Below are 62,572 nucleotides of genomic sequence, written 5' to 3'. Positions count from 1 at the left end.
TCAGTGCCAGGAGAGCTCTCACACTCATTCATTTTCATATTTACACGCCACATGTTTGCATGTCAAGAAGAAGAAGAGGAAGGGGGGTAAAAGTCTGGTAAATAGCCGTTTGCGCGCAGCGGCGTGCGTTTTGTTCCGTATAGATCCAGAGCCTGTTGTTCTAACAGCGGAGGGCAACCTGCCAGCTCCCCGCACACCTGAGCGGAATATGAAACCAGCCCGCTATAGTCTGCCATACATCACATGCTCTTAGACACATTAAATAGCTGTTTATTAACATGAGATGATTTGTTTAAAGCTGCATAAAAAAAAGTTTTCGAGAATAATGAAGTTTGAACAATGCTGATGAGAGTCATGGTGTCTTGCTGCTACCGAAAGCGTTTTTGTTTTCCTTTCACTTCTCCAATTTAAACAAGGCTTTTACTGGGAAATAATCATTATTATAACTTTTTTGCCAGTGAACATTTTTAATTCATCATAATTGAACCAAACTCGCTTTTATTATATTAATGCAAGCGGTTGCTTCTTTTCTGATGCAACTTTAACCCACACACGTAAAGCCTCTCCATCACATTTAAAAATCCAACCGCGGGCCTATCAAGAAAAAAATTAAGAAAGGCAAATGTGTAAGATAAATAATAATAAAAACATTTTAAATGAGAATTACGTGCATAACAGCATAATTTCATTTTTTCTTTATTTGTTGGACGTCTAAGAACACAGCCTGAAGCAGTATCAACCGAAGCAGAGGACACTGACAGATAACGGGAAAAAAGCTTTTATTTTCGTCCTCATGCAGTGTCGAAATGCATTCGTGGTAATTTCATTGATTTTCAGCTGTAACTATGTTTACTGCTGTCGTCAAAATTCCGAATATAAGTCTCCTATTTTTTTCTTGCCAAAGTCTGAAATTAGAATGGAAAAATTTCAAGTTCCAGAGAGTGGTAACTTAAATAGTCTTAATGAACAACATTTTACAGTAAATGAAGGGAGGATAAGAAACGTCTCTCCATGGTAATTCCTGTTAATACACTTCTTAATGTTGTTCATTAATGTTTCCTGCAATATATTTGAAATAATAAAAAATAAAAAAGGAAATAGCTCCATGCATGGATGAACATTCTCCTTCACTCATTATGTTAGATTTCAACATGTCAGTGTAAATATCATGTGTGTGTGAGCAGCTCATACACATGTGGTTATATGTGAGTGTGTGTGTGTGTGTGTGTGTGTGTGTGTGTGTGTGTGTGTGTGTGTGTGTGTGTGTGTGTGTGTGTGTGTGTGTGTGTGTGTGTGTGTGTGTGTGTGTGTGTGTGTGCACCATACTGTATTGTGGGTTGAATGCACATTTTTGTATTTGTGTCATGTGTGTGTTTTCGTGTTTTCTCCTTTCGTGTGCGCTCTGGCACACATTTATATTCATTTGCTGTGTGTTCTTTTGTTTGTGTGTGTGTGTGTGTGTGAACATGATTGACAGTTTACATCTGCACACAGGCTAACTGCTCTGCACTAGCAGGTGTGCAGGAGCCCACAGGTAATGCAGCTGTTTACTCACAATGTGAATGTGTTTTTCTTACCAGGTTTAGCATAAATAACACACTGATCCATTTACATTTACACTTAATTCACACATTCCATTGAAAATAGAATTAACGGGAAAAAAGAGCCTGAAGAAGCCGAAACAAGACAAACAGAAGGTGAGAGCCTTAAGACGAAGGTTTTAGTCTCAAACATCTTTAAATATTTCTGATTATCTGCTGTTCTTTTATCAGAGCACACACAGAAGGTCCTTATCGTAAGCTGATACATTTAAATACTTCTCAGAAAAGTTCTTTTGTTGTGGTTTTGTGACTTTTGAAACATCTGAGATCTGCATTTTTTTTTTAAAGAGTGAGAAAAAAAAATCACACACCCTCACACACACAATCTCTGCATATGATTCACACCAGCTCTCTCCTGGGAGAGTAAATGGGAATAGAAAAGTTCCAGTAAAGAGATTCAAATGTGCTTTCTGCATAATTATAAATTCATGCTAAGTTAGGGACGTTTTCATCATAACGGACAACAGCTGGTGATTTCAATGCAGCCTGTGTTTTATCCAACAATTCATGTTGCTGCTTTCGAAGCCCACATGTGTTGCAGTTGTCACATTTACCACAAGGGGGACCGGTGAGTCCCTTCTTATAGTGGGTAGAGGGAGATAAATGAAGAGGAGGGCAGCAAGGATGACCCCTTTCTATAAGACACATTTTATACTTTAGATTCCAGCTACCCGTGCCAATATTCGGGGTTGTCTAGATTGAAAAAGCAACAAACCCTGACCTCTGCATTCAAACACAGAGAACATTATTAGTGAAGACTCGTTAGTGGGAACTGTGGAAGCGTTCCAAAAGCATTAATGCAAATTAATAATGAGTATCTATGTTGCTGAAGCATAAAGAGGGCATGTGTAAAGCACAACAAAAGAGAACCAAATGTGTGTGAAGAGTAAACAAATCAAAGCAGACCTTGAACTGAAACGTTTCAATCTTCCACACTTTTTTCTTTCTCTGAAAACAATAAACAGCACTTTGAAAATTACAAGGGTTATACACCCCAGAATTAATCTTTCCAACCCATAACTAAATAGAGAGACACTGTTGCCTCTCCATCAAGTGGGTATGTTTTAATTACAGGATATTGACTACTGAAAGTAATTTGTCTCAGAAAGATGCCCAAGAGCTAAAAGACAGACGTCTCATCTAAATCTGGAATGCTCAGCCACTTTTTTGAGCCTTAGTTTTGTGGTTAGCCTCTGCAGCGTTCTTCTGTAGCTCTTTCATAATTGCTCACCTTTTAAAGATTAACAAGGATTCCTGAGGAGACCGACACTTGTCTGCTGGCTTTATTCGGGATAAGCACTGGATTTTGGGATTTCTTTCCTCCTCTGATCACCTCAGCAGAGACTAAAGTGTGGATTTCTCTGCCTTTTACTCCTCACTTTTCTACTCAGCACCTCTTTGATATTTAAAAAGCAGTACTCCACCTCTCAAATGAAACACTATTAATCCTCATTTGCGTGTTGCCAAGGAAGACAATCGAGATGAGAGACAATCAGAACAATAAGAGCTGACCCACAGCGGAGCCTCCAAAGCGCACACGCCTCCAGCTGTTAATGGGATGTCAGTCAGCTGGGCGAAAGAAAACAGGCCAGAAGTGTAATTACTGTCGGGTGTGAACTCTCCCATCAGCTGTGGCAGCTTAATGTCACTTTACACATTACTACATGTGGGGCGCATCCGCTTAACACGGATGGCAGCTGCCCAGATGTTGGAGGAATCTCTGAATGGAAAGTTTCATATTTCAGGTATACAGAGGTGTTTCTGATAAACAATCCCTTGAAATCACCTGTCAATCAAACTGTGAGGGCCGTATTGTTTTTTCCTAATGAGACCATCTGTTAAATCCACATCCTTATATCTTGACCACAAACACATCCTATAATCAGGTGTTTTAACAAGAAACATTTTTAAATAGCAAGTTTGGTGAAACCCGCTTATGAATTTGTATCACATGGTGTGAAATACGACTTTTAGAACCCCAGGACGGAAATTAAGAGAGACAATTTTAATTTGATGATATGTTTCAACTGGTCGCAAAAGCAGCCCTCAAATTAAAGATATAATTGATTTTTCTTGGTTGGTTCAATTTGAAAGGCAGAAAATCTTCCCTGGATTTAATAATTACTCTTAAAGATAGTAATTTCACTTTTAAAGAGCCCTCTAAAATAAAAAATAAATCGTCACTAGTTTGGTCGTTGCTGAAAAACCTCACATATCAGTGAGTACGCACTTCATTCACCGCACATTTATACAAAACGACATGCGTCACAATGGCCATGACCATCATGCTATGTTGATTTAAATGGCAATGTCTGTTCTACTCTCATTTTATTGATATGGGTTTTTAGTCACTAATTTCCAAATCATGCAATTGAAATAATCCACTGTCTATATTGTGAACTGATGAACTATCTTTAACAATTATTCAAAGCCTTACGTTTAACTGTTAGCTTCCTGCTGTTAATGGTATATAACATTCGCTTTTAGCAAACATATAGAGCACACTCAACTCTCACATTTTCAGGCTGATGGGAGTGAATGTTCAAGATGTGACAAATCAACCATGCACTACAACTACGACAGAGAAAAGGTCTTGTAAGACATTGACATCCATCCATTTTACAATTTGTAACCGCCAGTGTTGAACCTCCAGCTTGTTTGTGTCAGGCCTACACATATGGTTGGATTTCAGGCACGTCAACCACTAAATAGCCATTGGAAACTCTGTGTTTGTCATGCATCTCAATGCAGTGCCGCCGCCACAGTGAGACACCTTATCTCCTGGAGAGTCTATTAGCTGTGCTTAATTACACAAATGTGATTAGACTGATCCAAACTCACACAACTGAATCCCCAGTAAGGATTCAGTCATGAGAGGCGGATACGGAGAGAAAGTAGAGTCACGCATGCCTTGGCTTTATTAATAGCGCCTATTACACACCAACGTAGACTTTGTCAAGCTGTAGAGTTAACGTGTGAGTAATGTGAGCGGGCAGCAACGTTTCAGGTCCACTTCTGAAGTTTGTCAATCACAGTTTAAGGGTGACTGTCAAAAGAAATTGAAGCTCGGAGTATGAGGATAAAGGTGATACAAAATAACAGACCGGTTAATGGTAATTAAGTGCAGATATGTGGGTGGGATTTAGCTACGGCTGTCAGTTGTAACCAGGTGGAAAGCAACAGGGACATTTTCACTAACTTGTAAAAGATGAATCATTGACAGAGGAATGCGATAGAGAAACTAAAGTAACTGTATGTGCTACTATTTTAGGGGGATTTTAACTCTGAGTCATTTCAATTTATCATCAAGTGTAAACTCTTTCTGTCAAGAAATATAACTCGCTACTCAGAAGTACTTAGTTAAGGACTGAAAAAGCAGAACGTTACAGAATCTCAGAAACTCAGTTAAAGTTTGAACTTCCTCTGCCCTCTGCGTCTCCTGAATTTGATTGTGCACTCATTACTCAATCAGGGTCAACCTACAGTGGACATTGAGGGCAGTGCTATTTAAAACAATGGACTCTCTATGTCTGAGGGAACTGAGGGGTTCTGCTGAGCCACTGCACGTAATATGACTCTGATATGTCATATGGTCAACGCTAATTTAAAATAATGACGTCTTCAATATTTTCTTTGAGAAGTTAAGGCAACAGTTTTCTAATGCTGGTTCAGTTCAATTATCCATTATAACTTTTTGGAAGTCCTCTTATTGTCCACCATTTAAACAGGTTATTTATATACAGTCATTATAATATAGTCATAGTCATTATAAACTACAGAGAAGCTTTATTTTACTTCATTTTAGTTGTTTTTATTGGTATTATGATTAATTGTTGTGTTGCTTTTTTGTAGAAAATCCTTAATTGAAAGACCTTACAGTATGTTTCTCAAGTACCTCTTTCATGCAGAATTGATTCTCCCTAAAACAGTGATAGCTCTCTCATCATAGCTTACCAACCATATAGGCACAGCAAGCCTGTAAAGCTTTAGATGTATCCACAATAGCAGGGTTCGGTGCCTGTTCCTCTCATGTTCTTCCTGCTCTACATTTCAACAAAGTCTATCACCACTCTAACATACTCCACCAACTGCGTCATTGAGAATAAATAATGGATTCAAGACAACTTCCTCAAAGTCAACTGTGATACATCTGACATGATCATCATCGATTCCAAGTTCCTCACCAACATTTCACACAACCTTTGCCTCACCATTTATGGGTCAAGGCTTGTATTAGTCATACTAGCTACAGTGTAGTTATGATGATGACATTCTTAGGTCACAGGCTCCTCCAACAGTGCAAAACAATAACACAGAAAAACAGAAAGAATAGTGCAAGTAAATACAACAAATAAAATAGTGAAAAAGTGCAATAAGAGCAATAAGATTCTATGTGATTGGAATATGATATATTAGATACATCATTTGTAAGTTGCAGCCAGATGAATGTTATGGATGTTGTTTCAAAAGTTCAGGTGTTTAATAGTCTTATGGCCTGTGGGATGAAACTGTCCCTGAGTCTGGTGGTTTTAGTCCTGATGCTGTCGTACCCTCTGTAGTCTTACGATTGAGGGCGTTGCAACTGCCTTACAGGCCGTGATGCAGCCAGTCAGGATACTCCATTAATACCTCAACTCTGTCTCCCTCCAAACACATCTTCAATCCCTTTTATTTAGCAACAGAGTGAAATTAATGTATAGCAGAAACATGTAAACAAGTTAGCTTCAAGGTAGTTGGTAACCTCTGCAACAGAGTTGAACTGGGCTGCGTTTAGAACATTCAGGCAGCACTTAAACCTCAGTTTGGAAAGTGTGAATACATATGGCACTATTTTAGTTTAGAAATGAAGCTGTTCATACTTCAGTTTTCGGGACACCATATAAAGTCATCTCTGTTGTATTGGTGTGACAGCTGAAATCTCAGAAACAGATCTTTTGTGTAGGTATGGTGACCCGACCCATACACTCATACTAGATTCAGGGTGATACATGGTTCAACTCACAGCTAACACTACGATGCATTGACTTACATTGTTGTTTTTAATCTGGGAGGGGGTTACATTTTAACGTTTGTTTTATTTTATCCAATCACATTCAGGCAATGAATGCTAAGGTTGTTTTGTCCACAGCTTCGGTAACAGTTGCAACAGTGTGCATTAAATTGTACTCTACATTTATGCACAGGTGTCTTAGTCACTGAACAATGAACTAATCTCACCTAACCCATTTAGCCAAGCTTTGCTAAAAAATGTATGCAGAATACAAAATTACAGTGGTATCAAAAAAGTCCTGTTCGCTAAAAGGAAAACGTGCATATAAGGCTTAAAGGCATTCTAATTATTTCTGGTGCTGTGATGGACACACAAGCACAACATGGAAATGCAGGCCTGGTTAAGTACAGATATAGGCCGTTAACAGATAGCCACAATCATCCTCTGTGTGCCATGTTAATGAAAGTAACATGAGAAGATTTTTACATAATTTAGAGGCAGTTAGTGTTGGGGTATAAAGTTAGAACTTTCTATTAAAAACGGTGCAATGTGTACCCTATGGCCACAATTTTAGTTTGAACATTTTAAAGCATAAGATTATCATCAGAATGTGAAATGGTTACAGGGTTTGAGGTTAAAAGAGGTGTTGCAGGGCTAGCTACTGAAATGAGTACGCAAACTGACAAGCCTCGGCCCACCCTGGCTTGTAGTACCATTTGTACCTTGAGAGGGCGAAAGTGAGTCAGTGTAGCGCCAAACTGCCCTGAGTCAAGATAACGTAGTAGATGGCTTTTCATTAAATATATCTGTGTCCTATGTGTGTTTAATAATAATAAATAATAATAATAGATTTAATTTGTTAGCGCTTTTACAGGTGCTCAAAGACGCTTTACATATATAGTGAAGATAAAATAAAATAAAGGAACAACAAATAAATATATAGTTAAAGTTAAAGTCAAATAATCCAAAAACAATCACACATTAAAAGCCAGATTGAAGAGGTGAGTTTTTGTGAGTTTTTTGAAGGTGGTGAGGTCAGTGCAGTCTCTGATGGGTTGTGGGAGTGAGTTCCAGAGGGAGGGGGCAGCGACGGAGAAGGCTCTGTCCCCCCAGGTCCGGTGATTGATGCGGGTGGGGATGGATAGGAGGTTGGCTTCTGATGAGCGGAGGCAGCGGGAAGGGGTGTGGTGGTGCAGCAGGTCTGTGAGGTAGGGGGGGGGGGGGGCTGGTTGTTGAGGGCTTTGTGAGTAATGAGGAGGACTTTGAAGTCGATTCTTTGACGGACGGGGAGCCAGTGGAGGTTCTGGAGGACGGGAGTGATGTGGTCTCGGGAGCGGGTGTGGGTGAGGAGGCGGGCAGCAGAGTTCTGGATATGTTGGAGTTTATTGAGGAGGTTGGATGGTATGCCGTAGTAGAGGATGCTATTGCAGTAGTCGAGTCGTGAAGTGATGAATGCATGAATCAGGGTTTCAGCAGCAGAGGAGGAGAGTGATGGGCGGAGACGGGCAATGTTTTTGAGGTGGAAAAAGGCAGTCCTGGTGATGTGATTGATGTGGTAATAGATTATCTAATTATTGAATTCAATTCAAAGTAGCACAAAATAAGAAAAAACAACACTCACCCTCACCTGGTCAAAGCCATGCCGCCACATCCACTAATTTAATTTCTATAAAATACAAAAAAAGGGTCAAATGCTGCCACCTGCTTTTTGGAGCAGGTGGACTACACATTGCACCTTTAATCTACAGCTCCAAAGACATGGGATCCTACATTCCCTATAATGCAACTATGGAGTGTCTTTTATTGGACCCTTCCTGGCAGGTAACATTGAAACTCTTTGCCTCAAATCCAATCTGACTTCAGAAATCCTTTCATAAATCCTTATAAAAGTGTGTTCATACAGTGAGTACCACTAACCAAAATAAGTAAACTGATGTGTATCAGTCTGCGTAAGTTTGACTCTTTTTGTACCCATTAACACATCCAAGAGAGAATTTAGATGGCTCAAATAAAGCAACCCAAAAAAAAAGTCCTACTAGTTAGGATTGTTTTTACTGCACACACAAACACAGCCTCATTCTCGAGCCTTCATGGAAGTGTCACTGGATCATCCGTCAGTCCTGAGACATCTCCATACTGTCGTGATGCATCACTTCATTTCTAACAATCACTCATACAGTAAACCTCCAATCCAGCTTGCACTCTCAAGTTGCCTGACAGCAGCTTAGCCACTCTGCCATCCAGCGTAACACAGCGGGTGTGGAGAAGCCCTCAAGGGTGAGATATCCTCCGCCCCCCCACCTCTACCTCCTCCCCAATTGCCCCCGGTGACAGTGACAGAAGTCTGTAATTGCCACCTCGTCAGACGGCTTCATTAAGACGAGCATTGTCTCCGCAGCTGAACGGCGGTGGATAGGGAAGAGAGGAGTGCGAGTGGAGGAGAGAGCCCACAATGCAATTACTGCATGGCTGTGACAGGTGGGGCCTCCAATGCTCTGCGTCGGTGGGGCCCTGATGCATGTTGGTGAGCCGCTGCGGGCTCGCATCATTTTTCACCCTCCCTGTCATTAGTTGGTAATGATTGGATTATTTTGCAGATGAATCGCAATATATGTCTTGCTCACAAACATTTCCTGGCTGTATTAATCAAAACCATCAAGGCAGAGCAGTCAGTGCGAATTAAAAAAACAACACGTCTAGATTAAAAATTACCGTAATCTTTCATCAGTGTGTCTTTAACCCTTCGTTTAGGGGGGGTTGTACTGTGTGCCATCTTTTATTAATATATTTCAAATTTTGACAGTCGTAATGAATTTCTAAACCCAGGTTTTTGATCATCTTTAGGGTTCATAGAGCATTCCTACAAATTCTGTTTAAATTGGATGATTGTAGCATACCATTTACATTCAATGATAACGCTTAGTATTTCCAGTTGAAATCTTGAATGCACATTCAAAACCATTTTGAGGTGTAAACATCGGTGTTAGGTTAGTAACAGCTGATTTGAAAAAAGCAAAAACAATGCCTTCTAAAATATGTTTAGATATTTAATGGTGCTACTTAACACAATGTCAAAGGGGTTATTAGGAAATACTTTACACATTACATGTCATTTGTTAGACGCTTTTATCCAAAGTGACTTACAAACTCTATACTGTGGGCAATCCCCACAGGAGCAATTTGGGGTGAAGTGTCTTGCCCAGGGACACAACGACATGCTGACTGCAGTGGGGTTTGAACCTGTGCTACCCTGATCCGAACACCAACGCACTCGGCTACTGCACCACACGCCTCCCCTACACCAAGTAATAGGTGACCTGCATAACCTGGAAAGAGGACTCAGTTTCAGGTTTGATATTCTGCTTCTGAATTTTTGCGAAGGTAACATCCAACTAGATTTATACTTTGTTAGTCAATTTATTTTTGTATTATTGTAAGTTAGGTGATTGAAACCTTTGATGCCTTTTATCTTGGGTAATTATTTTAGAAACCCTAATGTTTAAGACCTAAAATCACTAGTATTTAGCCCTCTTATTTCTGCTATGAAACGGGTTATGAAAGCAGCTGCCTGCTCTTGTTCATTGCACCCCCAGCAAAACACATTCCTTTCATTCATCGAAATTCCACATGATTGAAAATGCCCTCGGTGGAAACATATCATAGCCATCCACGGCTCTTGGACGACTCCCATTGGGCGGTTCGGCCCATGCCAAGCGTCTAGGTTGGCCGAGAGCCTCCAGGGAGGCCAGGGCTTATGTCTCCATGGGCCAGTAAGCCTAGAGGCCCCGTGGCCCTGGGAAATGTAGCAAATCAGGGGAGCACCTTGGCAATGGAGCACCCCCTCCCCTTAGCCTTAGGACTGTCATAGCTAAAAGAAGGCTAATGGTGGCCAACTGTGCAGTGAGTGGGTCTGGGGTGTTGAGAAAGCGTGTCTGTAGGTTCATCTGGATTGGCGTCGATAAGGATGTGCGCTCTTCGTCCTCTGCCTATCACTGCCGTGCACAGGGTGGGAGCTGAGTGTGACGCGTTTATGTTTCTGTGTGTGTAGTGCGTTTGTGCAGCAGTGGCACAATGATGAGGGACTGGCAGACCATCTCCAGAATGCCAGCAGTGACTGATGCCACACCAGACATTCCTTTCAGAGGAAGCGGCTCGTGGTCAGCACCATGCCAGCTTCCACAGGCCCTCAGGACTAACCCCCCCCCATTGCTTTAAGCAAAGACCATGGCAGTGATGGCACGAGCTTCCAACGGATGTGTGGAATTGTGCAAACGGGAAAACAAACAAAGTGAAAGCGTGTGCTTGGTCTCAACTTTTTTCGTTTCATTTTAAATGTGCTGCAGTTTTGTTTTTCATTTTACTTTGATCAAACAAATTATCTTGCATGCATACTACATACTTCAAGGACTACTTAAGGTTTGGAGGACACGTACAATAGATATTAGTGAACTCCGTAAACAGTGTTGCCAATATGTTATGTTCAGTCCAGGAAACTTTTCTGAAGAAATCTTATTGACTTTAAAAATGAAGGAGTGGACACACATCTTACAGGTTTGATTTGGTGACAGAGCTTTCTCAGTAGTCGCACCATAATTAGGTTAATGTACATAGAGCGAGAGATGTGACATACAACAAAGGCTATTGACTGGAAGTCATGGCATGCATCTTACCGGGCAACGGGACACGCCTGCTTATTTATTGGCTTTGAACTTTTTCCAAGTTTCTGATTCATCGTATGCATGTTGCAGTGACTGTAACTTCGGACCTAATTCGAAACAGACTCTTGGAAGACGTACCCAAACTGAGAGTGAGAGACCTAAGGAGAACCCAGAATAATTTGATCTGACCTACAGTAAGTGTGCAGTCGACCTGAACGAGCCCTAACACAGAGACACCAACATAGTAGCATGATGCTCTAACAACCCTCACAAATAGATGTGAGTCATATAAACTAATTCAAAAAGGACTTGCATATTCTACAAAGACAATTAAAAAGGAGGTGTATGAATCGAAGCAAATCCCCACAAGCATAAAGAAATGTAACTTCTAAAGAAATAAACAATAATAACAACAATATATATATATGACCACATTTAACAATGTTATTTTATGACTGGGAATGGGACAGTCAAAAGGGGTTCAAAAGAAACAGCCGTCTGCAATCAGAGAGCAAAAATAAAAAAGCATATTGCCCAGCGACTGTCGCTTATAACAGGGGTTCCCAACCTTTATTGTGCCAAGGACCGGCAGATACAAAAATATCGCGGACCGGTTGTCAATTTTAACTGATTTTAATATTTACTCACCAGCAGGTAGCAACAGAGACTAATTGTATGTAACAGCCTGAACAAATACTAGAACAATATGCATTCAAAACATATTAACAACATTTAAAATGTTAAAATGTGTGTGTGTGTGTGTGTGTGTGTGTGTGTGTGTGTGTGTGTGTGTGTGTGTGTGTGTGTGTGTGTGTGTGTGTGTGTGTGTGTGTGTGTGTGTGTGTGTGTGTGTGTGTGTGTGTGTGTGTGTGTGTGTGACACTGGCATTTGTTTTCAGAAGATATTATGATAGTGTAATTTGTTCCGGTGCACACACACATCATGCGCCTTGGTGACCGGACATCTCCTTCATAAAACGAGTAATAGGGGGAATAATCGGGCAGTTTGATATGTGTAGAGGTGTGTGTGTGTGTGTGTGTGTGTGTGTGTGTGTGTGTGTGTGTGTGTGTGTGTGTGTGTGTGTGTGTGTGTGTGTGTGTGTGTGTGTGTGTGTGTGTGTGTGTGTGTGTGTGCGTGTGTGTGTGTGTGTGTGTAGAGGTGTGTGTGGTTAACACGTAGCAGCCTGCAGTCACTCTTAAGCTGTTCTGAAGAAGGTAAACACAGTGAAGGCGGTGCGTAAAAAGGCACCGCTCTCGGCGCGCTGGTGCTGCACTTCTCAGAGGCGGAGTACACGTCCTGCTGCCTCTTGATGCTGCAGCCATTTCATGAAGTGAAGGAGGTTTTCCTTCAATAAATAAAACAGCTGCGGGCAGCAGATACTATGAGAGTCCCGGACATGAATTCATAGATCAAGGCAGACTGGTTTACAGACTCTCCTGTTTTGCCAATCCGGTGCTTAAACAAATAGCTCTACACCCCTGGCCGACATGTCCTTAAAATGAAGTCCGAGTTTGAAATATATCTCAAATAATGTATGCACTGCCATTTCCTCACATAAATATAACGGTCTGCAATGAAACCGTTGTCTCCTGTGTGCTCCTCTTCCTACTTGGCGTACCGGTAACTTTCTTGTGCGCACGAGAGGCTGAGACCTTAGGCTGAGCCGCCGAATCCCATAAACATCATTAAAGCCATTTTCAACTGTTTTCTGGTGAAAGTTTAACTTGGCTCCTGGATGAAATAATATGACTGGTATAGGTGCAAAAATAAAACAATTTAAAAAAAAACTTTAGGATACAATTTTTTTATATATTTATAATTCTGCAAATATTACGATAAAGTCACAGCTATTTCGCGGCCCGGCAGTAACACCTCCGCGGCCCGGTACCGGTCCGCGGCCCAGGGGTTGGGAACCCCTGGCTTATACTGTAGATCACACACAAATTTTCTCATGCTATAAACTATCCAGTGGCTCAGTCAGTAGGGGATTGGACTGTGAGCCGTAGGGTCGCCGACCAGACCTAAAAATGGAGTGTGGACTGCTACTTGGAGAGGTCCCAGTTCACCTCCTGCCGTGGTGCCCTTGAGCAAGGCACCGGACAACCCCCTTCACTCCCATTGCTCCCCGGGCGCTGTGCAATAGCTACCCACTGCTCCTAGTACTAGACTCCTGGTACTAGGATGGGTTAAAAGCAGAGAACACATTTCACTGTGTGTGCTGTGTGCTCTGCATGTGTGACCATTAAAGAGGGTTTCATCTCTCCCAATATTATTATTATTATTATTATCCAGAGTTTTGCCCACCTCTTTTTACCTCTTTTTTATGCAAACAAAAACAGGAATTATCAATATATATTCAGTTTTTTCAACTGATGTCCATCTTAAGTTCATCTGATAATCTTTGCTCGTCGGGGCCTGCCTTGCGTGAGATTTCTAATCACACTGATCTTGTTGTTCAGTGCGGTCCACTGTAATTACTTAGTTGTTCAAAATGTTTTTTTGTGGCTGTCGATATTCAAACAGTGAGGGAATTTGTGGGAAATTCCATGTGAGTGTCTAGTCTTAGTAGAGATTTTAATAATCTTCAGCTGGCTTTAAAGATTCATTAAAATATTTAGAATGTGTCTGCAGCAGATCCATGTTATTATCTGAAAGGGGCGTCATGTTTTGTATTCAACACATCATCCACGTTTATACAAAAACTAGTCCATCCATTAAAAAAAATTCTAACAAAGCCAGCTTTTTCACAGGGTAGATTCTTCCTTCCATATATTTGCTGTAAAAGTCAAATGAAAACACAGCAGATCATGAGCCACTCTGCTCTCTTCCTGTCAGACAAGCCTCTCGTATCTCAAATTATTTCAGAGGTTAGGGGGGTATTCAATCGCCAGAGCCCCTTGTGCTCCACCAGGGCTTAAGTGATGACACAGAATGATTATAGCACAGTTAAATACCTGGTCTAATGAGCCAATTAGCCCTATTGACATCCATGGCTGTCTCAGAGGTGGAGCGAGTACCACGAACATGCTCCTTAATCAGAACCGATAACACCATTTAGCCTTCAAATGTTAATCCTGACTCCCGGGCTCTCTCTGGAATCCACTGTGATTTCTCTGTACTCACGCTGAGAAACTTCACGCCTGATTCATTTTCAATTCCACTCTTCCTGCACAGTTGTAACTTCGCTGTGGTTTTACAACCATTATGACTTGAGTTTTGATATGATTTTTTTTTTGCACGTGTTGTTCCCTTGCTCTATATTTTTTAGAAGATTTCTGCAGAGACGATCCCTTTAGATTTTCTTTCAATGTTTATATTTATTTTCAAACCATAATTAATTAAGCTTATTATTAGTTAAATTAGTTGACAGATGTTAAAGCAGACAGTGGAAAACCTTTATTCTCGGATGATTTCCGTTTGAACTACAAAAAAACGAAACTGAAAAAGTGGTTACAAGGGCTTCAGGTAAATTTGGAGCATTTCATTATAAACACGTGCCACAACAAAGACACCGAGAGAAGTTTTAGCCGTGGGCACTAATTGAGTCACACTGGTGTGAATGTTTTGATATTATTCAAGTAACTGTAAGAAATTATGCATCCTCAGCCTTTCAGCACCGTGAGAATATCTCAACATGTGCATGTGAAACCCTTTTCGTTTCTCTGTGTTGTTGTACTGGTTTATCTTAAAAAGTGTGACAAGAAAAGCATTTTAACCATGAGGTAAAAAAAAGTCCTTCCAGCTCTCTTACAAAGGTTTACCTAAAAAGATTTAAATGTCATATTCGAGGAAACGGGTTGCTTTTTTTTATTGAGCGCAGGCAGGATGCACGAGTAAACTTCAGTTTGACAGGGAATAAACGGAACATCTTCTGTGTCTTTGTGGTCGAAGGAAAGCGAGAAAATGAGAACTGAGGTGAAAGTCTGCTGCCTATCTGCTCATGCTGACTTCTGAAGAGCAAACATCAAGGTCAGTTAAACAAACACACACATGCCAACGTCCTACCACACAAGCCAACAAGCACACACAAGTGTCAAAACTACTTGCAAACACTTTGAATTTCGGGCATTTGTATTTACCCCCTCTTAATGAGACCTCACTGCACCTACACACACACACACACACACACACACACACACACACACACACACACACACACACACACACACACACCATGCCCACATCACACACAACCTTTCAATTGTCCCATATACTGTACTCCCACACTTCTTCGCTGTTTCTCTGTCTCTCTGGTTTTCTTTCTCACACACACACACACACACACACACACACACACTCACACACACACACACACTCACACACACACACACACACACACACACACCACACACACACACACACACACACACACACACACACACACACCACACACACACACACACACACACACACACACACACACACACTCCACTTGAACCTATTCTTCTATTTTGTAAAAGGTGGCCTCACTTCAATTTTAATTGAACATGTGTATCCAATATACACAAAATATTCAAAAAATGTCAAAACTATCCTCCTTTGTTTCTCCTTTTCAAAAATTGGTACTTTCTGATAATGTTTTCAGTAAAGTCTCCAATTTCCAACATTGTATCCAAATTTCTAGAACGTCCTCGTTTAAGTTGAAACATTTCCTCACTTTTCAGAAATCTCCTGTCGTTCAAAATGTGTATTCACTTCGCAAAACCTGCAAATCTTTTCAAGAGTTTCATAATTTTACCAAAAAAAACTCCCTAAAAAAGCAACTTGGTCTTCTCAAAGATAAAAGTCCATGACACACACACAGATACACACACACACACGTCTGAATATGCAAAGGTGTTATCTTCTAAAAATGACGCCAAGTCTCTCAGGTCTCAATCGGTTCGTCAGTAAATCTGGTGTCCAGATGGTGAAAGAGGGAGACATCAGACTGCCGTCCCCAAAGAAACTCCACAGAGCAGCGTATTCGATGTGAATCTCTTATCCGCGCTCGTCCCTGTGGACTGGCAGAAGTGTCTACGGGGCCACGTCTGCCTGCTTCTGCAAGTGGCCACAGGGGAGGGCCAATTAGCAGTTCCCATGGAGAGGCGCTGTGGCCTTAATAAGAGACGGAGGGAGTAGGAAAATCAATTAAACCTGCGCTGACCCCCAGAAACAACATGGGAAGATCCTTCTCTCCACAGACGCTCTCAAATGAGACAGCAGTAGGATGGCTGGCTTACTCATGTTGTGCTGAATTAGTCAAAAATAACTGAGAAAGTCAGGGCAAAAGTGACAGTTTGAGGGAAAAGGATAAACAATGATTTGAAAATGTTGAAACATGTTCCCACTTTCCAATAATTTACTCGCCTTTTTTTCAGAAAAGGTCCTTTCTCTCCAAACATGTCCTCACTTCTCCAAAAATATTCTCACTTTTCAAAAAGGTCCTTACTTACTTTTTTAAAAGATCTTAACATTTCCTCACTTTCTGAACGTGTCATACTTTCCAAAACAAAATATTTTAGTTTTTGAAAAATATCATCACTTTTGAAAACATCCTCACTTCTTGAAAATCTTCTCATTTCCAATAATGTCTCCAATTTCCTTAAATGTCCCAACTTTCACAAATGTCCCTCACTTTCCAAATATCTTTCCACTTCTCAAAAAGATCTCAATTCTTTCTTTTTTCTTCTTTAAAAGATGCTCATTTCTAAAAACTTCTGCATATCCAAAAAATGACCGTTAACTATTATCTTAAGAAAATAAAGTTGGTGGTTTGATTAGACTTTATGTCCAAATCCTGTAGGTTATGTTTCAAAAGAAATGCCTCATTTATTTATTTTGTAAGCGTTTACATAGAAATATGGTGAACAAACAGCTTCCGACATACCATCTATTTTCTCATGGTGGACCTCAAAATATCTGTGGAATTTCAAACATCACACTGATAGCAACACTTTTCAGACAGTAATCTGCTCCAGACAGGGCTGAAAGTAGAAGCTTTTGTTTGTTAAAAACAAAAAAGTAGGACCGGAGGAAGCTGATGTAAGAGAGAAAACGTGTAGATATGCAGTGCATTGTGGGTAGCTTCCTCTCATTTATACTCTGGGAGCTGTCAACAAGAACGCAGCAGAGGCACCTCAGGAGGGAGGAGAGGATAATGAAAAGTTTGATTATCTGAGTTGCACTCTGTTTTCAACAATAATTCATAGCAGAAATTAAATTCTGCATACAGTTCTCTTAATTTGACTTTAATTAAACAATACTCTATAAATGGTGCTTTCAATGACCAAATGTTCCCATGTAGCCCGGCACTGTGTCCCCAGCCATTAAGACTGATATAAAGTTGGTCTCGGGGGGCCGGACTGGAGGCTGATTTGCAGGAGTGACAGCTGATGACTTCAAAAAGTTAATTAACTTTTCAATTAGGACTGCATCTGACACTGCAGTTGTGTCTGCGTTAGAGCAACTAGGCTGCTGTTCAGGGAGGAACAGACTTGTAAAATGGATTGATGCACTTCAGCGTTTCTGAGCACTTGAATAATGGTTTGTACTGTGAGCATGTGGCATTAAAGTGATTGTTTATTCATTTTCATTTTGTTATTAGATGGTTGTCGTCATTTGAGGGGGAAGTGTTTGTAAGATAGATGGTAGTACATTTTACAAACTGTTTTACAACTTTTTAAATATGAAAGTTTCTGCTATTTTTGGGATATTTTGTCAAATGTGTCGTTGGAAAACAGCTTTGAATCAATATTTTATTATTAATATTTATTCTCATAATAATATTAATATTGTTTTTTTTAAACGTTTATGTTTAAAGTGTTGATGTTATTTAAATTATGAAACGTAAAGACTCTAGTCTCTCTATTTATTTTAGAAGCATTTTGGTCACCTTGGTCTATCATTTGTTTGTTGCACCTGCCCTCGTCCCCATTCATGTTGCTGGTGTGATGACATACTCCTTTATACTTCAGAAACATCCATTTGTGCATCCTCCAGGACATTAGATCAAATATCCTCACCATTTGCCTCCAGCCTCTCTCTTCCTGAATGCAATGTTTTCAATTAGTGTATGATTCCTCAATTTTCGGCTAATATTAGGCGTGTGCCAGCTCTAATTGAAGTGGCTGGGTGAATGTGCACTGACGTGGGGACAATGTGCTAGCGTGGCGCTACTCATTAGCCCGACAGTGGCTTACACCTGGGGTTCATTCAGAGCACGGGTCAGAGGGCACAGGAATTTGTACGATAATTATTGACAAGCAGATGTTATAAAATCATTTATGTTAATGCAATCATAATAAATGGGCTTTGTGTAGCCGGGCAGATGAGCGGAGGGGGAGGACGTTTATGCAAGAAGGAGAAAAAGGGAGGACATGTACACCAAGCTGCTGGAGTGATTACATTACTGTGTAGATTATAGAAAAATGTATGGAGTGAAGAACACCTGCATTTAACACACACACACACACACACACACACACACACACACACACACACACACACACACACACACACACACACACACACACACACACACACACACACACACACACACACACACACACACACACACACACACAAATTCCAACTTTAAATGGTAAAGAAGATAAATGAAAGCTGTTAAAATGTTGATAAAGTTGTTGTTTTTGTTTCCTGAAATTCCAGCTTAATACAAATAATTGGTTTAATTATTTAGTGGAGGCACATTAAGATCTTTAGAAGCCTGAAATTTATTTTTTTCTTATGTCTCAATACATACGGCCTGGCTTCAAATGTATGTTTAGGTATTTTGCTACAAGCTGCTTTTGATCACAACACCGCCATTTCATTATAAAAATAACCTCTATCCCCAGCATAAGGAGGCTCCTGACAAATACAATATTAGGAACTGAAAGGGTGTGGGGGGGCTAGGTGTCTTTACATATATTGTCATTTGCTATAAGACACCCTATCTGTCTCTCGAAATGTGTCAGGAATTACCACCACTTCCAAAAACATGCATTAGCCCCCACCTAAGGTGCAATAGTTCTTTTTACAGCGGGCAAATATCGCAGAGAAACACGGCTGTGCGAGGCAGCTAACCTGGCAGCTGGCGGAGAATAACCCTGCACAGGAAGAAAGCAACCATGTTATCATGCACACACATGTGGCCTGGGTAAAGATTAAGCCGTATTCATCCCTGGCTGCTTCGCTCTCTCCTGCCTCAGTCCATCACAAGATATGGCAGCCGTTCAGCCAGGAAGCCAGGAGAGGTGCCATGGATTTCACGGCGTTCCCAAATCAGGCCGTCTGGAGACTCGGGCGAGGTGCTCTGCTCCGCAACTCGCCTCGGCTTTCCCACAGATCATAAGCTCTGTACTGATGCCGGGGGTTTGGAATTTTGTTGGATGGGAACGTTGGAGCTAACAGAAGCTCCCCTCCACCCACCCTAACACACACACACACACACACACACACACACACACACACACACACACACACACACACACACACACACACACACACACACACACACACACACACACACACACACACACACACCACACACACACACACACACACACACACACACACACACACACACACACACACACACACCTAGCCTCAATACAATCCCCTGTTGTGTGCATGGAATTGGGAATCATCTGCTGATTCATGCTTTCTGAGGGCTATTGTTCGACAGCATGGTAATATTTGCTGGGAATTTTTTTTTAGGGGAGTGGATTTAGTTGAATGAAAGACAGAGTGTAAGAAAGAAAATGATCATTTAGCATGGAGAAGTGAGGGATCATTGCATGTCCCTGCTGACATGTACATTATCACTGAATGGGGCCGGGGGCTCAGAGTGCTGTTGGCCTTGACTTGGGAGAGGGGCTTACACCCCGAGAGCTACTTAGGGGCCTCTCAGTGCTAAGCTGCTAATAATTCCTGCAGTTCCCTTAAAAAAGGAAAAACACAAAGGGGAAACAAAGTGATGAATGTAGGGTGTATGGTAATACATCAGGCCGTGTTCCCCATGAGCTGGGGGCTTTCACACTGTAGGTGTGAGTGCTGGAGCAGCAGAACGGGTCAACATTAATATTAATGAAAACCATTTTCAGCAGCAGTTTGCTTAACAAGGTAAGAGGACTGCCAGAGGGGAGAGTAAAAAAACAAGCAAAATTAAGACATCATTCACAGCTCATGATCATTTTCAATATTAGCTGATGTGCTGATTGTTGTCTCAATTAATAGATTCATCAATGTGAATATGAAACGTCAGAAAATGCTAAGAAATATTTTTCGCAAATTCTTAGATGATCTCTTCTAGTCATTTGTATTCTTGCTGCAAAGCTCCAAACGCAGGAAATACTCATTTGAAAGGGCCTGGGACCGAAGAGTATTTCATATTTAGGTTTGAAACCATAACTGATACATTTTAAAGTAAAACAAATTGACAAATTATTTCAGCCTTATTATTATTAAACCTGTATTCCCTTTGTAATGGTGTTATATTGGTAACTGTATGTTAATAACTTGTTTTATGTATCATTTTATTTACTATTTACTATACTATTTGTAAGGTGAATAGTCTCAAAATGGATTTAAGGAGGAGTGTTGCAAAGCTACAACTACGTCAATAAAAATATAACAAAGACCAAAATAATATGATAAACATGAATGATATAAGATGTGTTGTAAGAAAAAAATCAATATCATAGAAAAGTATATGTATAGTATGATCATAGTAATCATAGTAACATGCACAAAGTGACAGGGTTGGTGTAAAGTGACTAACATTTTGCATATTTGCACCAGCTGTTAGGTGCTAAAATAATCTTCCCTTATGTCATCACACTTCTCATTGAGGGTGTTTGACACAGCACGGGACACTGGCTCTTACTTTAAACAGTTTGCTAGGCTGTTAAAGCTAAAAGGAGATAACATTTATTGGTCTAAATTTATGGTGTGAACTTCAGTGGTCGAGTGTCATTGTGTGGTCTGAACTTTTTAATGGAACTAAATGAAAACAAAAGGCACTCTGTGTTGCCTTTAGAGAACTCAGGAGAGGTGCCAAAGGAGCCAGGTAATCACAATGGTGCATCCAGGCATAAACGATTAGCTTACCCATCTGAATATTCAAGGTGATGCCCGAGCCATTTGTGTTGTGCTTCCTACATCCTCGCTTCAGCACACACAGATGAGGGGGGGCTACGGCTCCACAGCATCGAATCCAAAGTGGTTTCCCTGTGTCAGTAATTTTTTATTTTTGAAGAAGCCACTGGTGCAGTGTATTAGTCATAATTTATGTTTATCATCGCTTGTACCCCGGCTGACTTCAACAAACCGTTTAACGCTCCAAGCATATGTGCATATGGCTGCTTTAATAGCTATTCTGCATGGAGGAGCACTTTAAAGACTCTAAATCATTTCTTTGGACAAACACTAATGAATTATGTCACCTCAAGTGCAATTCAAAAGTGCAGGGGAACCAGTGGTAATTATTGGGAGGCTCGGAGATGTTAATTATGAGGAGTGGGCTTCTTTAAAGTGTAACTAACAGGATTCAGAGAGAGGCTGACAATAGGACACGTCCGTTATTTGTTCCTCCGACGGAGAGAAAAAGCGTGGACAAGTAAACGGTGAGTATGGAGAGTTGAGGGGAGTTTAATTCCAAACTCAGACATTTGAAATAAGGGAAAGTTACTCAAATAGAAAAATAACCACAATAACATTTCTTAATGTATTGCTTGTCCTTCTGACTTTTAACATAAAGGGATGACACTCGGAATATATAATAATCAAGTAAAAACATTTAAGCTGTAAAAATGTGTTGGTTTTTTTCTGTTGAGGGTACATTGTTTTAAATTAAATGTTGTTTGTTTCTTGTATGTATCAAAGACTCAGGGTGAACAATAGTTTAAGCTTCATCTTGTATGTAGTCCTTAAATAAAACATTACGTTTACGTCCAGTGTAAAGCTCTCTTGTACCCTCCCGTTAAACCAATTAATGCTAAACTTTCTTGATTTACCTTAACATTTGAAAAAGAGTGACAGCATAGAGATGAGAAGAGTTCTGTTATAACATGTGGATACATTTATGCGGGTTTGAAGTATTTTCTCTTGGCTGACTTGAAATAGTAACTTGTCAGGATCAGCGCCGGATTTTTGTTTAAAGCATTAAATTCTGCAATAATTTCATCCCTTCTTTTTTAAAGCATATTTACAAAGTTTGTTTATGAAGCCGCTGACAGCTTTGAAGGCTCTTCTCTCCACGCGGTCTGTATTTATGTCTGAACAAGGAAGCAGGACCATAATGGATGTCCTGAAATCAGATTTATTCCAGTAAAAATATCCTCATTCCAAATCATTAAAAAATGGCAACAAGCTGTGTTTTTTTCACACAAAAATGTCTGAAATATGGCATGTGAGAAATGTGCAAGGTGGCCGTCTTACAGAAGGTGTAGAGGTGGGATACATTTAATTACAGCTTCAAATATTCATTTGGCAAATATATCAAGGTTGGAAACACAGGCCCAGAAATGGCAAGCCAGTCTGGCAGGCGCTCACAATAGCGGATGGCAAATGACAGTAATCCATGAAAAGAGACCAGACATTTATAGAACGTATAGAGCAGGGCTCGCCATCCCAGATCTCTGATGTTTGTGGGATTTACTCATTTAAATGTGGGGAAATGTATATAATAATCCCAACCTGTTTTTCTTTCTACCGCTTTGGTTGCTTAATTTCCAAATTGATTTAATTAATGAGCCACATGTCTGAACAACTTACCTGCCTTTTTCTCTTTGATAAATAAAATGAAGTTACCCACACGGTGTTTGAATGTTACTTAGTTCTTTTGAGTGGTTGTTTACAGAGAGGGTGTTTTAAGTAGTGCAGAATGAATATCACATTTCTAATTCCCCACAAGTTTTTATCATCATACTAATACTCTTAAGGAGCGGTTGGTAATTTCAGTTAAGAGAGAAATGAGCCATCTCCTCTGCGTTTCTTCTGTTCTGAGGCCTCAGACGGTCACTAGACACATTTGCAGAAGCAGGAAACGCAACACGTGAGCCTCGCTGCTCTCTGATCTAACACGCTCGCTCTCTCTCTCGTCTCCAGCTGTGCAACGGGTTGAAGCGGCAGCACCAGCGAGGCACCAGGCACAGGTGAAGGTACCCCAGGGCACTTCCTCTTCCTGTCGCAGCGAGTGAAGGCGGCCTACTTTGCCTGTTATCGTGCTTTGCCCTTGATTTAATCAGCGGGTGGGGTGGGGGGTGGGGGGGGGTTAAAGATGGAGAGAGTGTGCTTCACCTTCCCAAGCCTGGAACTGGAGGAGAGCACGGGGGCGGTAAGTGGTTCTCCGAAGACCACACAGTCACAGAGAGTCCCGGTACTGATGCCAAACAACTCCCCAACATCCCCACCTCCCACCCACAACCAGATTAGAGTAGATCAAACCTCACCCACCTCACATCCTCCTCCAGGGGGCTCCCTCTCCGGCGCTGCTGCGGCTCCGAGCAGGAATCACTCTCAGGAACACACTGGGCCTCAGCTGGTGCTCAGCTACCGGTGTGGAGGATCTCTAATAACAAAAGGGCGCAAAACAGTTAAGTCAAAAGTGGAAACTGACACTGACCTACATTGGCAAAGCCACAAGCAATCTTCAGTTCACTTATTTCCTGTTTGCATTATTGTACATTCATATTTTGGGCCGGGTTCAGCAGTGTGGAGTCGGATTCAATTCAACTGAAGGATGTTTGATTTTTAAGTAATAATTAGTTATTCTTTATACTGACCAATAAGGGACAATAGGAAGCAGATATTCAGGCAAGTTCATGACGGGGAGTTAAAACTAAATATGTGTCTCCTCCATCTTTTCAGTGATTCAGGTGTATGTGGTAACAGCTACTTGTGTTTGGGATTACAGAGGTAAGGATTTGTATAACACTGTACAACACAAAACACAACAGTATTAGTCGAGTTAGCCCCAAACATGGGTCTTATTTTAAAGCCCTTCTAGAGGTTGTAGTAATCATGACAGAAGCAAAGAAGGAAGTTGTTAGAGAGCGATAAAGTTCAGGGTTTACAAAACAGCCAATCAGACTTTAACATAGTTAACAAAGTTGATTTTGTTTAGAAAAAAGCATGACAATGATTACCACCTATTAATTATTGCAGACCTGACAACAAAGCTCTTCTTACCTTAACATATAAACCCAATCCATTATATTTCCCTGACTGATTGAGTCACTTTTGTGTTACCAGACAAAGTAACCATATAATTGCCAGATCTTTAAACTGATTTCTCTTTTCAACAATACCTTATGTACTGTAGCACTTTTGGAAGTTGATATCATGAAATTGTTAATCTGATACGAGTGTCAGATAAGAAAACACTTTTCATGGGTATCAATAAACAACTTTGGCCCTTAAGTATTAATGACAGGACTATTTGGTTATGATTGTTGTTGCGCCATCTACCAAGTTCAAGTTGGACACGGCAGTGAGTGCCACAAAAGTGAGCGTTTTGGAAACTCATACTAACTTTTAAATTGCTGGATCAACTTGCAGGTCAAACTGCTGCTTTGATAACATTTTCTGACAAACATCTACCTGTGCATGCGTACATATCTGCTCGCCACACGTCTCAAATCAAAGACTCTGACACTGAATAATATATACATATATAAAAACAGGAGCCAAAACATCAAAAGGTCTTCCAGCCTCCTGCAGCAGGAGAGCGGTCCGTGTGGAGGTATGGGAGACGCTGGCGGCAGGAGTGAGACGGGCGGGGTAGAGGTGGTGGTGGTGGGGTACTAATCGGGGAGGGAAGGAGGGATGGATGGATGTAGGAGGAGTAGGAGGAGGAGGGGAGGGTTGATAAAGCCTGATCTGTGCCACGGGGCATTTATGGCTGTTGGGGAGGCAGGGGGACGGGGATAGGGGGGAAACGGGTGGGAGGAGGCATTGTCTGCTGTGTCCGTGCGTTTATAGGATTGAGCTCAAGTTTCCTTTGTGTTTCCATTTTGTTGAGGGATTATGTTCTTTGAGAGAGTTCTGCAAGCAGGCAGGCATACAGAGTGGAGGCGGAGAGGGAGAGAGAGAGAGTGAGGGAGAGAAGATGGGTGAAGGGGGGCATGAGGAGGGAGGCAGGATGTCTTTGTTCAGAGCGTTGATCATGAACAAGACAGATAGCAGAGTGTGTGTATGTGCGTACAAGTGAGTGTATCTGTGTGTATGTTTTTAATGCCAGGCAGTTTGTGTGTGTGTGTGTGTGTGTGTGTGTGTGTGTGTGTGTGTGTGTGTGTGTGTGTGTGTGTGTGTGTGTGTGTGTGTGTGTGTGTGTCGGAGCGCAAAGCAAGTTGTCAGGACATGTAACCAGCCATGTAACAATTTAAAATCAATTTGCCTCCCAAGAAGGAATTGCTCTGCAAGACATTTCTTCCCTCCGAGCGTTTACAGGACTTTCATTCTATCTAAATAGATATCAATTACATAATCGCTTTTCCTCTCTCCGCCCGGCCGCAGACTGCAAAGTTTGTCACGCCGAGCTGAGGCGTAATTGTCCCCCGCGCATAATGTTTTGTGATTGCTTGTGACATTTGCAGTGCCATTGATCAAACAGTAGTAGTAATGAAGACAAACAAATCTCCAAGCGAAACGAGGAGGGGCGGCGGTGGTCTGGTACTTCCTGTGAATGGTGTCAACTGAAGCAACAGTTTCATGTTGGAAACCGTCTCCTTTCCCCCAAACACGAGTCCCAAGTCAAATCCAAAACAGTTTTCTTTCCTAAATTGATTGGTGATGGATGAAAGTCTATGCCTCTCCACAGATATTCCCAAAAGAAAAAAAAGTAACTGGAAGTGTTAGCTGGTGATAATCTGAGCGCTGAAAGTTTTCCAACTACTCTCATTTAAAAAAATACACCCTGGTGTCTTTACCTTGTTCCAACCCCACTGGGTAAGCACGCACCCATTGTGTTCTCCCTAACTTGTTAAAACACCACATGGTACATTTGCATAGGATAACCAACATATAGCGAATCATTTGCATGCCTGAAAGTGCACTTGAGTAACCGTAATTACACGTGACACCAATTACTCTGTTACTTTGTATTAAATTATAATGGGAAATTCCACTAGAGAATTGGAGCCTAATTGCATCTTAATTTGCATAATTTTGCATATTAATCACATCTCAGATGAATAATAAATTTCAGCAGATTTTTTAATTTATGCATAGATCCAAAAACAAGTTGAAAAATAATTTGTAAGTGAAAAAAATCAGGAACTTAGAACATTTGTGCTAATTTCTGTCATTACCCCACGCTCAAGTCAAAGATATCACTACTCTTGATCAACAAACGCTGTATTTTGAAATCGAGAGTTAGAAAAAGCTTCAACAGAAAAAAAGATTTATGGAGAAACAAAGACTTTGGAAAAATACATGCATCATTTTTACATAAAACTTTGTGGCTCTATTTAGAGCACTTTCCATTACAGAGATGCCAAATGCATTCCACAATGATAATTCAAATCACTTTCTGCCTTTCCCTTTTCTCTCCTCTTTTTTTTGGTCAACACCTGTGCCGCTATTGTGTGTGGCTCCCTGCCAGCAGACACAAAAATCCAATACCTGTAGCCCAGATTAAATTAAAATGTACAAAAACAACATATTTTTAGATTTAACATTGCATCCTTTCCAGCGGAAAGTTGGGCAAGTTATTTTTATAAAAATGAAAATGAAGAAAGAAAAAAACTCAAATCTGCTCTTGGAGTCTATTATTGCTTTACTGTGGAACATAAAAAAAAAGATGTGATGGTGGAATCATTGCAAACAAAAAGACAAAACCTTTATAATATGTATATTTATCAAGTAATGTCCCTAACTTTCTTAAAATGAAATGAACTGTCTTGTGACCCTGTGACACAGGTTGTACGTGTCTTTTTTTCTTTTCTGGTTACATTTTCAGAATGGCTCCAAATTAGAACTATGAAAAAACAAAAATTAGCATAACATTAAAAACGTATCCAACTGCCTCCATTTGGAAAATGTTGCATTGATTTCACACTCCCACATTCAAATAAAAATAATAGACAGTAAAGATTTTAGACACAGTCAAAACGTTGTGGTGCTGAAACATGTTTCTGATTTCTTGTCCTCTTAATTATCTCATGTACCTCCAGCTTTAGTTTACAAACGTTTCTAAGGGTCCCAGCCCCCTGTCAAGTTAACGTGTGGGAAGTACCAACTTTCCATAAGGGAAAAAGCTACAATGTCCAATATTATATACATTTTCCCATATCTCAATCCCATTTTCAGAATCCTTCAAAGCTGTGATTTTTGTCAAGAAAAAATATATAACATCAGGTCTTCCAGACCATCATATCTAATTAATGAAATTGTCTCATCTCATCTTATATTGATAAACCAGTCTCCATATTTAACCTACGCTCCACCAGTGACCTGCCTTAAGCACTGTGGAGGTTTGCTCAACACGACATCTTCATGTTGTTACTCAGGAGTTCAGCTGTGGACAACAGTGCCTTTCAGTGGCACAAAAGGGGTAAGAGCTCAATAAAGACACACGGAGTGAGGTTCCAGCTCACACACCATCTCCCTGACACTGAATCACATTTATAAGACACTCTCAGCAGGGGTACAGTGTCTGCAGCAAGTAAACCTTCCCAGTCTGTAGTGTGAAATCATTAAGAAATATGTTTTAGAAAGTGGAGAAATAACATTGGGAGCCAAAGGCCAACCTTCCAAGACATCTCTAAATTGAAAGTATTTTCTTCCATTTAACCTATACATTTTTTTTGTTTATTTTATCTCTAGATAACTACTGATCTAACTGCTACTTAAGGGTACTAACATTTCTGCAGTACCTGAATATAAGGGAAATCATGTTATTGCTTTATCAAAATACAAGTTATTTAAGAGTTTTGACTGAATACAGTCACATATTAAGAAAAAGAATACCAGAATCAGAGATAAAAACTGCAATTCCTCCTCAGGTTGTTTAAATGTCCACACAGATACAGCACAGAGGGCATGACCTCAGAGCCCTGAAGCTGCAGCCATGCTGTTTTTAAAGGTGGTCGTATTTGCGGTATACATTTAGGTTTGGTTCAAGATTCAAGTTTTATACATTAGGCATATATTCTTCTGACTTGCTTGTTTAATTTCTTTCTGGATTCTAAAAATAAAGACTGATACGCCTCTTTTGTGATAGTTGGCGTGTGACTATATGTGATCTAATTTCATGAGAGATCCCATGTCAATTATTCATCACATGTGGTCAGGCACATGTGGTTTTTATTTTTTTCATTTTTTATTTTGTTAAGATTTTATCAATCCATTTTCTTTGAGCTGTCTTTTCTCTCATATTCTCTCATCTCATCACCTGCTTCTTTAATTATTTTCCCTAATTTCTACTCATCTCTCTATCGTTGTTAAATGTATTGATTATGTGTATGCAAATAAACAGCAGCCTGGACTCTGACTCTAATTCATTTGTGTGTTACTGCAAATGCTCCAACATTTAATCTGATCCAGTGTGGAAGTCGTTAATATTCTACTCCATTCGACTCGCAGATGTAAAAAGCATTCTCAACTGACACACATAATTACTATGATACATCCCGGAAAGGTTCCTGTGTCTGAGCGCAATTTCAACTAACCAAATGCTGCGCTGCTAATTATTGATAAATACAATTTGTTGGTTAAACTTCAGGTGGCGGCGTCGCGTTCAGATGTCTGCCGGTTTCTGACGAGGGAGAGAGCGACGCAGGGAACGGCGCTGACCTGTAATCACCGAGAACAGCGGGGAACTAATGATGTTTTGGTCTGATGATCACATTTCACATTTTTGCACAATCATTTTGGGAACCTGCGCAGAAAACAAAGACTATGCGGCAACTGCTCGCCCTTAGGAACAACTGCTTCTGTGACTGTGTGTTTGTTGTGTGTACACTATAATTTGCTTTTTTCCTATATTCTTTTTTTTAATATAACAATCCACAGACACGCTTAAACTTTGTTTTCTAGTTGGCTCCTAATTTGATACACAGACACACACGACCAAAAGACAGATAAATAGATATGCATCTCCCTCTAGTGGACTCTGAAAGGAAAGGCACTTTGCTGCTTTAAAATGCTCCTCGTAAGTTTCGACGTACTCAATCATAAAGAGAGAAAGACTTAATCAGAACAAATATTGTCCTTTGAAGGCTTTTGTTTGACTTCATTTTATGCTGCAGCAGAATGAACAGAGACTACACATGAATTGTGTAACTGATTTAACTGCAAACAAGTGAGCACATAAAGTAAGGTATGAGTATGTAGTTAGTCTATGTGCTTTACAAATGTTTTGCATGGCTTTGTTGTCATTGGTTAGTCATATGTTGTAGCATGAGTCATCCTGTCAGAGCTGACAGCCCCCACATACTAAACATATCTGTGTTTGCTTGCATAATGTGAAATACCTAATGTGCATTTCAACATTAAGCCTCCATACTTCCATTTTCTGCCCTCCCCTAATTTAGATTTTTTCAATCAAGAACTTTTGTACTATTCCGAAGGAAATAACTGTTGGTGCTGATTGTCGGCTTAACAATGATTTGTAATAATTGCCTGCTTTCTACATGCCCTTCTTCGCATGATGCTTGGCTTACTCCTTTAAGCTTTTCATCCTGTTCAGATGTTCATGTTTTGCTTCCTTTCATTTGAATTGTATACGTTGTGTGTTTTATTTTATATTTAATGGCCAATTCAACATAAGGGGAAGGGACAATAGTAGAAATGTGACAACAATGATGTTCATCAATGTTCATTGTCCCTGAAAAAAAAAAAAAGATTGATAAATGGTGGTATAGCATGACAAGAGTGAACACAATCATCACAATTAACCATATACATGTAGGTACAATATGCAAGTAGCTAGTAGAGTTGCTTCACTCACCAGCCAACAAAGCAATGGTAATATAATGAGTGGCTGGCAGAATGTTATCATTCACTAGCCATTGGCCTGTTCAAAAATAGTTAATGTTGCACCCTGCATGACAATGAGCAGCAAAAGTGTGTAAGTCAATATAAAATAAAATATATATAAAAATGAACTAAATATTACAAAATATAAGCGGAAAAAGTCAAAGAAAGAAACACTACTGTCATTCTGAGAAGTCTAGGTGGAACAGAAAAATCTAATATAATATAGTTTCTGCATTTCCAACAGTTCCTGAAGGCAGCAGTTATATGTGCAAATGCGGTGAAGACGAGAAGGATTATGGGTAAAGTATGGGGTGAGTTGCATAAGGTGACCGTAGCAAACTATGGTGATGGAGGCTGTATCAGCCCCGGTCCGTGGTTAAAGCCCACCGGTAACGCTGCCTGCTCCTCGCTGTGATGCAGCGGATCAGCAGCCTCGCGGCTTGTCGGGAGCTCGGCGGCCTCGCGGCGCGCTCTCTCAGGGTCTGCGCCTGGAAGAAGAGCCTGACCTGCAGCGAGAGGCCGGTAGAGCACGGGCAGTGGGCGGGGGTGTGTGTCTGTCCACAGCGTTCTTTCACCGGGATGCTCGCAGCACCAGTCCGGAGACTGTCTAGGCGGAGGTTCGTGTTCGCCGGACAGTCACACCGACCGTTCAGCTCACAGGGAGCCGACTGGCAGCAGGGGAGCCCCGCCGGTCTCCCCGGTGATCACCCCGGTGTCTCCGTGGTCGGCAACCCGGACCCGATCACATGGATCCGGTGCAAAGTTGTTATGTGTCTCATCTATCTGCAATTTGACTTAGACGTAGACTCTGAGGAGTTCGAAAGTGGAGTAAAGCAGGTAACTACTGATGGTAGGTCTTCTACTTCCTAATACTGCACCAGTATAAACATTGACTCTTCAGGTCTAAATAAAATAATACAAATTGAGAAATTGAAATTAAAACCTCTATAATTAAATTGCATCTGGACAAACTCCATCTGCAGATAAGGAAAAATGAAATAAAAAAAGTTTGACAAGCAGACATATGTTGTCTTCCAACTATAACCGAGTTAAAGACAAATACAAGCCTTTCAACTTGCAGTACTGCAGACAGTACATGATTGCATTAAAAATAACTATGACATCGACAATGATGCAGGCAGATAGATCACCTTGTTGTCCCTCACCCATCCCAGGCTTTGGTCCACGTCTCCGACATGATGTCCAGGGGCAGCTACCACACGCTAGTGGGAATTGTGTCAAATGAGGTAACAAGTCATGCACCATACTGTACATGAACACACATACTAACTGAAAATATAATCAAATAATGTTGTAAAAACAACCCATGTACAATGGAAAGTACAGTATAGAATAATATAGCCTTCATACATGTAGGTCAAAATCCATCACAAAGAGTCCAACAATGAAGTTTGTGATTGTGGATTAATCATACCTATTGTTCTTTTTCTTTTTTTAATGATCTATTGTCATTTCAGACAATAGATCATGTGAAAGCGAGGTGCAAGTCTCTCACTGATGCTCAGAGACAGAAGCTAGCCATCGCAATGGATGACATTATATTTATGATCCCGGAAGACGTGTCCGTGGTTTTCGATGAAGATGGTGAGTTTGGTGCGATCAGTGTTCCTACGTTACACACACAGGTTGAGAACACTCAATGACAAAAGGGACTTCAGGACACCTGAGTTGCAATATGTATTCCATCAGTGTGGCCTTGAACTGCTCTACTGCCAAGTCAGACTATATTTCTATTCATCAAAAAGTAATAAAACTGTCTATGCTTTCCGGTGTCATGGGCTCATGATCTAAGTTTCAGACTGGGAGCATCATTCTCTATTCAGTTCAACCTCTTTTTGTCATTTGTTTTCACCAGTGTTATCCATTTTGTTTCACACTATGCTTATATGAACCTTCTTGCACCCATTCAGATTGCATTACTAAAGTTTGCTCGTTTAAAAAAATAAAATAAACAACTATCAGAGGGTTGACTAGAAATTGTGGACATAAATGCCAGTTTTCAGGTGTGATCGTGAAGTATACTGCTTTAAATACTTGATGCCTTTAAAGGGAAGTGATTCCTACCATCTGTATTGCAAAGTGATCTGCTGTCTGGTCTGTTTCCTACAGGTAGAACATACTGCTTCATCGTCATGAGGTTTTGGCATATGTCAACATATGAAGGCCCGGATGACCCCGAGAGTACAAAGATCTTCAAAGTGTCCTCTAGTGAAGATGGCGAACCACAGAAGAGAATAGTGACAGCAGTCTATGAGTAAGCGCTCAGCTTATCGTCTGCACAGACGCCCATATAAGTATTACTTGCAATCAAATCTCCTGTCATTCAGCTTTGACATGTTCAAATCTATTTCATGCCAACTCTTTTAGATCAATAATTTGCTCAGATGTTGGGTGCCAAATCTCTCACAACTTAAGAAAGTACAAATATTTACTTAGAGACTTAATTACTATGTTGGCAAGCCCTCAAAGTTACCTGCAAGCCTTCCATATGGCTTGTCTGTTTTTGTTGGGTGGGTAACGGAGCCACAGAGCTGATGGTAGCGAAGTAAATATTGTTCATATGTATGTAGAAAGGATCATTTTGGAGAAATGTTCCAAAGTGTCATGTGTGGGTGGATGAGAGTCTTATCTAATATGTATTGCCTCACTTGGGGAAAAGGTGAAAGTGATATATTTATTTCACTGGAGAAATGCTGCCAAGACACTTTAAAGAAAGAAAAATATTAATAGAAGCACTGATGGGAAGAAAAGTAAATAAAAGCCAGGCCAGAGGTAATCCTATGATCCTATCTGTATTCACTGTAATACTTCTGTAAGTTCACAGTGAGGCATCATGGCATACTGTCCAAATATTAACAGACACCCAGGCCGCCTGTGAAGCTCAACTGAGGAAAGGAGTTCCAAAAAAGTAAATCTCGAACAAGCACAATAATAAATCAGACCAGCTGTGTCCCTCTTTTTTTTTCCTATTCAACCAACTGAATAAATTAGATTCTAAATATCCAGCAAAATGCTACACATACCGCATGTGAGCAAACAAAAGTCCTGTCACAATGTCTTGTCTTTTTCCATGCTTGAGCATTGTCTGACATTGGGAAATAGGATCTTATACGAGAGAACAAAAACACTCCTTGATGTTTAATAAACTCAATAAAGTGCCACTGCTACGTCTCTCACTCAAGGTGCCAAATATCATGCAAGCATTATTGTGGCTCTTTACTGAAAAGTCATGTCTTGATGAAGCCATGGGCAAAAAGTAACAACTTGTGAACATTTTACCATTCTGTTTCTGCATTACTTTAGTTGTTCTTCTTCTAGTCTAAAGAACCACTGATATGATTTGCCAGTGTAGCAGGAAAGCGAAATAATTTCAGTCAAAGCCTCTTTCCATTTCCATCAGTAATCCTGTTAGTTGCTGGACCACTTAGTGTAGCTATTTTGCCTAATGCCCACCTATCTAGTTAGCCAGATTCTCTTTCCTACTGTTTCAGGTCTTGAAATCCCCTCTGAGAAAGCCTGTTACACTTCAAATGTTATCCCAAAGGCTAGCAAACAGACCGTTCGGCAGGATAAGGAAGCTATTTTCAGGATCCTTACCTCATTGTTTCTAGGTGAGACTAGAACTTAGTTTGAGTTGAAACTTAGATGGTTTAAAGACCTGCCGTTTGTATGCTTTGTTATGATTCAGGGACTATTTTGAAACAATTGTAGTATTTCCCCCTCATTTGGCGGTGGTGGCGAAGTCGATAGGGACTTGGCTTGGCAACTGGAAGGTCACCACTTCAAGTCCCGGCAAGACCAAGTGCTACCGAGGTGTCCCTGAGCAAGGCACCGTTGCCTACACTGCTCCCCGGGCGCCGTTCAAAATGGCAGCGCACTGCTCCTACACTAGGATGGGTCAAATGCAGAGAAACAATTTCCCCACGGGGATTAATAAAGTATATCAAAATAAAAAATAATTTTTTTTTGTTAATGTTAAATGAGGTCCAGAAGTTGTAAACAAGTGCCATGTGCTAGTAATCTGTACTCTTATTAAAATGTTGGCGATGATTGGCTTCAAAATGCTTTGGGAAACGTTGAGTATTCGAAACAGTTGGTCTAAACGGAGTAGGTGTGTAAATCTGTGTATTACTTCAATACTGTTTACACTACTGACACTGAGTTTAGGATGCTCTTCTGAATTTCCAGTATCTGATTTTAACCAGTCAGAGATCATGTTAAAGATGTCTTCCCCTTTACTTCCAGATTCAAACGAGAGCTGACAAAGAGAGCCTATCCTGACTGGAAGGTCACAACCATTTGGCATTGGCACTGGAAACTGGCGGAGTGATGCAAATTAAAGTGGCAAGGACATTTGTCAGTTATCAGGGAAGAAGTGATGGCTGAATGTATCTAGCAGCAGATTGAAGAACTGTGAATCAGGATCACGGGACCCAGGGCCGTAACAGTGAAGCTGTTCAGACAGCTGAAGACCTCCAAACTGTACAGATGAGTCCACCTTACTACTTGAACATCGTCCTCAGACCTTCAGATGCCTTTAATGCCCACCTCAAGTGATTTACCACAATAAGAAAAAATGAAAGGTCATAGTCCTTGGACTTCTATACAACTCCATAAATCAGCTGCAGTTTTGAATAAGTATATGAAGGGATGGATGATTTTCCTGGGCTTTTAAATGCGTTTGGTTGAAAAAATTGCTTTTGAATGTATTGCCAAATAAATAAAAACCTTACTCCAGCTCCATGTAACACTTTTGTTTCCATATTGCTCAGCCTTCCTCCGTGAATAGAGTTTCCTCATGACCTAAATTAAGTTTGGGACTTTGGTCATGTGACATAAGTGACCATTTACTTTGCAAGACTCAAGCTAAATACTTAATGTGGTCACACGATCACAACTGAGCCATCTCCATGACAACTGAGAACACGTTTTCCACTCCACTTTTTACACCAGACCATTCACCCTTTATTTTACACGGGAGTAATGCCTTGACCACAAGTCACAATTCAACTTAGCTTGGTAAACTAAGCAAGTGTACAACAAATGAAAGCTTTAGCGCAAGTTCAATAAGGAAGACCTAACTCGAGTCACTCACACGTCACTCTATGGCTCCCTTCCCCCCTCATTAAATACGAGGGCGTCACCCCTCAGCAGCCAATCGCTGCACATGCTAAATGCCTTAAATGCCTGCTCTTCCTCCCTGTCAGTTGTCATTGCAGATGATCACACGCAACCCTCCTCCACCCCTCTCGCCTCCTGTCTCCTTCAGGACAAAGCTAAACCTTCCTCCTTCAGACCGGTCTCACCTACTCATCACCACCACCAGTGTCTAGACCCCGGGGATTTCATCGGAGCGGTGCTTTCCCTCCTGAATGATTATCCTGCAAACCGGGGCCTCATCGCCAAACACCATTACATTCTCCTGTTGTATTATCATGGCAATCATTTCATTCATATGACGTGTAAACAATACATATGTAATTCTTACATCACGTCTCTCCGGTTTGAACTATTGGGGTGTTAAACTGGTCTATATATTGTGTTTCACTATGTAAACTCCCCCTGGGTTATGAGTATTTAATAAGTGACAAACAGCACCACACTTTGCATTATATAATATTTCAAATCAAGTAGCATGCGGTACCACACACAACATGCAAAGCTACCGTATAGGATTTCGTCAACCTGGAAAAAAACTGAAATGTTTACAACGCTGTACAGCAACAAATTAAATAAAAAGGGCCGTGAAATGCTTTGAAGGTTATGGACTTTCAGAAAGTTAGGGGTATTATGTTAGCTGCTAGTGTATGTTACAGAGAACATATGGTACATGTTATGTAAACTTAATTAAAATGTAATACATTAGTGTTGTGATACGTTGTGTTAATAAGCATCGGTTAACTAAATGATACCATTTGCATAGAAAACAGGAGGAGGCGTATGTCCTGGTTCATGTTTTTTGGCGAGCCTGTTGACTGTTCCAGCAACTCCTTTAAGGATCGACAAGAGATCAAAACATACACCAAGTTAAATTGTTGTACTGCATCGCTGCAAGCAGGAGTGACAAATTCTCCCAGAAAATGTCCAACTCAAAGGCAGCCTGTGTCTGGGCCCACGGCCATTGCCAGAAATATGTCAATTGTCAAAACCATCACGTCTGACAGGTTTGTGAATGCTGCGTGTCATCCCATTTTGTTAAAGCTTGCTGCAATATTATTTATGTTGACAACATATCTGACAAACAGAGACGATTCTGTCATTAGCGGCTGTTAATTCATGCATAATGAAATACGCAGAGGATTATTCTAATTCTCCTGCATAGTAATATGTGGTCTGTGGAAGTTTGCGTGGGGGTTTTTTGGTTCCAGTGGAGCATCTCCCAGAGTCATAATGAGATTAAATGAGTGCGGTTAGCTTAACACATGTCAATATGCTCATGGATATGGTGAGAGCACATTAAACAATTTACCTCGCCTGTGCATCACTCAGTTTAATGGAAATTAACGAGAAAACAAAAACAAGTGATGAATATACAAAAAGCTAATGGTTTTTTATTAGTTATTTGACTGTTTTGTAATCTTCAGACATGTGCATCAGTCTAGGCTGCCTGCCAACCTGATTCATTAATCTGGTTAGCGAAACAGATTGCAAACAATTCCTTGTATCTCTTTGAAAGTGTGTGTGTGTCTGTTTGAATGTCTGCATGTGTCTCAGCTCCAAGACGCCATCAATTCATTGTGCTATCTCTATCAGACTCACATTTTATGGCTGATTAATATAATTACAAGCCTGAAAATTGAAACTAATACTCTGATAGAAAAAAAATGATAACCTACCTCTCATTATTTACCCAGTATATATTGTTAAGTCCAGAGCAATGAATTAAAGATTACCACCGTGTCACAGCCGCTTAGGTATACCAACAAAAGAATGCTTTTTTTTACTTCCAACTAAGAAAAGATGAAATGTTGACATGACAAATGAGACGTTTCTTTGCATGAAATTCTATTTTTCACTTTAATTGAGACACTGATTCTCAATAAACAGACATGTAATAGGAAAACATTTCTTTTGTTTGCTGACATGTTTATCTCTGAATTTGTAATGTTATTAAATACTTTGTGAAATGACTTGTGAATTCTTGGACAGCCAGAAAAATGCCTTGTTGATTTGTTATGAAGCAAGATTAAAGCAATTAAATCAGAAATAAATTAAAAACAATTCACATATTTTTGATTAGATTGTTTCTTAAGCATTGGTGTGTTTACATTATAAGAACTGTTTTATGCCATACAGTGTCATGTGTTTGAATCTTTTTAATGTATTTGACAGGAAACCTCTACTACAATTCAGGCCGAAACAAAGACAGTTTAAATCAAACAAGTAAAGACTTCAACACAATCTGTGATTTCAAAACAAGGAGTGGACTTTAACTTTAATCATCATTACAGTGTAATGTTTTGGGGTTGAAAATATGAACCTTATTGTTATTAGAATGGTTTGTACTTTGAACCCACCCATATTCCTGAGGGGTATACGTTTATTTATGGGTGTAGAATATGCTCAATGATGCATTATTGACTGAAAGCTGTATGTTAAACTGCATCAAACACATGTTAGCGATGAGGAAAGACTGCTGGTAAGCTAGAGTATTATATTGCTTTTATTTCCTTGAGTGTGTTACGGAAAACCTCAACACAAACCTCCCCGTCTTGATGCTTCATGGACGCTAGCTTCCAGGCTTCCTCGAACGTCTCCTCGGACACATCAACACCCACATTCCTGAAGATCTCTGCAATCTGTGACGAGGGGGATGTCAGAATTGCCATTAAAAACCTTTTATTTTACTAAAGAAATTATATATACAGTACAAGTTATACCTGAAAGATTTATGTATTTTTGTTTTTCATTGTAATTTTAGATTATATAACTACACTGCCACACTGCAGATAAATAATGACCAATCTTAGTATAAACCATTGGACCACAATCACATATAAATAACACTATAATTATTTATTTTGTTTTTTGTTTTTGTAGGCCTAGAAAAAGCAATTTGCCACGACATGGATTGCATTGGGGCTTTTCCTTGGAGTCCATCACACGCTTTACTCACAGTTTATTTTTAAGTACAGTATAGTGCCTACCTCCTTCTTGGTGCGAGGTAAGAAGAAGTGTTTCTCGTGAACACCCTGAAGGGCATGGACTGATGGATGCAGAAGATCTCCAGCTGTGGATGAATCACCGTAGTCGTTGTTGTCACTGAATCTCTTTATGCGTGGCGCTGGAAGGTCGGCTCGCACAGACGGGACCCCATAGGTGCGGCTGTCTTTGTAAAGAGAGACCACATGATGAGTATGGTTTATGAGGATATGGGAAAATATGAATAAGTAATTTTTTGCGCTTGTAAAACCGTTGCATATTAATACAAATGTCATCAAACAAGTATTTTTAGCAATAAAATAAATGCATGAGTGAACCAGAAAACACTTAAGTAATTTCAAGTTAATAGGAGTATGACTGTTATTAGACAGTACGACGATATAATGTGGTGAGACTTTACATATACAAGAATACATTTAATAAGTTAACTTACAATATTTATATCCTACACAAATGCAAATTCATTGGGTCATGCTTGTTGAAAATATCTGCATGTAAGGGAGAGAATCTGCTTATTGCAGTTCTTGGTTGTTTCACCTCATCTATACTAAGCACATTTTGGTCTTGAATATGTTTTGTTGTTATCCACAATTCTCACCTGCTGGGTATCAATAGACTCAAATACTGTTAGTATTATACTGTTAGTTACTACAGCCATTTTGTCTTTTATGTTCTTCAGTCCACATCCCACATGTAGCACTGTGTGATAATGCGTATGCTCCTCTAGCTATCGTTCACCACACATCTCTATTTCTGACTTACTTGATGTGCATGGATCCCTGACAGACCCGATAAGGTTGGAGGAAGTCATGAAGTGGTCTGGGGCGGCCTTGAGTCTCCTGAGGGTCCTGAGGGTCTTCAGTGAGCAGCCTGGCTTAAAGGGCTCCAGGTCCTCAGGCTTAACGAGGGCCCGCGAGGCAGGAAGCTGTTCCGACTCTGACAAAGGCTTCCTCTCCATGTCAGCTGGAAGGGTGCTGGTCTGACACTCTGCGGGAGACAAATTAAATAGGAAACGATTTAGAAAATGAGCCTCCACATGTAACCTCTGCATCATCCATTAATCCATTAACTGTAACCGCTTATCCTATTCAGGGTTGCATGGGGGCTGGAGCCAATCCCAGCAGACATTGGGCGAAGGAGGGGTGAGACAGATAACATACACACTCATATTTACACCTACGGAAAATTTAGAATCAACAATTAACCTGAGCTGCATGTCTTTAAATTGTGGGAGGAATCTGGAGAACCCAGAGGAAACCCACGCCAATACAAGGAGAACACACAGAAGGGCCCAAGCCAGCTAGCAGTTTTGAATCTGAAACCCTCATTCTGAGAGGTGGCAGTCCTAATTATTGCACCTCGCATCGCATCCTTATTCAAAATACTGATAGCCTAACTGGTTCACTTTTACTTCTATGACTTGAAAACTTAGGTTTATAAGTATTTTACTTCCACATTCTCACGTTATAGTTTTTGTAGTCTGAAATATCCTAACTGCTTTTTTAATTCAGTGCCTTAGAACTGTGCATGGGAAATGATTGCAGTAAAATGTTCAGGTGAAGCAGAGCGGTTCTAGGAAAGGATATGTTGTTGGCTACCTTGACTGGATAGCATCTTAGTAAATACATCTATACGTTACAGTGCATTTTGCTGACCATTTGTGATAATGCATTGCTCTCGACGGTTGATGGGTATCTTGTCCTTCCAGTTGAGGAAGTTGGAAAACTCCAGGAAGTTGATTAGTCCGTCCTTGTCTGTGTCGCAGTAGTCCATGAGGGCATCCAGAACCTGTCTGCTCACATGTAGCTGGAACTGATGGCACACTGCCTGCAGGTCCTCTTTGTCAATCATTCCCTTGCCTGCCTGGAGAAGTACATGAACGAAAAGGCTACAACTACAGGATGTTTGACAAGAGTGAGACCAAGATAAGATAGGTAGTAGCATTGTTACTTTATCACACGTCCAAACAACAGGGTCATATCCCTAGCCTTAACTCAAACCAGAGACATTTTGACATGTCAAAACTGAGGTATTCACTGCCGAAAGGCCTAAGTGAAACATTTTAATTAATTATAACACCTGTGATTTTCGTAATTAAATTGATAACTCTTTGATATTAAAAGACTTTGTCGAATTTGTACACCTTTAACAGTGTCACTGTATTTTTTTAAGTTGCTCTAAATGTGATAAGTTGAATGGTCAGAAGTATGAAATCATACCTTGTCATAATGTCTGAACGCTTGCAGCAGGGAGGAGAAGTTTTGGAAATTGACTTTCTTCAGGTCGTATTGCAATGCGCCGACCATGCGCTGTCTGTCTCGGTCTCTAATGTATTCATCTGGCACTGTGGAGTGGAGCAGAACTCCAACATCTGTGCATGAAGCAGACAAAATGTTATTTGTTGACTTTAACACAAAAGCTCCAGTTTATGAATTGTTCTTCAGGAAACATTACATCTGCTGGTTTTCAAATATATAACCCGGGAAAGATTCATAGACTCTACCAAATTCATCAGGCTGCAAGAGATTTCCAAAGGTGTGATCTGGTGGAAGATTTAAGGTAATTCCTCTCCTGAAAATATAGTTTTACAGCGAGGATAAAGTTCAACATTAGTTAGTAAAGGATAGTCAAAACATTGGTCAATAGTAGTGAGACAGAAACTTACAAATTCTTAGTTTTGCCAGTTTGTGGCAGCATCGTTTCCCTGTTTCCAGATCTCTTCCACACAGGTTCTGGATTGTAAAACCTATGGCACAATAACATAAATGCAAGGTCAGTGTGACGAAGGTAACTTCGTCACTATGGACTGACTGCTTCAGGCCGGGTAATTGTGTGCACCTGGTGTCCTGTGTTGTCTCCTCCCCCCCTCACCTGTGTCTTGTTGTGCTGATTAGTGTGTGTATTTAGGCTCTGTTTCCCTGTCTGTTGGGAGGCTGGTAGTGTTTTTGAGATCTTTGTGGCTGCAGGATGGGTGGAAGGAGAACAGCAAGATTGAGGCTGTGAACTTTGTACCCAGGATTTTAATAAATGCCCACGTCGGGTTATATTTTTGGACGTTCTGCCTCTGCCTCCTTGCTTGGTCTGGGCCGCTCAACGGTCAGCTTCACAATTGGTGTCAGAAGTGGGATTTGACCAAGTAAGGAGGTGAACATTTTGAGAGGAAAGAAGAGGGACCAAAGAGAGGAACCGCGGCTGGGGGTGGCTATGCCTGGAACGGACCAGGGGGCCACGGCTGTTGAGGCAGCAGGAGACAAGAAACAAGCAGCAGGAGACGAGAGACAAGCAGGTAGAGCAGCTGGAGAAGGAGAAGAGGGAACTCCAGGAGCGCCTGAAGAACCAGGAGAAAAAGATTGACTACTTTGAGAGGGCTGAACGCATTGAACATGAGCAGCGAGAGGAGGAGGATCGGGAGTACCAGGAGCGTCTGCGCAAACTCGAGGAGCAGGAACAAAAACAGCGCGCTCGTCAATAGGAGATCGAGGAGCGGGAACGCCGTCGTGACGAAGAGAAACGGGTCCCAGCCGAGGAGAAACCCAAGGATTGGAGCGAAAAGGAGGTTGCAAAGAACACTGTGCTTCCTGGGGAGAGGGGGAAGGAAATGTGACGAAGGTAACTTCGTCACTATGGACTGACTGCTTCAGGCCGGGTAATTGTGTGCACCTGGTGTCCTGTGTTGTCTCCTCCCCGTCGTCCTCATCATCATAATCCTCCTCATCATGGCGACGGCGCTCAGTTCTGTTTTCCGATTCTTCTTTTAATTCTGTCACCTGGCCTTGTATTTTTTTTAAACTCTAGGTGCATGTTCCTCCATCTCTGCTCTTGGTGCACAGACTCTTTCTCCCATTGCTGATCTCTGGATGTATTGAAACAGACAAGAGACTTCACCATGTTTGTCAATTCCTCCAGTTGCTCAGGAGTTTTGTCTGCTGTCGCCCCTTGCTGGACCGGTGCACTGTCATCTGGCTCCATCTGTTTCTCTGACTCACGACGACGAGCCCCCAATATTGACACAGTATTGGCACATGATTTAAACAACACACTTTATCAATGTATGAATATGTTTATTGACAAATTGATTGAATTGCATCGTTGTGTACAATTCATTTTCTTTAAGTTAGGTATACGAATCAATAGCTAGTATCATGGAAATCATCCACTAAACACCTGTGCCCACTTATTTCAGTACTTACTTCTTAGTCTCCCCCAGCCAGTGGAGAGTTTTGCCAATAATACGTCCGTCAGTGAAATGAGGTGTGGGGATCCCAAACCTGCTGTCTTTACTGTAGTGACCCATGTCATACTTTCTATCAATCCTCTCACCTGGAGAGAATTGTAATTTTATTGTGACATCACATTTCAAAATCAGCAACAAAATGCACAAATAGTTTTAATTTAGGTAGTGACAATAAAGGCCTTATGCACCTAATTATTGTTTTTCCTTTCGTCTTACCAACAAAATAGGCGTTGTGGCTACGAATGTAAGACTCATGTCCCTCCTGAGCTTCCCTCTCCAACTCCTCTGCTGTCTTCGAAGGGTTAATAATCTCATGCATATCCAACCCTGGGAACAAAGTGATGTAAGATTGTGATTGTAAACCATCTTATGTATGCCGATGATCTGGCAATTGTTTCTCCTAGCAGTGCTGGTTTTCAACAGTTGCTAAATGTTTGTTCTGATTACGGAGTCAAATTTGATGTTAAATACAATGCTAAGAAGAGCGCTGTAATGATCTGCAGAGCAAAAGGGGATAAGAACCTTTGTTTTCCAACATTCCATCTATCAGGACAGGTGCTGTCTGTTTGCTGTAACACTAAGTATCTGGGACACATCATCACAGATGAAATGGCTGATGATGATGACATGTATAGACAGTGGCGTGTCTTATATATACAAGCCAACATGTTGGCTAGAAAATTCTCTTGAGCCTCATCCCAATACCCCTCCTCGACTCCTCTCTTCCCCTCCTCCGGGACTTGACCCGGAAATCGTTTAAGACACGCCATTTTGAAGGACATCCCAATAGCTGAAATGCACACGGAGGAGTCGAGGAGGGGTGAGGGAGGACAAATTCATCTGTCGATTGAGTGTTTCTCATAACTCTGTCATTATGCTGCTGTCAAATCCGTGTTTCAGTGCTGTACGATACCAGTCACCTCTGTGGAAACATTGGTATAACTGCCTTTTTTAATTTATATTTGAGTGTTGTATATCTTGTAATAATGGACCAAGAGTCTCTTTTAAATGATGATGATGATAAGACAAAAAAAAAGAAGACTCATCCTTCCCACTCTAACTATAATTATTCATAAAACTAATTAAATCTGGTCATTTAATAGAAATAGTGACGCAAGAACATGGTTGACTTTTGCAGTTAACAGACAATTAAAATATAGTCTGGTTGATTCACATACCTCTAATTGTTTTCACACCATATGTAGTTTTGTCTGTAGTCCTGCCTACTGGGGCTTTACTGGAGGTGTACACTGCTTCACTGAGCTCTTGTAATTTTTGCTGGAACATGGTCTTTTGAGGAGGATAAAGCACACTGCTGCCCTGTTGGAATCAGGTAGAAAAAAAAGAAGGTTAGATCTGTGTTTTGGTTGTGTTGGATGCTAAGAATTTTATGTAAAGTCAGCTTGTGCCAAAATAAATACTGAACAGTAAAACTGACAGTGATCTTCTTTTCCTAACTTGATCCATAAGCTACTTTTTATTTTTATTTTACAGACTTTGAATGAGGCATTAAGTAATAACACACTGTTAGTTTTGAGGGCTATTGACCTAAACAGCCCACCAAATGTTGGGTGAAAAGTAGAAACCTTTATACAGTCTATGATAAAAACCCTTCTTTTTGCCACTTTTACCCAATAAAAAGTGAGTTTGCTTGTGTGTGGTACTTACAGTGAGGGAAGTTTTGGTGCTGATGCCATGAACAAGGGTACTGGCAACATCTGGATCATTTGCCTTTCCTTGGTGCACTCTGACAGCTCCTGGTTCTGGATGGGTGCTGCTGCAGAACTTCCTTACCACTGGTGGGGTAGGGGGCTGGAAAGGAAAAATGTTGACATGGCATATTAGCAGGGCTGCACATAACTGGTGCGCAGGTGCGCATGCGCACCTCCGCCAAAAAAAGAGCACCGGGTCATTTGAAACAAAGCGCATTTGCGTACCAACATTGAGAGAGGGAGAGAGAGAAGGGAAAAGAGAAAATAGAGGAGAGAAGAGAGAGAATGATATTTGCGAGTTGCATATGAACCATGATATGAACTCAGGGCCGGCCCGTAGCACTGGCTAGATGTTCGCCTAGGGCGCCAGATCTGGGGAGGTGCTGCGCTGGCAGTTCTGGGAGGGAAGAAAACATTTTGACCGTTGGGTCTCATCCTAATTTTCGGCCTTGATGTAACAATATTCATAATTAAGTAAATGTAACACCCTTTTCACCCCGGTTACACCTTTCATTTGCCCTGTACGATGGGCGCTGTAAGTGATGAAAATGGGGGATGTTGGCTTATCTGGCGCCCGCAGCTCACAGACAAAATGCGAGTGAGAGGGAGGGTGCACCGGTACCAGCGCTGTTGTTATTAGAATCCGGTGCCGTGCTAGCTGCTCTAACGGATATAAGAAGAAGATGTTTCTACAATAATGTGGAGGGAGAGTCCTCTCCAGTCAGACTGAGAGGCTGATACTACAGCTCAGTGAGGTAAGGACTCTTAGTCTAAGTTCAAACGGTTTGGTCACAATTTATGTAAACACATATTTCCAAGGCACTCCTTTATAATTATTGGGATAAACAGGTTTGAAATCATTCCAATGTATAAGACAGTAACCAAAAATATCCTTTAAAACTGGAGAGATACAAAAAAAAATGCATAAATAAATAAATGTTAAGGTAAAATAAGATATGAATGAACAACACAAATAAAATAAGTTACATTCATTTGTTATTGGCTATGGTAGGTTATTGGTTATGTTCACATACTTATTTGATTACATCCACTTGTCTAAGATGACAACAGAGACTTTCGACCCATAACCAGCTGTTGACTTGTGGATGCAAGCATCTAATCGCAGACTCAACCAGAGAGGAAGAAGTAGGCCTACATCATCAGCTACCATGTCTGACAGAGAGGAAGACAGTGAGGAGAACAGTCAGGAGGGTAGTGATGACAGCTTGTAGGATTACTGGTCGTGCTAATGTTGTCTTGTGTTCACCTCTGCATGTGTGTTCTGTGTGCACCTCTGTGTGTTCAGTGCTGTGTGTCTGGCAAATAAAGTCAAGACCCCTCAAAAGTTACGGTTTATTTCATTTTAAGGATGAGCACCAAGCAACATCTCCAGGTGCTCCTTTGAGAACCAGGGCAAAAAAGTTATGTGCACCCCTGCATATTAGACAAAGAAGTGCAGATGTAAATTCAAAATATAAAAAATCTGTTTGCCACCTTACCTTACTATTTTTATATCTTCAATTGTGCCAAAACGCAAACGTTGCACCCCATACAGTCCATGCTTATACCACCACAAAGAAAATGCTAAACACACAAATGCAAACCCAAAAATAAAACGTACCCTTGTCGCTTCTTGCATACAGGATTTAGCCCTGTCTCCTTCAGGTATACGTTTCCCGGCCTGGTTTCAAAAGGAACACATAGTAGTCAGTGTACAGGAACAACCAAAGCAACGTTTAAATTAGCTACTGCGCACGTTTGCATTTATCACAGGAGTAAGCTAACGCAAAATTAGCTAGCATCTTAAAATCGACTTACCGTTGGTATGTTTGGACATGTGTCTCTGACGTTATATTTCGGTTGGTGAGAGGTATTTCCGTCAGTCATGTTTCACTCCAATTTACATACAGCAGCAACCAATTCAATTGTAGTATTTTTCCTTCTCGACCTAGAACCAAACTGTATTCAACTTCCTAGTTAAGCAAGTTAACGTTACCCCACATTCTGCAGTCAGGCACTGAGGAATAGTGCACCTGTTTTGGCGTTACTAAGCAACACCAGACAATTCAATTAAAAACACTGATAAAGGGTAACGTATGGAGCTATTTCAGGGTCATAAGTTTTGATCATTCAAAAAAATACAATGTATTTGAAAGTTCAAGTTTTTATCCTGATCTTTGAAAAATACAATGATGTATTTAAAATAAAAATAAGTATTTGAAATAATTTTTCAGGTTGAATATTATTTTCAGGTTGAATATTATTTTCAGCAATTTTTTTGAATAAAATATTTATTTTCAGATTTCACTTTTATACATATTTTGATATTTGAATCCTTATTTTTTTCAGTTGCAGATTTTTCGTTTTCAGATTGAAAACAATTATTTTTTCAGTTTCAAATCTTGTTTTTTCAGGTTTCACATTGCTTTTCACTTTCAGATCTTTTTTTTCGCTTTCAGACTTTTGGCCCTGATGTTGCTTGGGGGGGCGGGGCTTAGCAAAGAGTAGTTTGGCTTCCTGAGTGACAGGCCTCCCTCTGTCATGTTGCCTTCATGGATGTTAGGTAGCGCGAAAAATATAACTCAACACTTTCTATACACAATACTCCCGTGATTGGTGGTAAACAAAACTGAAGCACAGTTTATTGCTCTTATACCTTGATTTTTGCTACTACGATGCTCAACTGCTCGCTTAACGAACTTTGACGCTGGTATCAGTTTACCACCAATCACGGGAGTATTGTGTATAGAAAGTATTGAGTTATATTTCTCGCGCTACCTAACATCCATGAAGGCAACATGCCTGTCACTCAGGAAGCCAAACTACTCTTTGCTAAGCCCCGCCCCCCCAAGCAACATCAGCGTCAAAAATCTGAAAGCGAAAAAAAACGATCTGAAAGCGAAAAACGATCTGAAGGTGAAAGGCAATGTGAAACCTGAAAAAACAAGATTTGAAACTGAAAAAATAATTGTTTTGAATCTGAAAACGAATAATCTGCAACTGAAAAAAACAAGGATTCAAATATAAAAATATGTATAAAAGTGAAATCTGAAATAAATATTTTATTAAAAAAAATTGCTGAACTGAATCAAAATAATATTCAACCTGAAAAATTATTTCAAATACTTATTTTTATTTTGAATACATCATTGTATTTTTCAAAGTTCAGGATAAAAACTTGAATTTTCAAATACATTTTATTTTTTTGAATGATCAAAACTTATGACCCTGAAATAGCTCCATAGTAACGTTAGTTTAAAATAACTTTTGCGTGAATACAAACATGTTTAATAATAAGACATTTGTATGACTTGATGTCAATTGATACTCGATTAATCACGAATATGAGGAAAAAGCGTTTTTGTATTTCTGGACAGATGCTATTTTTAAACGTAGGAGTTGATGTTTCTCTCAGCAAATAACTCCTCTGCAAGTCTTCATCGTCTTTTATTTTCTGTGTTGTACTTCTTTGGAAAAGCACATAGGCCTACCAGTAAATTGGGAAAAAATTCTAACATATTATTGGTCCGTCGTAGCATTACGTAGGCGGATTGTCAATTCCAGTCATACGATCTGTCATCATCCTTCGTACAATGCGAAAAGGGAAGTTGAAAGAAGTGGGAGAGGGACATCGCGGAGCCTTATGAAATCTAACGATACGGTAGCTGTCTGGGTCATCGAAACACTGTGAACAGACACTAAAGTGCCACGAAGATTGTCCTGAAGACACCATTCACAGTAAATAGCTTCCTGTTTTGGTAGGTGAGTAGCTAATATTAGCGTTAGCCAGCTAGCTAATGGCTATCCGGAGGGCTCCTCCCGGCCACTGCTAAACAACGTTCACTGTGTTAGCCAGCCCATGTCTATTATCTGGCTAGCTAACGTTAGCTAGCAAACACTGGAAGGGCCAAGCTAGTTAGCATAGTAATTTAACGTTTTACGGCTACTCAATCGGAATCAGTCGTAATGTTAAGATTACCTACGTGTGATATAATATAACTAACATAAGCGGCTCTATTTTGTCCACTGATTGATGAGGGAGTTCACTTGTTTAACGTCATGCAGCTAAGGCTAGCTAGCTGTCACTAGCTGTACACACCCAAAACTGCATCATCTGTGTTTTGCCATTCTCCAATGTTATGTTGAGTGGGATGTCAAATCGAGTATCTTTGATCTTGGTGATAACGATACTGCCCAGATTGAAACAAGCGTTACATTGGCAAATGTATACTTTCTTATAGGAATTGATTGGTTTTGACATGTTTAACTTGCTAACGTTAGGTAGCTATGCTGCTACGGCTAGCAGTCGTTAATTGTTAATGCGAGCCAGTCAACAACAACATAACATGTTATTTGTGGTTAACTGCGTGTCGTAATGCGATTTCAACGAGTTGACAGTTATTATTTTTGGACTGATGCTTTGTGTTTACTTGGTTGGTTGTAAAGGGACATGTATAAGTTACAGAGAGAATCTGTTGTTGCCTGGTTAACATGGTTGATGTTATTATACACCTTATAAGTACAGACCGGAAGATTTAAAACTGTTTCCTAACCCTGCAACGTTTTCCCACATATGTGCTCATACCCGTGTGATTCTAATCTCCTTCGTGACAGTCTGCCTCATATTGCTTACAGCTACAAGCAGGAGTTGTTAGTGGTTTGTTGTTTCAGTAACACCAGTCGGTCAACTTGTTGTTCACTTGGTACAGGTGAGAAACTTTGGCAACTTGTAGAGGTTTCTGTCAGGCTGAAATGTGACTCTCATTTGCCAACCCTAGTATGTTTTTGTCCTACCTGTTACACTTATTTGCTCAGCTAGTTATGGCAAGCAACCAACTATTGTTTGGAAATGGAAAACAGTGCCTGGTAATGTGAAACTCTTGTTGACTGAATCATTGTATCTTCTGTTACATGTAGGTTTTCGGGTTTGGTCTGCTAATTCTAAGAGGTTCTATTAAAACCCCAGCGTGAACATATGACATTGACATGTTTCCAATTCTACCCCATACATAATTGTTGTAGTTTCCAAAAGATGGTTGTCTTTTTATTCTACATTTTCTTAAATCATGTACACCAACAATAATAACTCTACATTTGTTGTCATTAAATGCTACTTAAAGTATGGTATAATCTATTTTGAATTTGAAAAGGGCTCTGACTTAAAGGTTCACCAGTATAAAAAAAAATAACGATCACAGCATAAACCAGGTATGCCGCATTAGTTATTTTTATTGAGAAACTTTTTTGGGGTTTCTCACTTTGCGATTTGGGAATTGATATAGGTCATTAATGAGCTGCACACCTGGACAAGATTGTTCTACTTTGTAAGAAATATAGAAAGTTAAGCAGCAGAATTTCTCCATCAAGCCAAATGGAAATGTTTTTTGTTACATAAAACCGAGTTGTTAATATAGGTTTTGTTTGTACCGTTTTTATGCTTCCTTGCTAAAGCCTCTGTTTAAGGCTCATTAACCCAAAGAGAAACTACTAATCTGATGATTTAAGGCTCAAAGGGGCAACTTGGGCTGTATAGCTTACTTGTTAGAGATTGCGGGTTTGATCCCCTTTGCACACACATAATCAATGTGCTTAATGTCATTCTGATTCATAGTTGAAGACATTAAAATGTTGCTTATTTAAAAAAAAAAAAACGTGTACATTTGAATTTGAACCAAACATATTCCATTGACACTTTGTTTGTTTTTTTCCTCTTTCCTGCGCAGGTATTTTCTACACTTTTCTCAGTGTGTTAGCGTCCCGAGGAAGAGACAGGGCAGTCTGACATGGCAAGTAGAGGCGGAGCCACGCGACCCAATGGGCCAAATGCAGGCAACAAGATCTGCCAGTTCAAACTTGTGCTTTTAGGGGAGTCGGCCGTGGGGAAGTCGAGTCTCGTGCTTCGTTTCGTCAAGGGACAGTTTCATGAATTCCAAGAGAGCACAATCGGAGGTATGTACCTTGATATGGTCATGTTTTTGATTTTACCTGTGAAAAATTGTATTCAGAGATCACACACAAGTCACAGTAAAATGAGAAATGATAATCTATATAATCTTTAAAAGGGTATATAAACATATCAATAAATAGATTACAAAATGTGCATTTGTGGTGTTGGCATATAGGAAATATAACTGACAGGAATGGTGAAAAATGTCATCACATTACATAAAGACCAAAGCAGCATTCAAAAGATAAAAGGGGATATTGAATTGTAACTGTGAAAATGGCCAACAGGAATATTTGAATTCTTCAATCTCCGTATCTAGTTCCTGGTATTTCCAGGAATCGACGTCAGATTAAAGCAGCCAGTTATTGTCTTCTGAATCTAACACTTATTGCTTTTTGGCAAACATGCTGCTTACTGGATATTGAAAGGTTAAAACAAATTCCAGGTTTGTGACCCAAAGGTCATTGGTACGATTCCCACACTGGCATATATACATTTTATGAAAGTGTGCAGGCTGTTTTGCTGTCAATTAGTCATCCCAGAGTAAATACAAATTTAAAAATGTGTTTCGATTGAATCCCACCATACTTTATGCTCCAGCTCACATCCAGATTTTGTATTATCAGTATAAAACATGTTTGAAATCACTAGTGCCCGGTTTTCCAAATATGGATTTAGTCAACCATATAATCTGCCTGTGTGTGCCTCCAGCATTGGTTTTACATTTTAACTTTTGTATAGCTCAGTAGCTACATTACCATTTGTCATTGGTTCCTCTGCTTTGTGCCCCTGCAGCTGCTTTCCTGACTCAGACGGTATGTTTGGACGACACAACAGTCAAGTTTGAAATCTGGGACACAGCTGGTCAGGAGCGCTACCACAGTCTGGCTCCTATGTACTACAGAGGTGCCCAGGCAGCCATTGTGGTGTATGATATCACAAATGAGGTGAGTCAAGTGCCTTGTTATCTGTCATGTGGTTGTTTTTACCAGTGATGCTTTCACTAACTAGAGCTGGACCAACATTGCTGTGACTGATGAAAAGATAGAGATGGTCTCATCCTACATTTTCTTAATAGCAGTCAAGCCCAAACATTTTTATTTTGGTAAATTAAGTTGAGTTCACACCCAACAACATAGTGTAATGAAGACAATGTATATAGACATAGTAAGTACAACAGTTACTGCACTCTAAAAAAGGTTACATATGACAACTCTCCAACATACATATATATACCCATATATATATTGTCCATTTTAAGTTGTTGTTAGTTTCAGAAATGGTGATTGCATCTGAAAATGACATTCTATTTGTAAATTGTACATGCATGAGAGTTGAGACAGTGCATGACATTAAGGATTTTGAGAAATTAGCTTAGATGGCCCTGTGGGCCATTAGCTAGAACTAGCTGGATCTGATCGATATGGACATAAACGCGAGTGAAGTCTAATCTGACGGGAGAGAGAGATCAGCTGCTGCTGACGAGTCGACACGCAGCTCTGCATGATCACATGCAGCGGTGAGCGGACAAAATACACACTTCAGGTTAGAATATCACACATAGCTATTTTAATTACCTCTCAAATTACCTGAACTAGTTATCGATATGTTTAGTTTTACTGTCGGGTCACTCATCATTACTGGATCCGCGAGCTGCATGATACTGGCATAATAGATTGCCCGATCGGGCAACCAGCAGGTGAGGCTTCATTGCCCGAGCTAAATACTAGATGGCCCCGGGCCATCGGGCAGTCCTTAATGTCGAGCCCTGCTGAGAGTTAAATGTCAACATTACTGTCAGCTATGATTGTATCTCTGTGACAAAGTCAGTAGCAACTTTGTTCAACTTCACTTTTATGAAAGAACAAAAGCACAGACATTTATTAATTACCTTCTGACACTTCTTGTCAAGTTGCAGAAATAATGGTTACCGTATGTGATCAAAGTCAAAACTTTGAACAAAGACTCATTTCATTTCAGGTCTCAGAATACAGGAATGTACATTGAATTAATTGTCTTTTGTGCTCTGCATAACTTCTGCATGGCTGTATATAATCCTTCTTCCCATGTTGTGTACAATTCTGCTTTTGGACATTTTCTTTTGTTTCATATTCCATCCAAAGCTTCTTTCAGGGCAATTGATCAAAAGATTAGCAGAAGCACAGCCAGAATTAATGGGAAGCCTCCCGTCCGCTTCCTTCCATCACATGGGTCTTATTGTTATTTTCACTAACTGAGTGCCCCCCCCCCACAACCCTGTTTTGCTTGCCAGGAGTCATTTGTACGGGCGAAGAACTGGGTTAAAGAGCTGCAGAGACAAGCCAGTCCAAACATTGTAATAGCTCTGGCTGGGAACAAGGCTGATCTCGCAAACAAGAGAGCACTGGACTTCCAGGTTGGTGTTCTTTAAATATTTATACTAACAATTTATGCAGAAACAATAACTTCTTTACAGATATTTCTGTTGAGGGAAACATAAAATATTCAGATAGATTCCTATTTATGAAACATTTTGAAAGACGGCCCAATCCTGTCTACCTTACATGCTTCTTCCACATTTAGTTTGTTGACCATAAAGACTGTAATGTTATCTTAATGAATGACTTTTTAATGTTGGTTTCCCTTTATAGGACGCACAGTCATACGCAGATGATAACAGCTTGCTTTTCATGGAAACATCAGCAAAGACCTCTATGAACGTCAATGAGATATTCATGGCCATCGGTAAGTGTTTTCATATCCTAAACATTTTTTACCAGGTATTATAAGATATACTTATATATATATTAAGCAGAACTCTGTATTACTTGCCGTACTGTTAGTGCCTCAGGGATCACTGTCACATGAAATGGACCAATGAAAAAGCAAGTTATGCATAATGGAGGCTAGGTTAAAATTCCATGGAGTCTTTATTTATTAGCCTCCATTTCACAGGTTCAAAGATAAATGGAAGGTATCTGGCTGTATCATATTTACAATTAAGCTCATGATTGTTAAATATTTACTCTGGCGTGTTGAATGTAATTTCTAATAATGTTAACTTAGATGAACTGGTCTACCAATCTTTTTGAAAACCTCCTAGTTGTTGTTGTTGTTGTTGTTGTTGAAATAAAGGATGAGGTGGAGCCATCTCATTTGAACAACAGATGCAGGCTTAACTAGCCCTTTAGTTTGTCTTAAGTACTGTAGGAGCAAACACAATAGTGGTGGCTTAAAGCCCACCTCTGCTCCGCGCCGTCCTTTAGATGAGCCTGGTCAGATTTAATAAAAGAAGGAGTTCAAAACACCGGCATAAAAGTTATAACAATAATCTGATTTTAATACAGTAAAAAACACAATACGAAATACAGAGTGCCCTGAAACAGAGCACTCCGGGCTCCCCGCTCTACTGCCGTGCGATACAGATATCGGGACCAGCCAGTCAGAAACAGGGGGCATTTTGCATGAAGAAACAACAGTATATATGGATATATTTTGAGGTGGAGAGCCACTTCTTATCTTCCACCGGACCCAACTCCTTTAATTTCCCAGGGAAGGTTTCACACAAACTATTCTTTTAAAACAATCAAACATTGTACACAGATATATGAGCGATAGAACTATTAACGAAGCACTTTTATACTAATAAAGGACTGGCTTTTCTAAAGCCAGTTGAGTAGCACTTGAAATGTTTTTGCTCTATGAAACCTGATGTACTTTTATGATTCTGTTTTCTTCAAGTTGTATTTTGTTGGACGAACGCACTTATTGTAAGTCGCTTTGGATAAAAGCGTCAGCTAAATGTAATGTAATGTAATATATTGGTGCTTGGGATTATTCTCCCCAGAAAGAACCTTGGAAAAAGAACATGTGTGTGTGTTAGTGAGGGGAAGTGTATGTGTGTGTGCATGCTGATAAGCAGAGGCGTATGTGTGTGTGTTGCTGATATCTGGGTTACGGATTTTATGTGTGTGTGCTGGATGGAGACAGGAGGTGTATGTGTGTGTGTCAGGGTCTCTGGGTCATGGAGTGTAAGTAAGAAGGTTTAGATATATAGGATTACTTTAAACAGTCCCAAATAATACATGTTCACTTCAATACAGTTCAAGATAATACCTGTTTACTGTAATACAGTTTAGAACAATATCTGGGTGCTTTAGTACCCTGTGCTCTGTGCTTGAGCCCCTAAACTCCAATGCAGAATTTGCATATGAAGAACACTGTGTTTTTTTTCAGCAACAAGAAACCACAAAGATTTCCCGCAAAATGAGACCTGTCAGCTCACAGTGTAGTTAAAGTAGTTTGAGCTGAGAAACAGTGTTGCAGTAGTGCCCTTCACAATCCATGCACACAGGTGTTTCCTCTTATGTTGCCTGCTTAGCCTTCTTCTAAAGCACAGTCTGTTCTTAATTGACGACACCTAACTCTCATTTTAGACGGGGACAAATCACAGTTATGTCTGTTTCTACATTGAGTTTGGTGGCATCGCGTAATCTAAAAAGCCAGTGCCTTAAATCATCTTTATCAAGATGTTCTTTTTATTTTGTTTGTTTCTAAAAAGAAAAAGGCCCATAATTCATTATCACATATTTGCAGCTCAATTATTTATATATGGTTTCAGCCCAAAAAAAAACAGAATTGTTTGTATTTTTGTATTTTAAGATGCCATTTGTTGCCTTAAACGTCATCAACATCTCCTGATTATGACATCATTCAGATTATGGAATTGTCACAGTTGTGTGTGGGTTTCTGTAGGACAGAAATAACAGTCTGAACAAATGAAACACTTGAATGAACACTGCAGACTGTTATTAAAAGTATGTATTCAAAGCCGCACTCAGTAGGGGGCCAATCTTATTTGGGCATCCCAGAAACATACTGAATATCAATTTTAACCATCCCAATGTGAATGTAATGACCCAAAATGTGAAACGCATGTTATTGTAGTTAACTAACCAACAAACAGGATTAAGTGTGAAGCTACTTTTGAGAAACAATTTTGCTGTCATCACAGGTAGTTTTCTGATCATCTTTGGTGATGTCATTACTGACGTTGTTGCTATGTCCTTACAGCGAAAAAGCTACCCAAGAATGAGCCTCAGGCGGCCGGCGCCAGCGGCGGGCGGAACCGAGGAGTGGACCTGACGGAGACAGCTCAGCCCACCAGCCGCTCCTGCTGCAGTAACTAACCTGGCTCTTCCTGCTCATCCTTCCCACATACCCCCCTCCTCCTCTGCCCCCCCTCCCCCTCCTAACTGGACATCGGGCTCCTCGGCTTCCTGACGTCAGACCTGACTGTCAATCTCACTCCCCTGGAATAGCTAAAAGACTCTGTATAGCTGCATTTCTAATATCTTTCTTTTTTTTCTTGATGTTCTTTATTTTTTTCTTAAACTTTTTTTAAGAAGTGTATATCAGTATAATGGATGCATGTATCACTACAACGCCTAAACACATTTGTATCTTTTATTCATTTGGAAGACTTAACCCAATTTAGAAGGATGAGCGAGAGGGAAACCTTTGAACGTCTGATATGGAAGTGTGATTTGCTGATGAGAAGCTGTAGCCTCGTTTGTCATTTCACAGGGTTGACTGGATGCGAATGATGTTGCCTATATGCTCACAATCAGAAGAAAACCAAATTGTTCCCAACTCGAGACGCCTGGCTTCTCTGTCTGTTATGAGGCATCAATGCATTGAGACAGTGCCAGGAAAGGACTGTTGTTCAAATAAAGGATCGCTCCCTCCTCACATCTGTTACATAAGAGGACAAACACATAAAAGTATTTATCCAAAACTGCGATGATCCACATTTGGCTTCCTATTATGCACTACCATGTGTATAACAATATGGGTTTGTGTCGTTACCGGTTATCATAACAAAAGTCGTTGGGTTGTCGAAAACCTAGAGCTTTGGAAAGTTCAGTAACATCAGGAACCAACACCTAATGCCAACATGAGGCCGGTGTGACGGGATGTTTTTTTGGCTTGCTATTTAACAAATGTTTTCATGTTGTGGGTTCATCACATCTATCACAGAGGCTAGATTTTCACATTGAAAAATCAACAGGAATTTGATGACTGTTGAACTTCCATGGTTGCAAAGACTTGAACATACAACTAGTTATATGTTATAATCTCTTTCTGCTCCGTCTCTGTCCAGGTGAGTAGTAAACCTGCATCAAACTGGGTGATCTCAATCTTAGGGGGTGTTTTTAAAGTAGAGTTCAGACAGCACACAAACATAAAATTGGACTACTACCCATTGTCACAAGTATGTGAAAAGAATATACTTATATATAACTTTGTTATAGGGTGCAATGTTGTTTTCTTCCTCCTTTAGCACAGCTTGCAGAGCTCATACGCTCACAAGGAAATGATCTAGAGATTCCGAACAATTGTACAGTTCAATATTGGTCTGCTTGTTTATTTTCTTTATTATATTTTCATCCTAGACCATATCAAAAAATGGTCAAATGTTAAACAGTGGGGGTCTTTTTAGGTATATGTAGTGCTATTAACAAAATCCCTCTCCGGTGTATTGTTACTTTTATCAGAAATGGTTCATGGTCATGTTTGAAAGGAACTTCTATTTGCATTGCACATTGTTGATCATGTTTTAATTAATGACTGCCCCTCGATTTTATATGATGGACTGTATTGGACTTGCTAACCTACAGCTATAAGCAGGTAGCATAATTAACCTAACTGGTGGTCTCTCTTACAGCTTAATGAATTTTAATGATGTAAAACAGCATTACTAGTGATGGGCTGATCAGTTTTGAGTGTCTGAATACAACTTAATAAATTCAATAAACAGGTCTCTTGTATGCCTTTTTGCCATAGGCCTATATGTCAGTGGTATTACATGGACGTAAAGATGCTGCAGATATTGATCCCAGATTTAGAATTTCACATGGTATTTGGTAAATATCTAAATGATAAACTTTCCTTTAACGGAGTGTCTATTTGCACCCGGGTGAAAAAGAGAGACAACGTGTGGACGCGTTGCTTCCTTTCCTTGTGACCACTGAATCTACAGAGATATTTTCACCTTCTGCTGGTATTAGTGCTGGAGGAATCACTCCGCACGAAGATGATCTCAAGTCTCTCCAACCAGGAGCATGGCTCAATGATAATGCAAGTAGAAAACGTGTCTTAGTTTTAATATGGCAATCAAATAACATTTTCATTGTAAAGCAATGTAACTGAATGGTTAATTTCAAAATATTCAACATTTGTCCCCATTACTTGTGGTCTTCAGCATGAGATTATATAGCTTGCTGGTATCTGTTATACTTTGACTGATAGCAAGAGCCAAGTTACAATAAATACCAATAAATTGTATATGAGGATTTATTTTTGTATCACATGTAGATAATACATGCCTATCTCGGAGTCCTGGCACACAAATCCAGCAAGTAACTGAATGTTATTCAGTGTGCCATAGTCAACTTTTGGAACAATAAGCACACCGTCTGGGAATATAAAAATGTAAATTAAATAATTTTACGGTTATAAAAAAATGCAGACCTGAATGTTCTTTTTATGCTCTTATTAACAAACATTTTGTTTGAGTGAATAGGTGCGATTTGGGGAGAACATTTGGATTTTCCTTCCAGTGTGCGGACACTGGTTCCTTGTCGCCGCGAAAGTGGAATCGCGACAAATCTACATCATGGACTCCCTGCCCAGTCCTGCAAAAGAGCGTCAGTTCTTCTTGCACTGGAGGTACATTTACTCCGATTGATAGTGTATAATCAATAGACTAATAATCCCATTTTTTGTTTTTTGAAAACATACTAGATCCTCCAACTCCCATTATGCAATCGGTTGTGTTTTTTTTTTAGACCCTTCATGTCTGGGAAAGACCCACTACTTAAAACTCTACAGTCTTACTCTTTACCGATTGAGTAACAGCTCTCACCATGGTTGTTAACAGATCTTTGGGAGGGATGAAACCCCTCTTTAATGGTCACACATGCAGAGCACACAGCACACACAGTGAAATGTGTTCTCTTTTAACCCATCCTAGTACCAGGAGTCTAGTACTAGGAGCAGTGGGCAGCTATTGTACAGCGCCCGGGGAGCAATAGGAGTGAGGGGGGAAGGGGGTGTCTTGCTCAAGGGCACCACAGCAGGGCAGGAAGTGAACTGGGACCTCTCCAAGTAGCAGCCCACACTCCATATTTTACGTCTGGTCGGGGACTTGAACCGGCATCCCTACCGCTCCCAGTTCAAGCCCCTACTGAGTGAGCCACTGCCGGACAAGTTTAAGTGTAGAGTCCAAGTGTTTGTCAATTAATCGATAATAAAAAGCATTTATTTTGCAGAAATACTACTTCTAACCACATTTCTTTAAGCCCTGTTATCAGTCCAGGTCCAATGTTTCTCGTGTATTTCCACCATCTGCCTCCTCTCTCAGGTCTTGGTCTTGGTTCCCTGCTGACACTTCACACACTCCACAGCCTCAAAGTAGGCCTCACTAGATGAGTCCTCTGAACTCTCGACCAGGCTGATCACATGTTTGGAACAGATTCAAAACTCTGCAGGAAAGACCTCCTGCTCCTTTCAATTACCGTCCTCACAACCTCATTATCAGCCTCTCCGTCCAGCACTGCCCCCACACCACGGTTGGCAACAGTCAGCAGATAGAAAAAGAACTTGGCACAGGGATCAATAACCGATTAAACTCATGGTGACCTTCTTCTCGTGGTAACCTTGATCATGTCCCTCATGAACAGACACACACTGCGGTGTATTGAAGGGTCAGTTCACAAACATTAAAAAAACATAATCTCATCACTCATGGAGATATTTGCCGACAGACAAATAAAATTGAGAATTTAATTGGGCATATGGTGCTCACTCACAGCATTGAAAAAGTATCTTTAAAAAATCAACAGGAAGATCTCTTTTGGGAAAATCCACACAACATAGCCTACAGGCTGTCAGAAGACGTTAATCCCTGAAATTAGTTCATGTTGAGTTTGTGGATTATTTTAAGGAACAGGGACACTTTCTGAAAAGTACACACTGCCCATTCTAAAAAAACAGACATTCTGAAACCCATCAATGTCTCTGAGAGAGAGAGAGAGAGAGAGAGAGAGAGAGAGAGAGAGAGAGAGAGAGAGAGAGAGAGAGAGAGAGAGAGAGAGAGAGAGAGAGAGAGAGAGAGAGAGAGAGAGATCATAAACGTGATGAATAGATGTGATTCATGGCATTTACAAGCTTTTGTATACATTGCTTAAGTAATGTGTTACTCTTTCCCACAATGTGCCCTTTAATCATGTTCACAACCACAGAGAAAAACTACGTAACTTTTACACAAGTTGGATGGTATTTAGCCTCCTTCACAGTGGAGCCTTGTGTCACCAGAGAAGCATAAAACAAATGTTGGACCCAATGAGTCACCATGTCTCATGCTGCTTTGTTGGAAGGGTGGCCCATCTTACTTTTTCCCAAGAGTTAAATCACAACTCTTTGATGAGAAGTTAAAACATAAAATGAATAGACTACAGTTTCCGATTACAATCTTTCCAGTAGGGAATCTAATCCCACTGTCAAGGCGGACCAGCTCTGTGCAACCACTCAAACCCTGGAAATGTATTTTCTCAACAGTAAAAGAATATGGTTCATCCTTTCAAAGAAAAGGCTTCTCCCACCATGACTAAACTGTCATGAAGTCGCATAAACCCTCTCAATTTGAAAGACCCCATTCAGGTCAGTGAGTATAATCCAACGCACTTCTAAAAAGTTCACCCAATGTCGCTAGCTGTCCGTTCTTTGGGTGTGCTAAAAAAAAATCTGGTGTTAATACAGCCCTAGAAACAATCAATGGGGCTTGGACACAACACGATTCCAGCCAATCAGCAACAGGAGGAGACAGGCCATGGAAAAACAGAAATAACCTTATTGGTTTGTTGAATGTTGAAGCTGATCGAACATTGCCATTTTGTTGGACATATTCACTCCTCAGACTCTGAACTAGCCAATAACTATGAATATAAAGCTATATTGGTAGAGTCCATCTTTGGTTTTTGAAGATGTCATACCTTTTAGACGAGATTCAGCTATAGAGAGGCGAAGTCCCTCCCCTTCCGAAAGCCTCCATGGGACCCCGGAAGCGGAAAATTATACATTGAAGTCAATGGAGAGAGAAAGGTTATCTTTTGATCCCGTTTGAATTGTGCCACGAATGACACATATGATGTTTGTCAATTTAAAAGAACATTTTTCAAGTCAAAAAAATAAAAATGTGTCGTAAAACTGTGAAGTTACACATTTTTTCGTGTGAAACCGCTCAGTGAACTACAGGTCTCTCGTCTCGCACAATACGCGTCACCAACATAAAGATGGCCGTCACATTAGCACATTTCACCACATTCTTTCAGAATGAGAATAAAAGTATTTTACGAGGTGAAAATCACTACAAGTCTGGGCACGTTGAGAGCTGTACCTATATGAAAGGGGAGTTAGTCGGTTCTGTAAGAGCAGCGGGACCGGCTTTACAAGGTTTCGGTGAGTAATATGAGTGCAATGTGTAACGTTAATGTCAGCTAGCTAACATTAGCTAACAAGGTACACTAACGTGTTTTGTTTTAGCAACTAGTTTTCTCCTTAAGAACTTCGTGGTCTCTGTGTATGCTGTGGATAACATTAGTGTTCACAAGAACAAGGTACACTCCCGTGTTTTGTTTTAGTTGCTCTTCAGATTGAAGCGGCCAGTTTTATATCGACTATACTGTATGTGTGATCTCCTTTTTCTCGTTGTGTCATTTGACTTTATTTGCTGTGTGTCGATTCAAGGATTTTGGTTATCTAGTCACAGCTGTGTGTGACTCCCTCTGGTACACCGGTATGTGTTTTCCTAATGTAGAGAGCATTGATTAATTAATAAACTACACACTGAGTCTAGATCCTGACCAAATCCTTTTTTATTGTTGATCAAATGTTTTTCAAAAATGTATTCATACACATTTAGAAAAATACAATGTACAATCACAACCAATACAACACAAATTACAAAAAATACAGAAAAAACAAACAATAACAACAATCAGACAAGAGGACAAAACTATGGAAAAATAAACCCTCCCACCCCCAGATCCGGACCATCCTTGTATTATTGCTCATTCAATCTATTATAGCATGCTAACAAATGGTACTTACTTTATTTTTACAGATCTGCATGGGAGACGATGGCGCGATGCAGAGCGCTGTCTGTGATTGTGCACAGGAGATGTACAAATGCAGCCACGCTGCAGCATTGGCAATATTTGCCATGTGGCAGATCAGCTCCACAGATGTTGAGTGCCAGTGGAGGAAGCCTGGCACTTCCAAAGTAGTCCAGTCGGTGTCTCAACTTTACCAACAGCGAGAGGAGACATACAACCCACTGGCCAGAGACATCGCCAACTGTCAACTGGGGGGTTGTAAACGAGGCCGAAGGGGTGAAGGCTTTTGTGGAGGCCTATCAAGTGACAGTGTTCGAATCGAGTCTGGTCTCTTTGTGAGTGAGTCGGGTGTTCTGGGAGCATCACCCGATGGACTTGTGCAGCCATCTGCCCTGCTGGAGTTGAAGTGTCCACACAGCCAGAGGAACATGACCATCACGGAGGCAGTCCAGTTACCATCCTTCTGTCTCCGTGAGGAGGGTGGGTCATATATTCTCAAGGAGAATCACCCATACTGGCACCAGGTCCAAGGGCAGCTGCACATCACAGACCGGAGTCTCTACTACTTTGTTGTGTGGACCACGAAGGAGGCGATCATCATCCCCATCCCCAAAGACCCTGCATGGCATGGAAATCTCCTCCTCCTGGAACAATTCTACACCCAGCATATGCTCCCTGTGTTGGCCAGTAGAGAGGAGGACATTTAAATAAACATACTCTTAACACCCTCGGACTCTGCGTTGTGTTTCGTATGTGTGATGGGGTGTTATGCAGGGGGGAGGAAAACAGGACACAGCAGATTGGGATTGTGGTGGAGATGCTGAGCAGTTATTTAATTGTTGCATGTAATTATTATTATACTGCGTGCTTCTTAGTTATTCCATCTTTTGCTGTAACATGGATCTGTATGTAACTCTATATTTACTTGTTATCTACCACACTTCCTTCTACATCATACACCATCATTATACATGATGGTGTATATAGGATATATATATTTGTATACATATCTGTAAATTGTATAATTTTATTTAAACGTCTTTTTGATCTCTCAAACTGAGTAAGATTGACAATAAAGTTGACTTTGAAAAATATATATATTCTTTATGAAAATAGTTGACTGTTGT

The 62,572-nt window shown here is 40.4% G+C and overlaps 3 protein-coding genes across 5 annotated transcripts; 2 read left to right on the top strand and 1 right to left on the bottom strand.

The window, feature by feature from the left end:
• Positions 1–30,503: 30,503 nt before the first annotated feature.
• On the top strand, positions 30,504–34,971 carry si:dkey-82o10.4 (uncharacterized protein LOC797793 homolog). Its single transcript, XM_034211315.1, has 5 exons — positions 30,504–31,049; positions 31,388–31,459; positions 31,691–31,817; positions 32,343–32,487; positions 34,479–34,971. Exons 1-5 carry the CDS (start codon positions 30,627–30,629, stop codon positions 34,561–34,563), a joined length of 852 nt encoding a protein of 283 aa, XP_034067206.1. The 5' UTR covers positions 30,504–30,626; the 3' UTR covers positions 34,564–34,971.
• Positions 34,972–37,317: 2,346 nt separating this feature from the next.
• On the bottom strand, positions 37,318–46,370 carry efhb (EF-hand domain family, member B). Its single transcript, XM_034211491.1, has 13 exons — positions 46,161–46,370; positions 45,964–46,023; positions 44,299–44,442; positions 43,809–43,950; positions 42,847–42,957; positions 42,587–42,716; positions 41,062–41,142; positions 40,900–40,967; positions 40,616–40,767; positions 40,052–40,259; positions 39,159–39,383; positions 38,381–38,562; positions 37,318–38,032 (listed from the first exon to the last, which is right to left on the bottom strand). Exons 1-13 carry the CDS (start codon positions 46,227–46,229, stop codon positions 37,886–37,888), a joined length of 1,719 nt encoding a protein of 572 aa, XP_034067382.1. The 5' UTR covers positions 46,230–46,370; the 3' UTR covers positions 37,318–37,885.
• A 1,524-nt stretch (positions 46,371–47,894) lies between these two features.
• Positions 47,895–57,090, top strand: rab5ab (RAB5A, member RAS oncogene family, b). 3 transcript variants are annotated; one of them, XM_034211443.1, is made up of 6 exons: positions 47,895–48,080; positions 50,066–50,291; positions 51,085–51,236; positions 52,562–52,684; positions 52,920–53,013; positions 55,342–57,090. In XM_034211443.1, exons 2-6 carry the CDS (start codon positions 50,126–50,128, stop codon positions 55,455–55,457), a joined length of 651 nt encoding a protein of 216 aa, XP_034067334.1. In that variant the 5' UTR covers positions 47,895–48,080; positions 50,066–50,125; the 3' UTR covers positions 55,458–57,090. The 3 variants fall into 3 exon arrangements, with proteins under 3 accessions (XP_034067334.1, XP_034067333.1, XP_034067332.1); XM_034211442.1 differs by having other exon boundaries at positions 47,895–48,104; XM_034211441.1 differs by having other exon boundaries at positions 47,896–48,100.
• Positions 57,091–62,572: the final 5,482 nt, after the last annotated feature.

Source organism: Gymnodraco acuticeps, unplaced genomic scaffold (genome assembly GCF_902827175.1).
Source record: "Gymnodraco acuticeps unplaced genomic scaffold, fGymAcu1.1, whole genome shotgun sequence".
NCBI classification, from domain to species: Eukaryota; Metazoa; Chordata; class Actinopteri; order Perciformes; family Bathydraconidae; genus Gymnodraco; species Gymnodraco acuticeps.
The sequence above is the reverse complement of the archived record's forward strand: the minus strand, read 5'-3'. Positions and strand labels throughout refer to the sequence as shown.

Bases quoted from the DNA above. Each gene is read 5' to 3' on its own strand.
- si:dkey-82o10.4 (XM_034211315.1), top strand. From the start codon at position 30,627: ATGCAGCGGATCAGCAGCCTCGCGGCTTGTCGGGAGCTCGGCGGCCTC. The intron at 31,050-31,387 runs GTAACTACTGAT...CACCCATCCCAG, and splicing joins TCGAAAGTGGAGTAAAGCAG to GCTTTGGTCCACGTCTCCGA. The intron at 31,460-31,690 runs GTAACAAGTCAT...TTGTCATTTCAG, and splicing joins TGGGAATTGTGTCAAATGAG to ACAATAGATCATGTGAAAGC.
- efhb (XM_034211491.1), bottom strand. From the start codon at position 46,229: ATGACTGACGGAAATACCTCTCACCAACCGAAATATAACGTCAGAGAC. The intron at 44,443-45,963 runs GTACGTTTTATT...TTTCCTTTCCAG, and splicing joins GTATGCAAGAAGCGACAAGG to CCCCCTACCCCACCAGTGGT. The intron at 42,958-43,808 runs GTATGTGAATCA...CTTTGTTCCCAG, and splicing joins TGGTGTGAAAACAATTAGAG to GGTTGGATATGCATGAGATT.
- rab5ab (XM_034211443.1), top strand. From the start codon at position 50,126: ATGGCAAGTAGAGGCGGAGCCACGCGACCCAATGGGCCAAATGCAGGC. The intron at 51,237-52,561 runs GTGAGTCAAGTG...TTTGCTTGCCAG, and splicing joins TGTATGATATCACAAATGAG to GAGTCATTTGTACGGGCGAA. The intron at 53,014-55,341 runs GTAAGTGTTTTC...ATGTCCTTACAG, and splicing joins TGAGATATTCATGGCCATCG to CGAAAAAGCTACCCAAGAAT.